The following is a 60,948-nucleotide window of genomic DNA, read 5'->3' as shown; positions in this document are numbered from 1 at the left end:
TATATTGGCCGAGATATCTCAATCTGAAAATATTGGCCAATATATTGGAAAATCTATCCCATCAAAATTTCTCACTTACCATATCAGCCATAATAAACTGACAACTCAATTCATATCAATCTTCACTGAAATTTTTTCTTTTAAAAAACCCTTTCTTTCTGCACTCTTGCATCATCTTTCTTGTACTAGGACACAAAAGAGCTTCAGAAGAAAAGAAAGCAAGAAAAAAAGAAAAGAAAACAAAAGAGCTTCAAAGGAGCTTTCTTTTCTTCTTCTTCTTGTTTTTTTTTTTGATAGATCTAAGTTGTGTTCCTCGACCTCTTTTCCCTGCATATTGGTTCCTTCAACCCATTACATATTTACATATCCCATGGATGAAGTTGGTAAGCCTCGGCACGTTGCAGATCAGGACCAGAAGCAATCGTATTAGCGCCAACCTTCAAAATTAACCTCCTGTCAAATTACTCCGCAGGCATGTTTTTACTCGGGGAATCATTTCTGGTATCAAATATTTAATGAATACCCATCAAAATGTCTGATACATATGACAGACAGCCCTCTGTTCAATAAGCATCTAGTACTTAATACAATGGACAACTCCTTGATGCAAATGCACACACAAACAGTGAAGTCGAGCAGACTGTCCCAATTACAGCTTGTGACATGTTGAGTAGCCACATTTCCCCAATGCCTATGATTCATCCGGCTTTGGCTCGAGGACTACGGCGAATTTCTCTTTATGATCACCTCGAAGGACTTCCACTGTCACCTAAAATTTTAGAGGGCAACAGATAATTTAGATAAACAGAATCAGCAAGATCAGCAGTTATTCATGCTGAATTGCATTGGCAATTTGGCATGAACACTCTTCAAACAATAGTTCGCATCTTTTCCAACAGTGGCTGCCAAGCAGTGAGCGAACATTTTGGAAGGCAAGGTCCAGATGAATTGTATGCTTATAAGAAAATGAAATATGTAGTCTCAGACTTCCATGCATCCATCACTGGTTGCATTGATGTGCAAGCACGTGTCTTTAGAGGTTTATGTTAATCAGTTAATTAGCCTTAATAGTTCAGTTAGACCTCAATGAGAAGCATTTGATACATTTCATTAGAATAACAGTTTAAATGCTGATCTGATGTTTAATATTTGTATAGAGGCGTGTAGCTAGTTTTGAAGAAACAGCACAAAAAAATTGACCTATCACTGAGCTCTTGCTGGATTTTTTTAAATTATTTTAAAGAATTTCGGCAGAGTCAGAGGGATGACCTACTGAAAAAGCAAAAATAACAATTTGCAAGAGCTGATGTAACTTTCAAAGAACAAAATGCAGGGGTTCATGCAATAGAATAATAAATGTAAGATAAGACACAGCATACCGTGTCACCAACTTTACATTGGTCCAAGATTCGGTACAAGTCACTTCCATTTGTAACCTTTTTACCATTCACAGAAGTTATGATATCTCCCAAAATCAGTCTCCCATAGGTATCTCGCTTTGTTGGTTGCAGACCCTGTGAAAGGTCACAAGAAATCATATATTGAGTTTTTTTTTTCATTGAAGGGGAGGCATTTGAGTGCAAAGTCAAACCAAATTGAGCAGTCTGAGCTAAAAACTAAGCATCCTAACTTCTGCAACTGAAAGAAACAAAACATAGTCTCAACAGAGATTGCTCAAATGTTTGGAACTTTCATGAAACATAAACGCAAATGGCCCTCATAACAAAAACATGGTCATCAGCATTACTGTTCAGAGATACAAGGGTAAGAAATGCTAAATGCTTAGGTACACTGCAACTTGAATATGGGGAGTTAGAGATTGAGTACAAGAACAACTAAAACCTCAACCAAGGGTTATTACCAGCTGATTGACCAGGTCTCGGGATGCACCTAGGACACTGATGCCCTCCTTACCAGGCCATCCCAGTTGGTATGGTTGATGCCAACTGGTGCAAGTGGGAGAGGGACCTGTACCAGCCAGCATGAACTCGTACCAACAGGATGTGCAGATAGGCACCTGGTCCTGCCCCATTTTTGCTATTGGCATCCAAACAGTAAAAGCAAAAAAAAGGGAGCCATGGTGCCTTTTCTGGTCAGACCTGGGTTGGGAAGTACAGAGTAATGGAGACTGCAGTAGGGTTAGTAGCCGATGCTGAACTGATGTTTTAAGTAGAATTCTTTTAGGATTCTTTTGTGCTAGAAAGGAAGGCCTGAGATTGCTTTTGGACAGAGATTTATTCTTTCGGAAGGAGGATATTTAGGATAGCGAGTCAACTTGCATTGATGAATTGGTTTGAATTTCAGTTTCTGAATGGAACCAAACTTATTAGTTTTTATTTTCTTTTTTTTGGGTTTTGTTTTAATTTAGATAGTCAAGATCTCTTTGGTCTAATTCAATGGTTGAGATTGTTTCTGGAACAAAAAAACATTGGCACCTTTTATATAGTATATATATATACCATATAAAGAAATATGTACTAAACAAGCATGCATCTGAAGAGGAAAAAAGTTCCATTAGACCATGACATTACCGCTTTGCCTGCAGGACCATTTGGAGGAGCATCTAGAACAAGCACTCCACTAACTCCAAGTTGCTCAACTGACTGATCTGGTGCAAATTTGATTCCTAAGATAGGTCTTGTAACTTTTCCAAATCTTACAAGCTGGTCAACAATGCCACCGACCTGACAAAAACACAGACCATATGGAAGTAAAAGATATAAAAATGTGATCTTAAGTGTTACTAATAATGTCATGGTTATCTTTATGATATCCTCAAACAAGCAGTGATGGAGAGTTACGCACAGTATCAACTGGAATTGAAAACCCAACACCAGAGGATGCTCCTGATGGAGAGTAGATAGCTGTATTTATGCCTATCAAGCTTCCAGAACTATCAAGCAATGGTCCCCCACTATTGCCTGGATTAATGGCTGCATCAGTCTGAATAACATCCTGTATAGGACGGCCGGTGGCAGCAGAACTGATTTCTCTGCGCAGTCCACTGCATAGTTTGCAAGGTTTCAGCGTATCAGGAAGACAACCTTTATAGCAATAATTGTATAACAGACACACACATCAAGTTCTAGGTTCCTGAGAACCACATGCTAACAAATGTATAAGTAAATAAGAGCGATGAGACTGCTCACCTGATAACTCCAGTAGTAAGCGTATGATCAAGGCCAAACTGCAAAAAGAAACATGGAAATGAATGTGCATCTGTAGGAGTGATCATACTATTTCATAAATTAGCATGTCTCACTTTTACTGACACTCACAAGATATTAACAGTTTAAATAAGTGAGTACGTTAGATAAAATATAATGTTGTAAATAAATCAATCCACACCTAAATGCCAGACCAAGAAACAGAGCCAATCCAAGATGTGGCAAACTCTTTTTAAATACTAGCCCACAATATGCTTGATATCCATCAACTTGCTGATCCACCGCCCAATTGGCTTCTCAGATGATGAGGTGATATGTAATCAAGAGCTCTAAAACAAGCATTATTTAGGAAACGCACCAAGAATATGCATCTGTTGGCCATTTGAAGAGTCACATTCTTGCGTCCACCTTCCAGAATAGTTTTTTTACCATGTTGTTTGAAGAGAATCCTCAATCCACGCATATGTACTGTCAGTTCTGGCTACGAATTAAGATTGTGTCTGGAAGAATTGTCTCCATCAACACCTATTATTTTTTTGCCTAATAAATTGAAAACAGGACACCAGAATGGGTAGATAATTGTTTCCACCCTTTTAATATAAAACTGTATAGTATTGGATGGAATCGCTCAAGTCTCTTCTGAAACATATAGTACCCAAAAACATACCTATGGTTGTCCTGAGTACAAATGAATAGGCAAGTTACTTATCAGCCATAATTTCGAATACCAAAAACATCTGCAGACAGCCAATACTGGGAAACCTCACTGTATCAATCTGGAACCCAGTCGATAGTCATGTATGCATCTTCAATACAACTTAATATCTTAAGTTATGTCTACATACTAGATTTGAAAGAGGTTTATAACATTGTTAGTTGTGAATATCATGACATATAATTTTCTTGTGCAGCAGATGTAATGCATTAAAAGCTACATTTTGGGGCCAAAGATTCTGACTAAACAAGAATCCAGTCTTTATTCAGTCCCTGCCATTCAAAGTTGTAGACTTATTTACACACATAAAGAAATGAAAGGGTAGCTGCTTAGATTATATTAACTGTGCCTAGAAATGTGAACAGTCTGCTATGAGCTGCTGCCACTCATGAAAACTTGCTCTTATAAGCCATTGTCAGTCTGTCACCTTTGACCTTAGGTTGAGAACTGGCAAGACTGTCAAAACAATGTCTACAATCCATGATAAAAGTTACCTCAACTGCTTAATCTATAGTGATGACATTGTATAAATGGGATAAATCTTGTTGGTTATTGTCTAAAGAAACAAAAGAACAAAATTTTTTGACTTATGCTAGAACATGCTAAAAAAAGACAGTGCAACAGAATTAGAGGAAGAAGAAAGTAGATCAGGCTAGGAAGCTATCTAGGCAGCTCAGCATGATGAGCATATCAGAGGAACAAAAAGTTTATCAGAGTTGGAAACTAGCTAAAAGCTAGGCAAAGTGTGGCCGGATATAGTGCATATTACACCTCAGTAGCAATTTTTTTCCTTTCATCTTTGTGAAAAGAAAAAGAAAAAGGCTGGACCAGCCTCATGGTCTCACCTTCTCGGGTAATTAATTGCACTTGAAATAGGGTAGATATCCCACTAGTGCAGAAACATGTTTCCCACCTACTGGTTCTACCTGCCTGTCTTTACATTTTATTGTGATGATGCTACAGTTTTGTGGTGAAAGATGCAAAATTAATGCATGGAATTCCATAATTAAAGTCTTATTGATTTAATGGATGAAACACGAGCTCTGCATACAGTATATAAAGTACTCACAGGGTTTCCAATGGCATAAACTTTCTGACCCACTAAAAGGTCTGCTGAGATGCCAATTGGAATGGGTCTCAATTTGTCTTTTGGAGCATCAATACGCAAGACTGCAACATCCTTGTCTTGGTCAAATCCAACGACTTTTGCTTCACATACTGATTGATCAGCAAGGGTGACCCTGTATATAACTAGCAAGTCTAGCATTACTTCAATTGGGAACTAGATTGTCCTAGAACTGTAGAAAATTAAATGAAAAAACATAGTAAAACCATTCAAAAGAAAGACATTTATTAAACAACAGGAGGCCAAGATTATCTATATAAAAAGTTATCCAATTTATTAGATTCACAAATCATAAAAAACTGATGCATATTAAATGGTCGTATGGAAGAAATGCCAGTTAGTTATCTAAATCTCAGTTCATTATAGATTTTAACAATCACTGTCATAAGATCATATGATATGATGGATGGTCACTCTTTGAATATCAAGCAATCTAGAGTAATTTTTATTAAAGGAATAGAGACATGTGTTAATTGTGTTACATGACTTCATCTTTTGTCATTTACATTGCCAGATTTATGAAAACAAAAATTTTCAATCAACAAAAGGATAAAAGAAGCCTTATTTATTGGTGAAGGAAACATTTTCTAAAATTGGGTCCTTGAAATAAAACCTAAGTGAGACTACAAGTGAAGGAAAAAAAAAGAAAGCAAGTTTGTGAAAGATGATACAAACAGCCAAGGTAATAAAGAATCGTGGCATTGCCACCATTAGGAGTGCAAATGAATTGGGACGACCTAATTTATATTCCCAATTCACATTCAGTTGGCTGCTTTTTGGTCTTAATTTGGGCCCTGTATGTTTTCTTGTCTCTTTGGACCCAACTGGAATTTGAATGCCAGGTTCAAAAAGTAAAAGTTGATAAGAATGGGTTAGCTATGTTTCTTAAGTTTCCTTCTTTTCTTTTTTTTCCCCTCTTAATATTCCAAGATTTTATTTTATTTTTAACTATAATAAACCATTTCATGCATCAAAGGAAGGATCACTAAAAGGATAAGTTATTGGATACAGAGTCTAAATATATCCAGCATGGCAGTTTATAAGATGGTTTTAAGGTATGCTTAAAAGTCCACAACCTGAAACATCCTACCTCTGATTTTGGCTAGAAGAGACATGAAACTAGGGTCACCTTAGAAGTTCTGGATGAAACTAACTTATGGGGCCAAATTTCTTTTATATATGTGCCACTTATGCTCATATTTTATAAAACTTCATTTCTTTAAATGTTGTCAGCCATTTGCTCTGAATTAAGCTTTGATTTTGCATGTTTTGAGATGGGTCGATGGCATTACACTGTTACTTTCCACTCGCTTTTACTGAAAACATGATTTTTTTCTTGCATAGGCTTTTCTATCTCAAAGCTCAAATCTCATTGACTTTCTATTGTCATATGTTAAATTTCCATTAATTAATAAAATGAAATATTACACTCCAAACATAACTTTTCAACATTCAATACCTTATTCTTTTTCCTAAGTTTGAATGACAAAATTTTGGATTTTTAGTTTTCTTGCTGAAAGATCTTTTCGTAGCTACAATGATGACTCATTGATCTAGCCAAAAATGAAATCAACATCGAGGTTCAAACCATGTTATTTTCCTTTTTTTTGGAATCTCTCTTCTATTTATCTTTAGAAGGAGGAGACAATGCATAATTCTATGATATTTCAATTCTCTCTGCTTCTTTCAATGAGAACACTAATATGCTCAACTATCATAATCTTATCTCACCTTGTCCTCCAGCATTCGTTGCGATGATAGTTCAATTTCTTCCCTCAAGTTTGATGGTTTTCCAATAGTATCAGCATTTTTTTTTCAAATTTGAAAGATTTCCTAATGAATGAAAAAAATCTGCAACTTAATATCAGGTTTTGGTATCTTTTGGTACCAAACCTACTTCCAAAGAAATTTACTCCACTCCTTGGACTGCTGGATTTCTGACGACAAAGTTTCTATTCTTCCTATTCATTCATGTTCTTCCTTTCTTCTTAATTAATGGCCTTCTAATTCCTTAACAATCTAGATCAGAATATTATTCAATTTTCTCTTTGATTTTTACCAAAATCAGAGCTGAATCACCGAACTGCTTGAATTGCCAAAACTGGAATTCATCCAGACTATCCAAAAAGAGAAACTGAAATCAATCTTTCATTCCACTTTCTTTTCTAAATACTCCTCTTGTTTATCCCTAAAAGGCGGGCATGAACCAAAACTCAGTAATGTCATTTCTAAGCCTTTAAGAGAAATGTAATATCCTCATCTGCCATCATCTTGTCTCTACTTGTCCCACAGTCCTTTCTTTGATCATTCAATTCTTAACTTTTAGTTGAGTAATCCCCCACTAATTTCGTTGCATTTAGAGGTTCCCCTTGTTTACCATATTTTTCATGTGATTTTCACCACCGCTAGTTTCCTTGATGCATAATAAAAGTTATCCCCCCATAATGCAACTCTAGCTCGAGCAATCCTACCCTTTGGGCAGTATGGATCGTTGCATGCATGATATCATGATAAGCAATCCACCAAACATTACTGGATCAAAGAATTGGAGCGCGATCCCACCAACCTGAGATCAGATGCCCCGCGGATGACATGATAGTTGGTCACGACATGGCCGTCCTTGTCCCACACAAACCCCGACCCCGACCCCTGCGGCACCTCCAGCACATCCAGCGTGAATGCATCTTGGCTACACCACAGCACGCGCAGCTATCAGAATTCATCATAAAACAACGGAAAAAAACTGGAATTAGCCAAAGCACGCGAGGCGAGATCCAGTTACCGGACGGCGAGGTTGGTGATGTAGACGACGGAGGGGGTGTTCTCCTGGAAGAGGCGGACGGTGGCGAGCTCGTCGGACTGGAGCTTCCGCGGAGTGGTGACCACGAAGGCGTTGGCGGTGCCTACGTCGGAGATAAAGATGGAGAAGGAGAGGGTCACGGAGGCGAGGAGGACGAAGAGGGAGTCGATGGCGGAGGAGAAGAAGCTGCCGCGCAATCTGTCCGGAATTAACTTCTGGAAGGAAGGGGAGGAGGTGATAGGAGGGTTGGGGTTGTTGGAGAAGAGAAGGGAAATTGGGGAGGGTTTGGGGGTGACGAGAGGGGTTTTGGGGCGAAAGAGGAGCCTCGAATGGGCGTGGTTGGGGATGGAGGCGAGGGCTCTCAGAGTGAGGGAGGATTGGCGAGGAGAGGAGAAGAGGGAGAGTGGTGACGCGGCAGCAGCCATTGTTACGAGGACAGCTGCTACTCGGCAGCACCGATTGTTTCGGAATGGATATAAAATAAAAATATATAACAAGTGTTTGGGGAAGGGGCAAAAATAGAAGATATAATTTGTGTTATCGCTTGCCCGGCTGGATTTGGGATCATTCATTGGAGAATTGGAGGCTTATACTTGTTGCTGCATTCTTCTAGCATGAGACCCCCCTTCCTTTTATTGACTCCTGGACTGTTGGTACCTAGATCGTGTGTATGATTATTGCATTATGTCTAATTATTCTGTCCATTGTACGAGAGCTTTTTATGTAGCTTGCACTTTTTAGTGTTGCGTCATGCACGGAATGGAGGGTAGGTGTGTAATTTTTTTTATAATTATTATATTTTAAACTTTTTGATAAGATTATTATATTTATGTTTAAAGATATTATTATTGCTATCTATACTCTTTTGATTTTTTAAATGCATTTTTATTTAAATATTTTTTTCTACGAGAATTTAGTACTCTTATCTTTTGAGCATTGGCTCAGATAAATTGTCTTTCCTGCAATTAGGTTAGACTAAACATAGAAAGGCTACAAGTTTCACTAATCAATTTATGTTTATCATAAACACATCACCTTAATGTAAATTTTATTACCATGTTGCGGTGCCTAGATTTTTGTAGTTACAACTACACTACTAAATATTTGATAGGCCTAAATTATTGCAATAGAAAAATATAATTTATTTCTTTATTTTTTTGTTTAGGAATAAATTAATTTTTTAAAACCCCCAGCACAACTCATATGCATCTCCAGTTGCCAGACAAGCCCTTTGACATACCCAAGTTATTGGAATTTCCTGGAACTGGGTTATAAAGGATCTGGTGTCGTTTTCTTTCTCCACGTTGGCACCAACAACTTTATTTTTTCCCCGCATAGAGATGTCTCCCGAACGTTCATTGCTTGTAATCTCTCTCTCTCTCTCTCTCTCTCTCTCTCTCTCTCTCTATATATATATATATATATATATATATATATGTACACACGCCCGACCAAGCATCCAAATTCCAAACCTGGCTCTATGCCTGAGAGGATGTTAGACGAGCAAAAAAATAGACACGGACAAAAAAGCAAAAGCTCCCATTATGTTGACAAATGCAGCAGAAAGAATTTACTAAATAAATACTTGGGACCAAAACACCAATCCACCTTATCCATGATTCGTGCTATCGAGATCAAAATTTACTGTCAGCACAAAACTAGCACACATACAAAAACCCACTTGAGGTGAGTCATTAAGCAGGAGTTAATCATGAACAGCGTTCCTTTTTAGGTAAGAATTACCAGCATTCTTTAGTTGCACCCCCCTGTGAAAGAACTAGATGTTTGTTTGTGAGTCTTCAAGGCAAGGCAATCGCTTGTCAAGTTCCCTGGACTGGCCCAACTCAAAGTTTTAGAAGATCTTGCCAATAGGTTTTAGTTCCCTTGGCAAGCCATCGAAGTTTCCAGAGTCTATTTCCTTTTGAAACATAGGCCGCTTTCCAAAATTCCGAAGAACTCCTTCTGCCAAATGCTCTTTGTTTGGTGTCAACATCACATAATTCGGATCGACCCTTTGATAACTACAATTTTGGGGGAAAACAGATACAAACTAGTTAGCAAAGAATGGATTGATAATGTGAAAAAAAAAAGCACGACCTGCCCTTAGTTTCACCATCCAGCCTCCAAATAAAAACCACGAAGCATTAGTAAAGAAAATTACAATCAGTTGTTGAATTATGCAACTGCTATTTTGTGTATTATTTAGTCTTAAAAATGACAGTGAATAGAAATTTCACCAGCTAATCCCAAATTATGAGACCATAAAATTGTGGTTTTCTCCAACAAAAGACTAAATCAAAAGTCGACAATTATGGAAAGAAAGTATCTTAAGACCATCACAGTTACTATGGCATCAAGATAAATTCTCTAATTATGCAGAAAGAAAAGGTTGAGGAAAGAACCTGGGTTCTCTGAGATCTTCAACTCGGATTCCAAATCCATAAGACGTTGTCCCATGCAAACGGTCATTCATGGCTAGAAACGGAAATCAGCAACAAAGAAATCATTCAACTGCTGCTATCAAATCAAATACAGCATATTATTATACCGAGCTACACAGCATGCCCCAAAGGATGACTCTGCTTGAGAAGAAAAGCAAGGAACCTTGCATAAAATTTCTTTGCAATTAAGGTTAATAGCAGTATAAAGAAGGCAACATGTTGAGCAGAGGGTTTTGTTTACTTTGTTATAGCTAGGGCTTCAAGTGGATCAGATTAGTTAGTATTTGTCTATGGGCCAACTCCAAGATGTCAGAATCCATTCAGATGGAAATCATATAGAATAATGGTGAGAAAGGGGAGACTTTTGCATGGAAACAAAGAAAGATGTATAAATAGGAGAGAATTGGCTATTGTGTGAGAATGCCTTAGAGATTAAAAGGTTAAAATTCTAATTCGGGTAAGCAGAAGGTCTGAGCACTTGAAGGAGAGCAGTGGATACGAGAATCAGTGCATGATGTTATGGGCAAGGAATCAGTGTATTTAATAAAGCATTTGGATTTTCGCTGTCTGAGGACAGAGAGGGAAAGAACCATCTGAGATGATATGGGCATCTGCAAATACAAATCTTAGGAGGTCCACAGAAGATAGGGCATCAAGTTTGTATTTAAGGGCTAGGAAAGACGTAAACAACTAAGATAACATGGATTCAATTTGCAAGAATAAGTTTACAAGAATTTGCAATGGCAACAAATGTAACACTTAAGGAAAGATTGACAAAGACTTACAAAGCAAAAAGCTAAATGATTGAGAAAAGGGTCGACAATTCTGTTAATGACCATTATTATGATTACTATATGTGTAATCCGCACATTGACTTGCACTAATTTCTTGAGAAGGTGAAAGATAAGCAAGTTTTTTTTGAGAGGAATGTTCTTTACCATTGTTTATCAATGAAAAGAAAATTTAAGGATGGAAAAGTAGAGAAGTACAAAGGGCTTAATTTTTTTTCTAAGAGGCCAAAATTTTTTCTTAGCCAAATGTATTGATTTTGAAAGATAATAACAAAAACACTAGTGGATCATAGTAATCCACCAAAATTTAACCACTTCCATTATGACTTCCTCTGCAAAATTTTCTAACTCAACCAAACACAAGATAGATTGCGATTTTCTTCTTGTTTCTTTTCTTTGCTTTTCTTCCTTTGATCTATTTTTTCCTCTTCTTTCATTTTGTTGGCAACTACACAAAGCAAAGTAGAACAGATAGCTGCTTATAGAGAATGAATAAGTTATTACTCTTTATTTAATAAGCTACCCCAACTAAGGATAGTAGCTTTGCTCCTAAAATCAAGCACTCCAATTACATGTTAATGTAAATATAAATTTATCGAACATTACAAATTGATCATATATCAATATCAAAAAACACAAGAAAAGAAACATTTTGTCCCTTGAATGCTTCACATTTTTGACTAATTATTTATCTTCCAACATTCAACAGAGAGAAAAAGACACAGCTATGGTCAAGATGGTACAAATGTAAGGCAACAAAGATATTTTCTGACATTGTTCATGAAGATCTACTAATATGCATATGGTATTTTTTCCCATGTAGGAAAGATGAGATTTTGTTATAGAATGCTCCTATTTTTTTATTTTGTTTGGGCTGTCCTTGGCAAAAAAAATAAAGCAAATTTTTTTAGTATAGAAAAAAAGATACATAGGCACATCATAGGTAAACCTGCAACACTCAGTGGCCATCTTTTACCATGGGATCCTTCTGGACTCATATTTCCTTAACAACAAAAAGGAACAATTTTGGCATCCCTTACCAAATTTGTTTGGGAATGGTATCTTAACAAAAAGGCTAAGAGGGTTCTTATCTTGACCATCAAGTGAAGCATATAGCCACACAATCGTACAACTTAATTTGTGAGCTTCAAGGAAAATGTAAAACTTTCTTCATATATAGGGAACACAGGTGCTTGTCGGATATTATCAAGTACATTAATCAGATACTTCTAGGATATGTTCTGTACACTTACTTTAAGTATCCTATATTTCAAAATAAAAGAGTCTGTATAATTTCCAGATTTTCCTGACATACTTTCTCGACACTTTTTGGGATGAGGAGGAAGGTTTCTTTCTTTATTTGTTTCTTTTTAATCCTTTTGGGATGCATCTTCTTGACCTTTCGTAGATGAATGGCTAATTTAGAGTTAAATGGTGTTGATTTTGTATGCACTGTATGTTACAATTATTGAATTTGAAGAACAACTAAATGATGGAAACTACAGATGTTGATGCTATTGTGTACAATATGGTCTGTTTATTTTGATAACCCATTATGCTTTATGGATGTTTTCTTTTACATATATGTGAAAAAAGTATATGCATTTATTCATTGTTGTATCCTACTTTTTAAAGATTTGCCACACTAGTATATCTGATAAAATGCTATACAAATCCCCTATCCATGCTTCATACTAAAAGCAAGTATCTTCAAGACCTACGTCCCAAAAAATTTCACATGTAGCTAAAGCATTACACATTTGCCAGTTGTAATATTTCACAACAGTTTATGCATCGATTAGCTCTTTAAGTTATGATTTTGCCTGAAAGATGCATTTGCTTTCAGAGACGGATGTGCTTTCAGATATCAAATATGGCCCCTTTGTCCAAATTCATTCCAAATCTAGCTGTAAAAATTGAAAAAAGGAATAGGGAAAATCTATTATTGAAAGCCTTCCCACCATGTGGTTCTCAGCAGATCTGAAATCTTTTCATCTCAGAACCTAATCAAGTCAAATTATCAGCTTGTAGCAAATACAACCAAGCAAAATCCCACTTTATGTTTTACCTCAGTCACTTCTTGTTGACTTCATTAAGTAGCCAACAATCTGACAAGAAATTGTTTTACGTCCTTCAAGGACCACATACCCTGCCCAGACTGTCTAGGCACAATCAGGTTCCTACTGTTAGGAATCTTGCATTCACAAAAGGCCTCCAAAGAAATGTCTTATTTGTACCCAAAATCTTACTCGTGTTGTTCTCCTATATGCTGAATATAGGAATATCATTGACTGCTTCCCCTCTCCTTTGGAAGCTACCTTCCCAAATAGGATAGAAATGTTTTCAACCTGCTCACTTCTTCAGTGAGAGTTTGAGAGGGAGCATTCAAACTATTTGTGGCGCATATACATATTTATTATGCATATAAAAAAACATTATTAATTCACTGTTTTTAATGTGCTAATTTTCTTTTATGAGTGTCTGTTGTAAATCTCCGTCTTTACTAACAGAATATAGAACATGTTCCATTTCTTTTCTCTTCAAATTACATGAAACAAGTATCACCCTTCAATATCGATTACCTAATTATATGTATCCAGGTCGCATTCATGTGGCATTTCTTATGATATGACCTTGGTAAAAGCAATCGATTCTAACAATCTACTGAAAACCTGAAATAACATTATTTAATAAGCTTTTATTTGTAGACCTCCATAAAGTATGTCATAGTGTACTTCTGTATATTGTTTCGATAAGACAACCCATCAATGTAATGCAAATGAAACTTCCAGGCTGCAAAATGTACCTGTAATACTGAATGTAAAGGAAGGTCTCCACCAAGACTTGAATGCTAAAGCTATGGAAGAACTGGAAGGGCCCATTTTTCCCTATAAAAATGGTAAATAAAGTAGTCAAGAAACATATTATCAACAAATAACAGTGATGAAATCAACATATAATGTCTCACCTTCAGTAAGAAGTTTTTATTAGCTTGCCAAGATGCAGCTAATTGGAATGAGGATTCATCCACACTCTCCAATGATTTATCTCCATTGATCCTTGAGAACATGTTCCAACAAAAACTTAGCTGCCCTAATCTAATGAACTGTTTGTCCAAAAAAAAAAGAAAAACTTTCTCAATCATGCAAATTACCTTGTCACTAACTCAAAGCCGAAGTCAATATAATTTGTAATCCCAACTATCTGGTTTTCTTCAAATGGATTAGTCACCTGTGTGGTAGAATGAGCATAAGTTCTACAGTTTCTCCATGCTATCATACACAAGATCCTAAACATCCAAAACTCTCATGCCCAATCAAGACAAAAATACAAACCATGTAAAATAGAAATAATGCAAAAAAAAAAACTACCTCCAATAATGGACATTTATTCAGTTCATTGAGATTGCATATAAAATATACTTAGAGAAGTTATGTTCCATAAAGGGTACTCTACACAATCAGAAACCACTCATCAGCAAAGTGCTATGGACACATAAACCAGTAATGTACATCTGATCAGTGAGTTGACTGTATACAGCATACTTCACAGATGTTTCTTTGTGTGGCAGTCTATATTTTCAGAAACTACTGATTGGAAAGGTGCTCCTGACAGATAAAGCCAGTACAGTCAATTGCACACCAAAGTGCATCAAAGAAATTCCAACATTTGTTAAATTTTTGATAATGGCACGCACATATACAAATGTAAGCAGACCTTAGAACAGTGATCTGGGTTCATGGATTTGTACAAGGCCCTCATTTCTTCATACTTGTCATATACATTCCACTCTGGAAGTTGGACAAGGAGAACAGATTAGGATGCTAAACTTTAACTGGATCATATTACTTCTAAGGGGATTAACAATAAAGATAATATCTGAAACTGATACTCAGCCTGGGGCAGTCCTGACCTACTCCCCTTCTTTCAGGTATCAGGTGGTTTCTAGCATTTTTCTGGTCATTGTCAGCCAAAACCAACCGAAAACAACAGAAACCCACTTTTAATTCAGCTCCTTAATGGGTTAAGGTGTTCCCCATTGCAGTACTTTATAGATATTGATATTTAATACAAGCCACCATCATTCACAATAATAGAAACTTGTATTTTATATAAAATAATATAACATTCTGTAGTGCCTTTTAGTTGAGTAGCCAGATATCCTTGGAGCAAAATGGTAAATATTGCTAAGATAGCAGAAACTTGGATTCCACTATACTGAACAAAACCAAGTTTTCAAACCTTATCATGGGAAATGAAAGAATAATTGAACTCTCGTTGAAAGGATTCTACTACTCAACTCAGCTCAACCAAGCATCAATCCCTACCTAGTTGGGGTCGGCTAAATGAATCCTTTTCCACCTTTCTGCTCAAGTTAGGACCATACTTTCTAAAAGATGTTAAGATATCAAGCCCTTCCTATCTACTTCCCGATGTGATTTTTAGTTTACCTCTAGCCCTCTTCATTCCTTCTACATATGTCAAATCACTCCTTGGTACTTGTGTATCCCCATGCCTACGTTGTAAATATCTAAACCATCTAAGTTTTCCTTCTCTCAATTTGTTCTCAATTCATGCCACCTTTACCTCTTTATGAATGACTTCATTACTTATTCTATCTTTTCTTATATTATCACACATCCATCTCCATGTTGATAGATAGACAACCAATGGATGTGCTATCATTTATTTTCTAAATAGAGAGATAGTGTAGTCAGGAAACTTTGCTAAACAAAATCAAGATATAGGAAACCTTTTCATTATAGACCAGCCAGTATTGATTACATGCTTCATCTAGGTGGGGAGACCTCATCAAATAAGGAACTTATCGGACCTTTAATATCTCACTACATAATGGGAGAAGCATTGGGGTCAAAGTCTGCTATGTTGGAACCGGGGCCCGAACCGGTAGTCCAGTGGCACGGGTCGGTATGCCCCCATACCGTTTTATGCTAGGCCTATGCCGTCACAGAAGAGGAGGCGGGGGAGACGGAGAACGGGAGAGAGGAAAAGAGAGAGAAAGAAGGAGGAGAGAGGGAGGGAGAGAGAAAGAGGGTGGTGGAGGGCTGCAGAGGAGGATCGACGGAGGGCCACGTGGAGGGACACTTGCCGACTTCACTTAAATATCACAAAATTAAAAAGGAGACCCCTCTGGGGCCCCTGTTTCAAACGAAACAGGGGACCGGAGGAGGAGCCCCTCTTCCGCGGCCCTCCGCATGGCTCGCCGGCCTCCGTAGCCCTCTCTCTTCCTTCCTTTTCCTCTCCCTCCCTCCCTGCTCGCTCTCTCTTTTCCTCTCTTTCCTCTCCTTCTCCCCCTCCGTCAGATGCTTTTCGTTTCAGTTGCCGGACCCGCGATCTGCCGCTGGTACGGCTTGGTACTCTCTGAACTGCCCGATTCGGGACAGTTCCGCCGACCTTGATTGAGGTAGATAAGAGAAAAGACAAATGCATGAAAGTCTCACTATTTGGGTGTCAATGGCATGTGGCCCAATTCCAAGCATTATGAATAGTATAGACTGGCATGCTAATGAGAATACTATAATGAATTAACTATTATACAGAAAAGAAATTATTACTCTAGTAGATTATCTAAAATATGTAAGATAATCTTACCCTTCTCTGTACCACAGCATGCTGATAAAATGATGCAATAAGCTGCAAATGAAAAAAATAATAAATGCATAAATAAGTGCAGAAGAAAGATAAATGCTGAAGGATATTTTATTAAATTGCTAATAAAAATGAAAAGTTAAGATACAGATTTTTCTGTCAAGATATAGTCCATTAACAAAGTTATCCAAACAACATAAGTTACTCAATTATCATAACCGTATATGCACAATCAAGATGACTTCTATGAATCATTCCTTACCTTCCTCTATTTAATTTTATCATTATTTTCTTCTCTTTTTAAGATATCTGGTACTAGTGCATGGTCGAAGAAGCTTCCAGGCAATTTTGGAGATCATATAAACCAGCTTGACACAAGAATTTAATCTTATACCCAATGTACCGATAAGCTGAATCTCTCATTTCCTTAATCCCTAGTTGCAAACAGTTCTTTTCACTCCCCTGTTTGATTTATTTCAGTTGTTTCACTAATTCCAGTTTATGCTTTTACCTCGTTCCTTTTTATTAATGCTGCTTGAACTCATTGCTTTTTTTTTAATAAACTTCTTCCTAACTCCATCTACTACTTTAGTGACTAAAGGCGAGTTTTTCCCCACAAATGTCTTGTTTTGGGAGTGAGTTTCCAGAAAACGCTTAAGAAAAGCCAAGATCTCAAATTAGAGATCATGACATACTAACATATACACAGATCAAGCTTATAGGTGGAGGGATGGGGCCCCAACATATGGACACTTTCTTTCCAGATATAAAGATTTACAGGCATGCATTTACAAGTAACATGAACCCAAAGAATTAATGCTGGTAATTATCTTAATACAACCACCAAGTGCTTGCACGGACAGTATCCACTAGGGCAAGTGTTCAAGGGTCGATTCCGGCTGCAGTCAGCTCACAAGGTTAGGGTCAGTATAGAGCAGAAAAGGCAGTGATTAGCCCCTTCGAGTCTTAAAAAAAAGTTGCATCGATTGATGCCAGAACAGTGAATAGTAAAGTAGTGCAACATGTGTACTGAATCTAAAGCTATGAAAAAAAATAAGTTATGATCTGAATACTTTTTTTGAGAGAGAATAACATGATCACAATTTCAATGGAATGTCCAAAGCTTTATGAATGGTTCATAAAACTCCTTGAGATTCAGATTATCAACCAAATAGCAAGATTTTAACCTCACGATGCAACATTAGTGCAACATTAGTAATCTTCCAACGAAAAATCAAAGTACCACGCAAGCCCTTTTTCTGATTCCTATGCAGTAAAAAACCCCATAAAGTTGCTTAGAAGAGGCTAACAGAATTCTAAACAATTATTATCACGCTTAAAAGAATTATAAAATCATGGAGAGGAAGACAAACCTGTGAACTTCTAGCAAGCTCAAGACTGAAATTAAATGAAGGACACAATGGGCTGCTTGAACCTAATCCATAACCAATAGCACAACTCCAGTTCTTCAAGTCTTTGAAGTTCAAAGGGTGTTTGCCTTCATCTAATAAAGTATAACAGAAATAAAAGAAGCCATAAATGATGTTGACAATTAATTCCATCTTTATTGCACTACTTTAGTTTATTGTGCATTTTGGTGAACGTCAATTGTAGAGCAAACTATTCATTACCAAAAGCATCATACCAGGGCTAAGTGAAATGGTGAGTTGAGCAATGAAGAATGTAAGTGTTTTGATAAATATTTCCCATTCTTCCCTTTACAAACTTTATCAATGAAGTTAATTTAGTTAATTGAGATAAACCAACCATTAATAATCATGACTTGAGCATGCAAGTTTTAATATATATACTAAATAAAAGACCTACACGCTCGTACATATAGGCCTATTGTTTAGTAACATATTAAGATGGAAGCAATAAATTAGAATGAAAAGTGTGATAACAACAAGCTGTTTTTTTCCTTATAGAAATTCATATGCAAGAAGTGCCTCGTAGACTTTATTACATCAATTTCAACTCACAAGGTGGGATGTACTTCAATCCTACACTTAATTTCCCAAGCCTGCCGACTAGCCATGCACAGATTGGAGTATCACCAGACACTGCAAAAGAAGAATTACCAGTAATACTATGCAATAAGAGAGAAGGATAGTTAAATCATATAACAGAATTCACAAGATCCAGCCAACCAAACAAAAGTTAAACTTCAAATCAGAATGAATCCAAACTTTAGTAGAAAGGTGTGTCAATAACTTTAGGGAGTCATATGAGAATAAAGGAAACAAGCAAATGAAAAACAAGTATAGCTTAAATGTCATCATATATGCACACTTGCCTACATCAGACATCTCTTAGCTTAATCTCGACAAGCATAAATGAAACTACACAAGATATCTAGTACAAAATTTCAACGGCCAAGGCACAAATAAAAACATCACGTATCTGCAAGAAGTATCCACTTTCGACAACATTGATAAAAGCATCTTTATCCAGGCAGATGGCTGCATTTAACAGAAAAATGCTATCTAAATAGCATTGCCCATGTTTAGACCTCGAGTACCTTCAGCGATATTCCATATAAGAATGAAAAATTATCCTTAATAAGTAAACCTTTGTTCTTCAACATTAACCAAATTGCCTTTGTCATGATTTGCATCGAGATTTCTTGATGATGAAAGGAAACAGCTGTATTATTCTTTCTCCTACTCAAGTTTTTAGTTCTATATCTAAGAATCAATATATAGTTAAAACATGTTTCAAACTGACTTTTTTTATTTCTCAGCTCTCCATGCTGCTGTGCAAGATTGATAGAAAATCGTCCTAGAAGTTCATGAATCTATCAGACAGCATGTAATTCAAGTTCTATTTATAACTCCCAAAGAAATAATGCTTTTGCGAACTATTATTAGCAAACCTATATGAGAGGTTGATAAATAACAGACAACATGAGTTTAAAGATGGCACACATTTAAGGGATTTAAATCAGAATTCAAAAGAGAAATCAGTTAAATATATGGTTGTCACTTACAAGGAAATGGCATAAATGAGGTTCCGATGGATAGATTTTCTGATCCATATCTCAAGCCCATAACACCATAATCTTCTGGAAGTGCCCTGCCTATGCAATTAAACTTGAGAACCACATAAAACTGTACACAAACTATTTTGAAATTGACAAGAAATCTAAAAGTTGAGCAATGTACATTAGTTCAAGTCGCTGAAACTAAATTTCACAATGAGAAAGAACCACAAAGAATATTATTATTTAGAGCTTGAAGATTAACAACAAAAACAACAACAGCAATAAAGGACTGTTAAAATGCCCTAAATCAGGCAATTCGGGTCATCCTAAATAGAACCAGTCAGGAATCAGGAGGGTTCAGCCACCCAAGATGAAATACCCATGAATCCAACTAGAACCGGACCAAACGAAGTAGAATTGACAAGTTCCGCCCTGTTTTGGATGGCTCTAACGTGATTCATCCTGGCCAAATTGGGTCTTTGTTAAAATCACAATCCCCTCCTTGCATTCAATCTCTCTCTCTCTCTCTCTCTCTCTCTCTCTCTCTCTCTCTCTCTTCTCTCCTCTTCGAACCCTAGCCGTCACCCTTGAGATCTCTTGCCCTCTCTCTCTCCCTCAATCCCTCTACCTCACCATCCCCCTAATCTCCTCCTTTCTTCTGGCAACGATGCTACAGGGGACCTTGCCGATGGCTCCAGCCTTGATCGATGATCTTCGGACCCTGATTGATGACCTTTGGCCCTCGATTAACGACCACCAGCACCCGATCAATGACGTCAAGCCCGATCGACGAGCTTCGGCCTCCAATCAATGATCTGCGGTCCTGATCGATGAGCTCTAACCCCAATCAATGATATCCGATCCCAATCTGCCTCCCTTTCTCTAGTAGGACCTTCTTCCCCTTCACTCTCCACCTTCTTCTTCTCTCTTTTGTGCTCATTGGTGCCAAACCATACCATAACGACCAATACGGGTCACGTTACCAATTTTTGAATCTTGATAGTAATAGAAATAGTAACATAATTAGAAACAATAAATAATAATAATAATAATAGTAATAACAAATGATTAAGAAAGAGTATAGAAGATCAAAAGAAACTGATACATTCCCAAAGTAGCATTGTAATTGGAAATGAATCACTAGATTGCACTTTACAATAAATCAATGATGTATGATTTTAACAACTTTCACATAATTTATTTTAGGTCTTTCCTTTCTCTTTCTCAAAGAGAACTTTATAATATGAGACAATATGAAAAATATGAAAAAAATTTCAAATTATGTGAGAGAAAAGATAGTAAAAAAACCATTATTTCTCCAATGAATATTAATGATAAAAGTTAATATCTAACAATTTGATAAATAACATGACCAGGAGATTCAATATGACAAATTAAAGAACAAACCTTTTTGTTATTATCAAAGGAAATATACCAAAAGCTCCAAATTGATATCTAGGGTAGTAAGCACATGACCTCAAACGCAGTATGCTGACAAACAAGACATAATACAATTGAAAATGAAAGATTAGCACATCTAACAATTTAAGGTGAAAACTAACATCTATTTGAGGAAAGTAGATGTCTCTTCCAATGATTAGATTCTTACGGATCAGAAGTAGATACCATAAGGTCCATAAATGTATGAGGATCATCCAAGTCCCTATAAAAGAGAAAGCCAAAATGAAAATAGCAACCTCATTTGTTGATCATTGATGCAAATATAATGCTTGATTGGTATTAGAATGTTAAACAGAAAACTTATTGATAACAAGCACAACTTTTGCCAGCGGAATATTGCATTTCCTTCAACAGCCTTCCCAGATTTCTGATCAAGGGAACCTGACACCTTAAAAATATTAAGGCAAGCAACATTTCATTTGCTAAAGAGCAAAAAATCTTGTATTCTATTTAAAATTTGCCAGAATAATGCAGGACAACTGTGACCAATACCTCTGCATGTACAATGAAAAGAAAGAAAAAGCAATCAACTGAAACAACTGATAGCACCACACACTTGGCCTTCATTCCATTAGCTTGGCAAACTAAAGCATCATATTTGGCAGATAAGTAGAGATAGTGGTATAAATTATAATAATACAAGGTGTTACACAAATGGATTAAGATCAGGCTCAAAGATCGTCTTCAACCTAAAATGATATGGCAGAATTGAAGAGATCATGCGGCCTGGTGGAAGAGAGAGAGTATGAAAGTGTGCAAATGATCAAAGTAAAGAATAAGAAAAGTTCAGAAGTACTGAATAAATTAAGAAGGGAAACAGGTCCCCCTATCATAAGCTGCTGAAAAGGCGGAGGTAGGGGATGAAGGCATCCATAAAGGAATGGATCAGTTTTTCCTACAAGTGAACAGAAAAAATGCGTTGGCTCAAGATATGTCCATATAGTTCATCTGACAAAAGGCTGGTAAAAGTATAAGTTTCAACCCCTAGGAACAACCATGAAGATATTTGATGGCCCGGAAAATCAAGAACTTCAAGCTTGCACACTATATAAACAAGCATGCACTTGCTCAAGATGAGGTCATGACGAGGGGAAAACTGACTTGATTTATATTACATGACCATAACCATAAGAACAAACAAATAAGTGCAACTTGTTTTAAAGATGAGGATGTCGAAAAGGTCAGACTACTACTAGTACTATTACTATTTTATTGTTACTATTGTTGTTGCTGTTGCTGTTGATGCTGCTTATGCAAAGAATCCTTAATGTTGGAGCTAATTTGTGTGCATCTCCTTTTTTCAGAGAAAGCAAAGTCAAGAACAGTTGTATTGTAAGAATAACATATTTGTAGTCTAAAAACACTTCATTGCTTTGATTTCTTGTAATTGACGGTCACGTTGCCTTTTCAAAATAGAAAACAGTATAGGTACAGAATATGAGTATAAAAATGTTGAAGGCATAGTTGTGTAGTTAATAACGTCAAACAGAAAAACCAGGCTCCTAGCAGATCTAACAGGCAAGTCAAAATGAACAAAAACAGAAGGTGCTCCTTTGTTATGCCAAAAACTCCTAATTGGAATCAGGATTCTCAATACATCTACTCTTTAAGTGAGGGAAAAAAATCAAAAGGAATCAAGGAATGATTTATATAACAATCATGAAATGCCATCTAAAGCTTGTTGGATACAGTTGCAATTAAATCCACATGAGGATCCTCCAATGGTTTTAGCATGATTCTTGTGTTAAGATTCCTTGCTTGCTCAAAGTAGTCCTCGAAAAGGGAACACAATGCAAGCTTCCCAAATAGTAAGTCATAAGCTGGAACTAACATCCTGTATCACCATAGAGAAAAATGAAGTTCAGTAGATTTCAAGATTAACCCAGAGTGGAATAAATAGTGATCACTTGATGCAACCTGTGATCGTCCTATAATGGTTAAAAGGTAAAGAAAAATACAACTCAATATGTAGAGGCAGCAAAGGTTCAATATCATCATATATTTCTTATACCTTTAGTTTCCCTCTTTTTCCTGTAACAGATAAGCATGCTTTGACCCTATGACTTTAAGTTGTAAAAAATCATATCAAAGACTAAAGTATTAGAACATGATATTCCATATTTTTTAACAGATTCTAGTTTGTAGCTCAAAAAACAGTGAATATACACTTGGTGTTTTCCATATTGAAAGGTATGGATATCATGTATTTTGCTAGTAGTACAAATCACAGAGTCTGAGTTGATACTTAGAATCAATAATATGCAAAACGAAAAATAATTTGTTGCTTGTATATTTATGTCCAAGGTCTTTATATCTTAGCGATAGAAGCAAGTTGATATAGCATGAATTGATTTAAAGATAATGACATTGAAGGATCAAATCACAGTTTTGAACAAATAATTCAAATTGTAATCGCTATTGTACTATTGCAAAATCACAAATATATGATTCTTTCATCTGTGATTTAATTAGAGGATGATTATGTTAAGGCTTGATATACATTGTTAACCTTTTCCTAATAGCTTAAGCTTTTGGGATTTAGGACTTAGTTAACATAGTATCACAAAGGTAATTCCCCATTTAGGAAGACTTTTCTCTAGATCGCCTGTTTGGTATCATGAGTCCTTTCTTTTCTTGACTTGTTCTCAGTTGCATTTGAGACATTCTTGACTCGTTATCTTGAGTTGTTCTTGACTTGTTTATTCCTTCACACGCATAATCCAGGCCGAACATGATGAAGGGTGTTACAACTCAACTCAATTAAGTCTTAATCCGAAATTAGTCAGGATCGGCTAAAAAAGAGCACCCTTGTGCATGAAGTTCCCACCACTGTAGGGTTTAGGGAGTGTCCGATGTACACTACCTTACCCCGTGTCTTGAGAAGCTGTTTTTGTATTTCAAACTCGTGACACCCAAGTCACAATAGAGCAATCTTACCGTTGCATCAAGGTTCGCTTTCATTCGTGACAGGAGTATTAAGGTCTAATATACATTGTTGGCCCCTCCCCCAACAGTTCAAGTTGTTAAGCTCTACTAGTTAATTAACATATTAAAGTGAGATCCGCCTACACTTTGGATGTCAACATCTTTAAGGATATGTAAGAGATTCCAGTTGAGTGGACCGAAGGAAGAAACTCCTCTCTCTGCTAAAATCATTTCAGTAAGAAGTGCAAAAAATTGGCTGCATTATTATGTAAAAATAGGAAACTAGACAGGACTATCATGGACAGTATTGAGTGAAGTCCCAGCTAGCTAAATATCTATCAAGTCTCTGAAGGACTGGATTTCAAGCAACAAGTTTTAAGAGAAAATTATTTCCAACGTTAATTCTAAAGTATTTTAAAGCCATGCAGCCAAACCACATGGCCAATAAATGGTTATGCACACCACTGTACCTATAACAATGCTCATTATCAACATATTAACCACTTAGCATCAATAACTGAAAGGCATCGATTAATATTCCCTACTAAATCATCAAAATTGCATAAATCTTCTCAAACTTCGACTGATCTGCAACTTCTTACTAATCTATTTTCAAGTTCCTTTGCATACAAACTCTATCTTTACCCATGGGTAACTAATCTCCTGCCAGAATTATCAAATAATATCACCAACTTACAAAAAAGTTTAACAAATCCAAATATTGGCAAACCAGAACGGCTACAAACCAAGAATATCAATTCAACATGGCGAGACGTCGGAACACTAAGTATCTGAAAAACAATGTCATGCACCAAAAAAACAAATAGGTGTCATGCATTCTGAGGTACATTATTAAGTACAAAGAACCAGACTAAATTCCATCAAAATAAACCCAAAACCATAAAAAAATACGGCCCGCGGGGGGTTTGGTGTGTGTGGGTGGGTTGGATTTCTAAGATTAGTGCAGAAAAACAGGAACTCTCAGCAGAGACGAGCGACGGCAACAAAAGTAAGCCATCTGGTTCAGTAAATGAATCGAGAATAATCAGAAAAGGAGAGAAGAAAAGCATGAAAACCGGGGGGGAAACCAAAGAAGAAGAAGAAGAGAACCTGGTGCGCGCCGAGAGGGGAGGGAAGTCGAAGATGGGGGGAACCAGCACCATGGGCGGTGGAGGCTCCTTGTTGAAGAAAGAACTCATCAAATTGCCCATCGCTCCCTCTCTCGCTCTCAATCTCTCCCTTTCCCACTGCGGGTGAAGCCAGAAATCAATATCGGAAAGAATGAGAGCTGAGGTACGCCGACTGACCCTCGCTCCTGTTCCCGGGGATCCCGCTTTTTTCTCTTCAACTCGGACGACCAGTTCTCTGCACCATCAGTATTTAAAAAAAAAAGAAATAAAAATAAATACTATCTACGCATGACTTTACGCCGCGGAAAATTTTTATTTATTTTATAACTATGTAAAAACTGAAAAACTAATTTTATTGTATAATAAAATTTAAATCATCATAACATTCGAGTTTCGACACGCTCAGTTCTACCACTACATTTACCCCCTCCAACCAAATATAAAAATATATAACTTATCCTAATAAATCCTGTCCCTTCAAATTTGTCTGAATAGATCAATCATATCCTTTTCAAACTTATTTCATAACCAATGCTATCTTATGTTTGAACATCAAAGTTTTATTTCCCTGAAATCTAGAATACATGCAATACACATGAGACTAGGACGGAAGTCTATGATGCTGCATTAATATTAATATTAAAGTTTCTTTGGTTATTAATATTAATATTAGGAATATAAAAACAATGTTAATGGTTTGCAACAATGTGACGAGAAGAATTGATAACTATAATTTCTTAAGCAAAAGCTAATTAATTGCAGTATAGCTTTTGAAAACGACACTTGAGATAGCTCTCTCTAAATATAAATGAACATCCATGATAGTTCGCATGCATATAGTGTGGCGAGTATATTATCATTTTTGAAGATACATTTCTTTAACTTCCATCTCTTATCATTAGAGAAGGTTTTTCTATTCATGATAATGTGGACATGAATTTTCATATTTTGGAAAGCTTCAAAAAATAACGTGATATTCTGAAGTTTGAGTTTAGGGCAAATAGATGAGCTTGGCATATGCAACCTGACTATTGTCTAATTATGAGATTTTCTTAATTTTTATATATTTTAATCGAATACACTCATCAACTTCGGGAGATGTAATTAATAGTCTTGCTTTTCTCCCTAACAATTGAACACATGTTATATATATATATATTGCAAATGAGAGTGATTATATTAAGTAGATACAAGCAACCACACGTCACCAATGGAGTGGCCCTAAAAGCGATGAGAGTTACTATGAATATAAGGCAGTACATTTAAAAATATTTTTATTACAATACAATTTAATAAAATATTGTTTATTTTACTTTAATTTCCTATTAAAGAGAAAAGATTTAACTATTAAAACCTCAGAAGGTAATTACCATTTCATGATAAAGATAAATTTTCTACAAGTATAATAAATGGTGATAGTAAAACAACCATATGTTCTGTCTTGACGGTAACATAAACGGGCCGAGGTTAGATTTTGCAGTCCAAGAGTAATAGGGAAGTATTTTCAGATCAAAAGTCTAAAGCCCAAACAAACCAATCCAGTTACGAAACTAGATCGAATAAGGGCCTGGTTGACTTGTCTTCTGGTCAGACTGGCTTGTCTTGTCCAGGTTTAATAACTATACTAAAAATAAACAAGTAATCATGATTATATACATTGCTAATGCTTGAACAAATTGTTCGTAGAAGTACATTAAAAGATGAATGAACCATTGCTGAAAAGTCCAGTTGTGATCATAGCTGTTGCTAAAAGATAGGCAAATTTTTACTAAAAGCATCCAATTAATACAATTGTAAATATCATTAATGATATGTTTTAGCATTAGTTATGTAAGCTGTTGCTAATCCGTCACTAGTAACAAGACTCTGTGATGGGTTTACTATTCCTACTAAAATTTTAGCAATAGTCTTTTGGAAGGGTTTTTTAGTAAGGATTTTTTTTTCATCATTAAATAAAACATATGTGGTATTATCATTGTTGTGCTTGGAATTATTCTCACCATTTTTGGAGCAAAAATGCTTGAGTAGTTTAAAAATGTAACTCCAAATGTCCCTTAGTGAAAAAGTCGAGGTATTTCAAATTATTTCAAATGATACAAGTTTTGGATAAGGATCTATAACGCACTAGAACGTCCTTGTTGACGATCCTTTACCCCGACAACATCTACAGCTCCTCGAATAATATCTTACACCCAATAAATCCTTAACCTTTCCTCCTCTTACTAATGCTACAGAATATTCTTATAAATTATGGTTAATGCTAGGTATATAAGAAGTGATTTCAAATCCAGAGATTAATCGTACTCCGGCAACTTTACCTAAGGTGGAATTTGGTTTTTTAAGGGTCATCGTAGAAATGTTGACAAATAGGTCATCCTTATTGTCATTCTACAGAACCGTATATGAGATTTTTACCTCATATGGCTCCTCGTTCAATTCTTTTGAAGTAAATGGATCCTTTTCTTCATTTGAGAATCTCCTTTCTTCTTTCACTTCGTCTTGAAGAGTAACTAAGACCAATTCAGTTACGTTTTCATGTTCTAATTGAATACTTTCTATTTATGATCAAAGGGGAAGATTATATATTTTACCAAACATATGCGGATCAAATCATGATTTTATAATAAGAACAAAAAATCTTTCTCAATCAATTTCTTTGCCTCTCATTCTTCGAGAATCAGAAAGTTCTCTTTCAAGTTTGAATTTGTTCATTTGGAATATGGGCTCTTCTATCTTTTACTTATTTTTTTTCTATTTACTTTTTTTTGCTTTATTCTTTATTTCATTTCGATTTTCTTTTCCTCTCTTTTCTTTTTATTCTTTTCCATCATTCCTTAAGTCCAGTAGGCTTGTTGATCTTGTAGAATCTGACCCATTTTCTCATCGAGTGAAGGGCACAAAATCAATCAGATTGATGTTTCGATCAAAAAAAAGTACTATGCGAAATCTTTAGTTTTTTTCCTCTTTCTCTGTCTCTATTTCATAGGTATAGCATTTGAATCAGTAGAGAACCTTTTCTTCTGTATGAATCGATATTATTATATTTCAATTCCTTTCCGATACCTTCCAAAAAAAATTCCGAATTGGATCCAAAATTGGCGGGTTGGCGTGAGCTTATCCATACGGTCATGCACTCTTTAAATAGAAATCAATTTTCCGATTTGGCTTTCATGCTTTGGTGAGTTCGAAATCCTTTCGATGACCTATATTGTGTCGAAGGGATATCTATATGATCCGATAGGACATGTATTTCTATTACTATTAAAGTAATAAATAAAAATGAAGAAGTTAATGGTGGGGTTACCATTATCCTCGTTCTTGTAGATGTTTTTAAGAAAAGAAATTTGTCCATTGTATTATTTTTTGAGGTCTTAAAAAAAGGGCATGGAAATACATAGAAACTTTTGAATAGAAATTGAAAATAAATGTAGCTCAGGTTTCTTCGAAAATGTAAGATCTTTGGTGCGAGAAGAAGGGGTGATCCATATCATCTTGACTTGGTTTTGCTTACCCTCTTTTTTTAATAATACCGAATTGGGTTCTTCTTCTATCCGTATCGAATAGAACATGCTGAACAAAATCTTTATGTAAAATCTGCTCAATTTAGATTGAAAAAATCGTATGGATTTTATGAAACCATGTGCTATAGCTCAAATCCGTAGTCAATTCTATTTTTCATAGGAGTAGTTGACAATTGAATCTAATCTTTGGCATTATTTTACTATCTATAATAGTGCGAAAGAAAGGTCCGACTCGGGTTGTTAAAAAATAGTGTTGTTGATTTTCTCGAAATACCTTCGTTGCTCTGCTAAATTGGCATCGTGAACTGTGCTACTTAACGAAGTACCAAGTGATCGGTGGAAGACGATTGAGAGACTCTGTGGAGTGATTTTTTTTGAAACAATAAACTTCCAGAAATAAGGCTAATAAAAGCATGCCTTTATGCCTTTCAAGATTCCTCAGTTCCATCCTTGCATAGGTAACCGTTTTTAAAATATAAATAGGTATTAATGCTAACAAAAACTGAATACTTATGCCTTAATCCTTCGTCATTGCAAAAGGGCAAAAGGATATTAGCAAATAAAAATTAAAGGAACTTTGTCTTGATTTTTTTTTTCGTTGACCAAAATCGGTGGAGTCCTTTCAAAAACGCCTCAAGCGTCCGCTAAAAACATAGGACTGATTTACTTCCTCCTCAGGTTTTCGAGAGCAGATTTGTTGAAGGTAAGTTTTTAAGTGGTTAACCAGTTATCATTTTACCCATTCTAGAGTAGGAAAAAAAGAATGACCTTCCCACAATGATTAACTTCGACTTTGCGTTTTCTTAGGAGAGAAATTTGATCTTATTGCTATATTGATGCTTTCTAGCAAGAAGACCCTTGTATCAAAGTGTAAATGGTTTCTTGACCTATTCTTTCAGCCTTGTCATGCAATAGCTTTTGTCATATTGTAGTATCTATATGATAACTGGTTTTTTTTATTTATGAAATGATTTTCTACAAATATTGAATCTTTAGTTGCTTCTATCTTTTCTTTTATTTTGAGAAAAGATTGGCCAATTCTAATCACTATCTTTAAGAGTTACAACAGCAATTAGTGAAAAAATAGAGTAAAAAGGAAAATGAACAAGACAAAGGAGAAGAGATCAACAAGAGGATATGAAAGAAGAGGAAATAGCTAGAGAGAAAAGAAAGGAGAAAACTAAGAAGAACTAGATTGAGCACCAAGTTCCTGGCAAAACAACTATAGATTCTTTGCAATAGTGGGAGAAGCCAAAGTGATCTAGTCCTTGAGGAGGGAAAAAAATGCAGTGGATTCCTTTTACAAAAAAATTTTAATTCCTTTCTTACCAAACATTCTAGAAAACGAACATTAGAACTAGACGGGGGAGCATTTTAAAATCTAACATTTCAGTTTGTAGTTCTGAAAGAGAAACTTTTTTATTGAGGGTTTCAACTAGTCCAGGCATGCTGATTGCTTACGCCAGTTTGTTTTTCACTAAAAAAACCAGTCATGGCAAGTTATAACTATCATTAAAGTTTTCACTAAAAAACTTCAATCGAGATATTATGCATGGCTATCATTAAACTTTATTACTTAATTTGCAGCAAATGTTAATGGTATTAATATCATTAAAGTTTTTTTAGTATTGATGCCATTAATGATGGAAGTTTTGCTATTAAAGTTTATTGGTTGATATGCAACAATTTGACTATTAAAGCATGTGATTTATTATAATTTATTATATTATTATATAAAATTTTAAAAATTAATGGTTGACAAAATAAACCCAGCGCATCCTAGATATTTGTGGCGGGATTTTATTGATTGAATATTTCATGTCGTAGCTTCAAAGGAGGGAGGGGGTTATATATAGCACAGATATCATAGGTATAGCTAGGAATATCCATACATTGCTTGAAGATTATCATGGTGACTGTCAATAGATCATCCCTTCTTTTATTTTATTGAAGTCCTGTCGTCAAAATCCCAATTCGCTTCTTGACTTAGTCATGCAATAGCTTTCAACATCTTTTTTGCTGGATCTATAAGAGAATTGGTTTTTCGCATTACATGAAATTTTTTAATTAAAAATTATTTTGCAGCTTTGTATCCTTTTTACCATTGGCAATAACATCATTTTTTTTAAATTGCTTCTACTTTTCTTCCATCATTTTTGCAGCTTTGTCCTCCTTGCAGGAAATCGGGCCATTTCTTTTGTTTTTGCTTTCGATTCGATTGGTTAGTGGGGCTACTGATCAGGTCATCAATGTATTGGATCATGGGGCTGTCGGAGATGGCGTACACGATGATACCCAGGTATAAGAGTTCCATCTCAATGCCTTGAAAGATCTGTACGTGTGTGTGTGTGTGTGTGTGTTTGTATTATTTTCCCGTCTATGCAAGTCTTGCTCCCAATAAATTGCAATCCATTTATTCTTCTAATGATCTTAAAATTTGCTAAAACTTTTAAAAATCTTCCAAAATTAATCTTCCCGAGGTATATTAGAATGTGGCTTTGTCTATGTCCGTAAAATGCGATGACCAAAACCATTAATAGTGCAGCAATGGACTGTTATATGCTTAGAAAATAAAATTTAGAGCTTAGCTTTGCATTTATTACAGCTATGGTATATATGAACAAAATAAAAACGTTATAGAAACATGTGTTATATTAATTACTAACTAGCTACTGGAGACATATTATGTACTTTTTAAGGAAAAAATGAAATAAAACATTTAAATTCATTTGTTTACGGACAAAATTTTTATATTTTTTCTTATTTTTAATCTTGGGATAGTAATTAGAATTTTTTTCCTTTTTTGGTAGGAGAATTAGATTATGTCTTTATTTGTTTATCATAGTCGGGATTATGTCGTACTTGTTTGCAGTTAGGGTAGTAATTAGGTTGTTTTCTTAGCCGAGTTTTCTAAACCTTTTCCTTGTATTTATTCATTACTGGCAATATATAGGTAATCTAGAAAAAAAATGAGATTGTATTTTTGGTATGAAAAGTGAGAGACGAAGAATGTTCTCTGATTTCGAAACTATAGTTTTTTATACTATATAAAGAAGCAATAATTTTTGATCATAGAATTAAAAAAAGTACTATTCATTTTTCCTAAAATACTTATACATTTCTGATAATAAATAAATAAGAAAAATTAAAAATCCTGCTTATAAACAAATAGAAAAAAAAACATAATGACAATCTCGAAAGCTAACAAACAAGGTAAAACATTCGAAGGCCTGGATGCATATGCATGCATTACAGCAATGGTATGTATCAACAAAATAAAGGCGTTATAGAAATATGTGTTATATTAATTACTAACTAGCTACTGGAGACATATTATCCACTTTTAAGGAAAAAAATGAAATAAAACATTTAAATTTATTTGTTTACAGACAAAATTTTTACATTTTTTCTTATTTTTAATCTTGGGATTGTAATTAGATTTTTTTTCCTTTTTTGGTAGGAGAATTAGATTATGTCTTTATTTGTTTATTATAATCAGGCTTGCAGTTAGGGTCGTAATTAGGTTGTTTTCTTAGCCGAATTTTCTAAACCTTTTCCCTGTATTTATTCATTACTGGGAATATATAGGAAATCTAGAAAAAAGAATGAGATGGTATTTTTTATATGAAAAGTGAGAGACGAAGAATGTTCTCTGACTTTGAAACTATAGTTTTTTTTTGTACCATATAAAGGAGTAAGAATCGGTAGTCTAGAATTTTTTAAAAAAAGTACTATTCATTTCTCCTAAATACTTATACATTTTTGATAATAAATAAATAAGAAAAATTAAAAGTCCAACTTACAAACAAACAGAAAGAAAGATAATCACAATCTTGAAAGCTAACAAACAAGGTAAAACATTAAAAATCCTGCTTGTGTACATGTATGTATATGCATGCATTACTAGACTAGCGGGTACTACGCTGCTACGATGGTTGTGTTCTCGAGCCCATGCAAGCAGGCATGTATATATGGATGCATGTGTACATACGTATATGATTAGTACAAATTTATGCACGTAGATCCATGTCAGATTGCACACGTACCAGTAGTTGCGCATTGAATTATTGTAAATTGGCGTCTCTTAGGCGTTCATGAAGGCTTGGACGACTGCCTGCATATTTAGCACTGGGTGGCCAACAATTCTCATCCCTTCCGGAAAGACGTTCCTGTTGAGCCCATTGACATTCGAAGGCCCCTGTCTTTACGCCAGCGTCCATGTTCGGGTATAATATACATTTAACTGAAGATATCGGGCAAGGGTTTCAATAGAGCTAGCTACGGGAGTTGGCTTTTCTTAAGTTTTTGACATGAGGAAAGTTTTCTCGCAGGTCGAAGGAAATATTGTGGCACCTGACAAACTGTGGACCTCCCAAAATAACACCAGTTGGATCACATTCAGAGACGTCACTGCTTTCACTGTCGATGGTAATGGCGAGATCGACGGCCGAGGTTCCGTCTGGTGGGACTGCAAGAAGAAAAATGTAGCAACCTTTTCTCTTTCTAGTCTATATCTATCCCCTCATTTTCCCCCCTTCAAAGCTTATAGCCTGATATTTCCCCTCTTTTTAACTTCTATTGCAGAAATGTGACAGCGTGCCTTCCGTAAGTATGCTCTTCCAGCACATCTAATTGTATATTTTTGAATACTTTGGACAAAGGCAAGTTATTTTGTTTATGTTGTTTTCTATCAAAGGCAAGTTGTATATTTGATAATTTGGAATCCCACCGTATTTTTTGGTGTCTCGTAATTGCCAGATTAATCATTGTTCTTGTGACAGGCATTAGGTATCTTACGCTGTGTGGATTTGACCATCGCGGGCATGAAACTTCTCAACAGTCCAGGGAAGCACCTCACCGTGGACAGCAGCAAGTGGGTTCACTTGAAGGGGCTTAGCTTCGCATCTCCGGCAGACAGCCCCGACACTGATGGCATATACATTGTAGAGTCTCATTATGTCGAAGTAAAGGATGCCGCCATTGGAGCAGGCAATTCTCTCAACCAAGATGGCAAACTAGACTGGTAGCTTTAAATTTGCCAGTCTACTGACTGAATGATTTCACTTTGTATAAAATATAGGAGGTGATTGCATTGCGATCCGAACAGGATCTTCAGGCGTGAACATAACCGGGATCGCGTGCGGCCTTGGGCGTGGCATAAGGTCAGTTTCCGGTTCCTACGTACCGATGAACTGAGAGCAACTTACAATGGTCTTGACCATATCTCTCACTTCATGTACAGCATTGGAAGCTCGGCAGGGAACGGCTCAAGTGTGATAGTGGAGGATGTACATGTCTCAAACGGCAGTTTCTATCAATCGGATGGTGGTCTGAGGGTTCAGACATTGCAGGTGTGCACCTAAACTTAATCCAAATCCACAACATTAAGAAAGAGAAACGATCAATTTATATGAAACAATTAGAATTCATCAGCATTCCTCCAAAAGGAAGAAGTATTCATGACTATGTTTGTTCGCTTCTGTGTTGTGAAGGGAGGGTCCGGTCATGCTAAAGGGATCTTATTCGAGCACATCAATTTTACTTCAGTGGGGAGCCCCATAGTTATAGACCAGTTTTATTGTCCCGGCGCGCACTGCAAAAATTCGGTAACGAATTACTTTTACTCATCGATTAAAGCTTCTTACGTCAATGAGCTTTCTGAGTTATTGAGAAGACATAGTAGGGCAGCTATGATGTTAACCAATCTATTTAAGACATGAGTAGCTTTATAAATTGGTGATTAAACTAATAATTTTTAATATTGTCTATTGTGAAAAATATTGGTGCGCAAGTGTATTCCATTTCCTTATTCGTTCTTTTTCTGCTGTTATGTTCGAATGGCAGACCTCGACTGTGGAAGTGAGCGATGTTCGATTTGTTGATGTACATGGGACTTCAACAACAGATGTGGCCATCAAGTTTGCATGCAATGAGAAAGTTCCTTGCACTGGCATTATTTTGGATAATGTTGGCATCACATCAGTGGCCAGGCAAAATCAAGCTACTTCCTACTGCCTCAATGCCAAAGGGAAAAAGCTTCATGAAGTCATTCCAGATATTGCTTGCCTAGCCTAGACAAACATGATCTCTTTGATAGTCATGTATTGCAGATCATAAGTTAAATCCCTTTCATTGAGGGTAACCATACGATGAAAATCGCATTCAAATTTTACCTTTTTCTTGTTTCGTTTCATAAATAAATGGGAGGGGAAGGTGGGAAGACAAAGCATTTCTTTTCACCTTTTTTCTCTGTTCCAATTTTAGATAAAGAATCAGATTGGGGCCAATTAGAATTTCATTAATATCATGAAATTCTCAGACAAAGCACAGCAAAGACGCAGCTTTTATATCAACAAAAAATATAAAATATGGATAATATTGCTCTGATGATTAGAATCCCTAGCTGAAGACCATTATTAGAAGCTAACAGGAGGAAGGACAACTTCAAATTTAAAAGTACTGGCATTTTGCTCCTTCCATATATAACTTGCACCAAACGGCAGCAATTAAAATGTCCCAACCCAACCTGAATTTTTACGGATCTTCTTCAAACTCCAGGTGTCCCCAAAGACGAAACGAGTGGAGAACAATTCCTCTATTTTATTTATTTCTAAAGAAATCCTACAATTGCTTAAGATACCAGTAGAATATATAGAAAAATATAAGTAGCTTCCTCTGGTTCATGAATGCAGCAACCAACCCATATTTGTATAAGGAAAGCAAGCTACAAGTAAACATGCAGAGGACTGTCAGAGCTCAAGAAACATTAATATCACATAAAAAAACTTCAAATGAGAGCACAGCCATAGAAACATTAAGGCCAAAATGGTGAAGGTCATAATAGACTAGGTCCTCCCTTGGCATGGTTTGAATTCTCTTTCACCTAGACTATGAGGGAGTACTAATTTCTACAGCATGGTAGCTACTTAAGTCACATTTAGTAGAGTTTTCATCTGTAGAGTTTTGAACGGTAAAACTTGTGCAAATTAGCTTCTTATAAAAAGTTATCTACTATTTGATAACTACATTTTTGAAGTGCCATGCAACTTCAAATCTGTTATGTAACCAAATTAAGAAAGTCAGTATCAAAATATGATTGCATATATAATAATTTAAATTGTTTAACTATTGATACTATCAAAACCTATTATTGTAAAATATTCTTAATTTTTAAATTATTTATTTAATAAATATATTATTAAAAATAGAACAATTTTATAGTATTTTTATATTACAATAATATAATAATAGTATATCAGCATTATAATAATATTATAATATAATAGTATTATAATAATATAATAAATATATTTTGATAGAATTATTGTATTGCAATATAAAGCCGACAGTGGCAATAATGTAAAAGAAATACTTATATAATTATGCTATCCAAAGTTGGATCACCTATATCGCGACCCAAATTTTGATATTGTCTCTATAATAAAAAAGTACCCATGTCGCCACCTCAATGTCAAGTCCATCAAGCACAAATGCTTCTAGTTCAAATCAATTCATTATATAATCATAGTATTATACACTAAGCACTAAGAAAAGATCAACCTCTTGCTAGTTTGTTAATTTAAGTTTAAACATAATTGGCGCCTCCATGGTAAGATATAAAGAGATAAAAAAAACAACTACATGCATATGAAACCATAATAAAAAAAAAATCTCACCAATACGTCATATAATCAATTATAGTATCATGCACTAAGCACTAAGAAAAAGATCAGCCTCTGGTAGTTTGTTGGTTTTAAGTTTAAACATAATTGGTGCTTCCAATAGTGCTGCAATGACAAAAAAAAAGTTTGCCATCATGGTAAAAAAGAAAAAAAGAGAAAAAAATGACCGCATGCCTATAAAGCCATAATAAAAGCAAATAACATAATTTTTATAAAGAGCTTTGCTAAAGAGCAATGAGAAAGAATATATCCGTAGCCTTTAAATGGAGTTTAAACTTTGTTCTTGTATCACTCTACATGTCCTCTTTTCCTCCCTCTTGCGAACATTTTATTCTTTGCTCTTTTTGAATAAATTGGCGGAAGATTTTTCCTTCCTCCTCTTACATCAAAAAGATTTCCTCCTTGCAAGCTAATTTCTTTTGCGTACCCTTTGTATATCCTTTTCTTGTAACCTCTTCTAATGTAAATACTCCTTCATCAATAAATCTGGGTGAGTTTTGCCACCCCTTCAATTAGAGAGAGAGAGAGAGAGTAGTCCTTGGAGCACATGAAACTGCTGAAACTATGGCTGACATGGGCTGGTTATTACAAGAGCAATGTGAAATAAGATTTGGCAGCCTCTAAATAGAGTTTAAACTTCTAAACACTTTATTCTTTGTTCCTTTTTAATAAATTATGGAAAGTTCTTTCCTTCCTCCGGTTGCATCAAAAAGATTTCCTTCTCCTTTCAGGCTACTTCCCTTTGCCTGCCTTTCAAATATCCTTTTCTTGTAATCTCTTTTGATGTAAATACTTCTCCATCAATAAATTTGGGTGGGTTTATCGCCTCCCCTTCAATCAAGAGAGAGAGAGAGTAGTCCTTGGCGCACACAAAGCTACTGAAACTATAGCCGAGCCTCTTCAATTAAGAAAGAGAGAGAGAGAGAGAGATAGCAGCCCTTGGAGCACACAAAGCTGCTGAAACTATGGTCGAGGAGAGCATGACTAGCAAAACAGCACAAATAGAATCCGATCTTGAAGTTCCTCTGGGCAAAGTGCAGCCCTTTCGCATAGCCATGAATCCTAAATTGTTTGAAGCAGCAAGATCAGGAAACAAAAGAATTCTGGATGAATTACTGCAGCAAAAAGATTTTTTTTTTGGGGCTTCGGCGGGGGAGATAACTAGCTGCCTCCTTGGAGTTATAGTGGAAGGGAACACGGCTCTCCATATTGTTGCAAGCCGAGGACATCTCGAGATTGCCAAGGAGATCTGTTGTAGAGAGATCTCTCTTTTGGCAGCACAAAACACGAGGCTCGACACTCCATTGCATTGCGCTGCAAGGGCTGGGGATGAGAAGATGGTCTCCCTCATCATCCAATTTGCAAGGGAGGGCGAGATCAAAGAAAGGGGAGTCTTGAGGGCCAAGAATAGGGACGAGGCAAATGCTTTGCATGAGGCCGCCCAATATAACCATGCGAATATGGCCAAAGTACTGATGGAGGAGGATGTTGGACTGGCGTCAATGCCGAATAGTGCCGGCATGTCTCCGCTCTATCTGGCCATCGTGACAGGTTCCATCGATGTAGCCAAAGCCTTGCTACAGTCTTCCTCCTAGGAGAATGCTTCTCCAGCATCTTATGCAGGCCCTAACAAGAGCACGGCGTTGCATATAGCAGTCCTCTGGAGTCGAGGTAATCGAGCGCCTGCATACTAATTTTCTGTATTATTTGATATAGCTTTCATGTTTTTTTTGTGTTCTAATCATTCCATAAATGAAATGGTGGTTTCATATATACTTGGTCCTTCGGTAGCGTAGGGGCAACCGTTGTACACACTGTAACAACCCAGGACCTCACCCAAAATGGCTAGCCGGAAGGTATTGTTTGGGTTCCTTGATTCTGTATAAGTACCCAAGATCTACCCAGCGAATAACCGATGTGGGACTAAACACACGCCCGCACGGGTCCTCACATACTCCCCCCGTTCAAGCCCTGACGTCCTCGTCAGGCTAAGGGTTCAAATCCATTCAAATCTAATCACAAACACCACGATCGGTCCGTGGTCAACCCCAATGGATCCGTGCTGCAGTGTGCCAGTGTCTCCTAGTCCACATAAGTTATGGGCCGGGTCCGCTCTGATACCATTTGTAACAACCCAGGATCTCACCCAAAATGGCTAGCCGGAAGGTACTATTTGGGTTCTTTGATCCTGTATAAGTACCCAAGATCTACCCAGCGAATAACCGATGTGGGACTAAACACACGCCCGCACGGGTCCTCACATACTCCCCCCGTTCAAGTCCTGACGTCCTCGTCAGGCTAAGGGTTCAAATCCATTCAAATCTAATCACAAACACCATGATCGGCTCATGGTTAGCCCCAATGGATCCGTGCTGCAGTGTCCCCTAGTCCACATAGATTATGGGCCGGGTCCGCTCTGATACCATTTGTAACAATCCAGGATCTCACCCAAAATGGCTAGCCGGAAGGTATTGTTTGGGTTCCTTGATCCTGTATAAGTACCCAAGATCTACCCAGCGAATAACCGATGTGGGACTAAACACACGCTCGCACGGGTCCTCACATCATCACTGGATGATTTACCTCTTTCTAAATCATGCAATTCTCGTGGACTGGACAGAGCCTTTGTTGAAGCCAAGCAGCAAGCAGTATAGTAAACTTCCATCACATTCTACGGTACAAGAAAAATGTTAGAACATAGAGAGATTAGTTGAAAGATTGAGAACACTACATGTTTAGTTAACATTAACATATCCACTTCTTATAAGCGAGCATCCCAGACTTGATGATAATATTTATTTATTTATTAAAAATACGGATTTTTTTTGGTACAAAAGCTAGGTAAGGTAATTCTGGATCTCTTCACAATATAAGAGCGAAAAGGTGCCGTCCGGTGAGCCGAAGTCTCGTTAACAAGATTGGCATTAATGAATGCTCATTATACTATAAGAAAATTGGGCATTAGCGACATTTTTTCTTGCTATTACCGACGCTTTTACGCATCGGTAAAAAGGTTCCGACGCTTTCCAAAGCATCGGTAAAGCGTCGCCTATGTAATAGTGAAAAAAATATTTTCCAGCGCTTTCAAAAGCATCGAGATCTAGCGATGCTTTACCGACGCTTTATAGCATCAATAATTACCTGCAATTTAGCGACGCTTTTAAAAAGCAAAACGTAGCGACGCTTGAAAGCGTTGCTAAATCGCCAAATTTAGCGACGCTTTTAAGCATTGGTAAATGTTCGGAAAAATATCTAGGGCGTTCATGATAATCTCTCTGTGTCGGTGTGCGCGCGAGAGAGAGGCTACAACTTGTGATGTATGGCAAGCAAAACATGCACGAGGTCGTTTAGAATTTTACCATCCGGAATTGTAGGCCTTCATCCAACATTCTGTTAGCCAAGTCGAGAGGGGTGAAGCCGTCGTGGTTGATAACGTTGAGGCATACGGTTTTGTCCTGGAGAAGAAAATGCATGCTCCCTTCATCCCTGTTTTTAACAGCCGTGTGTAACGGCGTATTTCCCTTCTCATCCTTGCCATTTAACAGCTTCCTGAGAGCCGGTCTCTTGGAGATAATTTTCTTGACCACATCTAACTTTCCCTTTTTGAAAGCGACATGAAGAAAATTCTTTCCCTTCTTGTCTAATAATTCGTCTGTATCCGGGCACTGTTTTAAAATCTGATCAACTATAGGAATGTTGCCCATCATAGCTGCAATGTGTATGGGAAATGAGCCATTGTCATTTGAAAGGAAGGCTGTAGAGGGATCGCGCTCTAATAATAGCTTCACCGTATCATGATGACCATATAAAGCTGCATAATGAAGAGGAATTCTCTCGGAGGAATCAACACCTTTGGCAAGCATTGGCTTCCGATCCAATAAGTCTCGTGTAATTTCTATCACGTAAGCATAATGAAAGGTATGGTCAGTACTTATGTTATACTTGTGTTCACAAATTAAAAGACGGAGCATTGCCTTCCATGCATATGCTTGCTTTATACTCTGCTTAATGCATCTATTAAGATATTTAGTCAGATGGTGAATCATCACAAGAACACTAAAAGAATAAAAATCAAAGTTTGTTATTTGTTACGAGGGAAGTTACACATGGTGACCGAAAGTTGCCGACTGAACCTCGATAAGCCTAAATGGGCAGGAACAGCACCAGCTAAGAAGGGGGCCAACCTGATCCACTCGACCACATCGATCTGGTCCTAACAACATCCCGGCTACTTCATTTTTGGGCCGATCCCTTAATTTCAATAAAAGCCAGTTGGCAATCTTGCCTCCCTTATCATCAAAAAAAAAAAAAAAAAAAGCCAATCTCTTAAGGCTTGGGTTCTTCCCAGTGAATAATTGCGGTTAGCAGTTGCTTAATTCCCACTTTCTGGATCTTATGAGGTCGAGGAAAAGATTCCTAGGTTGCTATGCTTTTTTTTTCTTTTGTTTCATTAATTTTCTGTAGGTGATATGGATCTGTTTTGCTGGGTGTGTGTGAGGACCCGTGCGGGCGTGTGTTTAGTCCCACATCGGTTATTCGCTGGGTAGATCTTGGGTACTTATACAGAATCAAGGAACCCAAACAATACCTTCCGGCTAGCCATTTTGGGTGAGGTCCTGGGTTGTTACAAATGGTATCAGAGCGGACCCGGCCCATAATCTATGTGGACTAGGGGACACTGCAGCACGGATCCATTGGGGCTAACCATGAGCCGATCATGGTGTTTGTGATTAGATTTGAATGGATTTGAACCCTTAGCCTGACGAGGACGTCAGGACTTGAACGGGGGGAGTATGTGAGGACCCGTGCGGGCGTGTGTTTAGTCCCACATCGGTTATTCGCTGGGTAGATCTTGGGTACTTATACAGGATCAAAGAACCCAAATAGTACCTTCCGGCTAGCCATTTTGGGTGAGATCCTGGGTTGTTACAAATGGTATCAGAGCGGACCCGGCCCATAACTTATGTGGACTAGGAGACACTGGCACACTGCAGCACGGATCCATTGGGGTTGACCACGGACCGATCGTGGTGTTTGTGATTAGATTTGAATGGATTTGAACCCTTAGCCTGACGAGGACGTCAGGGCTTGAACGGGGGGAGTATGTGAGGACCCGTGCGGGCGTGTGTTTAGTCCCACATCGGTTATTCGCTGGGTAGATCTTGGGTACTTATACAGAATCAAAGAACCCAAACAATACCTTCCGGCTAGCCATTTTGGGTGAGGTCCTGGGTTGTTACAAATGGTATCAGAGCTTAAGGTTAAGGTATCCTAGGCTTTAGGTTTAGGTGAGTGTGAGTGGGAAATTATGATAGAAAAACTATCAGAGTCTTGGTTTATAATCACCTGAGATTGTAACAGGAATGATATTGTAATCTAAGGTTTAAGACCACTAGGGACTATGGCCTTAGTGGCATTAAAGTTTGAGGTTTAAGATCATTGGGGATAGTGACAAAAATTGGAATCCGAGCATATGTTTAAGATCACTAGGGATTGTGATAAAAATATATCATAGCTTAAGGTTATGATCACTTGGGACATGATAATTAAATTCAGTACTTAAGGTGTAAGATAACAGGGCATTGTGACAAAATGTATGCATCGGATTTGGTTTTCGATGAGTGTGGAAGAAAAGTATAAATTGTCTTTGATCATGATAAGAGAGGTTTGACCTAAGATAACTGTAGGAAGGTCAACAATGGCATATCGGTTATACCATGTTTAGATATTATTTAAATGATCTGGAAGTTCAAACTTGATATAGGTTTTGATGTGATCGTACTTTTGGTATTGCTGCTAATTATTAGAGTGGGATTTGTACGTAGATCTTCTATAGTATTGGAGTGAGCTAAGGAGATTTCATAATATTGAAAGGAACGTTCTTCGAAGTTGAAAATGTATGTGGATTATATTTGGTGTTGGCATGTTGGATATTGCAAATAGGTTTATTTCTTATGGATGTATTTGATTATTTTGAGGCCATAGAGTATGCATATTGATGGGAGAATTCTAATTATTTGAATTCTCATGTTTGGATTGGGCTACTGAATTTTTCTTATAATTGTTGGAGATTATTGGGTGTGTTAGCTTGAAATCTTTGTCATTGTAAAATACAAAATTGAGTAGAAATTTCGATTTTGAGATGCTTATGTGAGTTATTATGTGTAGCATTGATCATAGACATTAAGAATTTTGGTGAAAAAGAATGTGGAGGTTGATAGGGTTAATTCCTACTCATAGTGATATTGGCTCAACAGTTCTAACCCATTGAATTTGAAGTAAATTCTGTTGGAAGGAAAATCAATGTAGATTTTCTGATTAAATTGCTAAGGGAATACAAGAATTACCCCTTTAAATTAAACCTAGATATTTTGGATTCTAAGAAGGCTGTGGAGATCACATAGTGACCTTAAACTTGACTAAAGGATCGGGGGTTAGTTATGGTATGTACACTCTATATAAATTGAGGACAAAAAGATCTAAAGGTTTTGCTCTAGTTCTACTTAGAAATTTGAAATTTGGAGTTTTTAGTCTCAATGCAAAGTGATACTTTAGTCAGAAATCATTTTGTGACTTTAAAGAATTAAATGAATTAAATCAGAGTGTGCAGCGGAAGTGTGGTGGTTTGACTTATTTTGAAACTGGTTAAGATCATTAATATTTGATCTAAAAGGCATTATGATGAAATACTTGAGTTAGTTTCAGGAGAATGTTGTTGATTCTATGGATCTCTTATTTGTTGAAATGATGTGGGAGAAAGAAAAGAAAAATGATTATAGAATATTAAGAGCATTTGATACTAAAGATTTCTCCTATTTCTGTTAAGCCAATTATGATCTCTGTGTAGAATCAAGAGAAATTAATTTCTTGGGATATAATTATGGCATTTTAATCTAAGGTTGGAAGTTTGGAATTCTTTTGAAGGAGATCAAAAGAACTCTACGTGTGGCAAATAGAAAGGATCAAGTTTTGAGATGCTGTAATTTTTTGAGTATGTACTCCAAGAAGGAGATTATTTGAGATCTCAGGGATGATATGATGGATATATATATATATATATTAGTTTGAGGCTTCAAGTAAGTTAATTTCGAGGACGAAATTTTTTTTAAAGGGGGAGAGTATGTAATACCCCATGAAAAAAAAAAGAAAAAAAAAAAAAAAAAGGAAAGAGAGATGGGCCGGCCTGAAAAGACCGGGCCCATCCCTCTTTATACGATCGTGCCCTAGGCACGATCGTGGATGAAGAGAGGAGAAAGGGGAGGGGAGAGCGGCGGCGGCGGCGTGAGCTGATCGCCGGAGGAGACGAGCGCCGGAGAGGATCCGGCCGGCCGTGGGGGAAGCTCCACAGCTTCCTTTCCTTCGGTGAAGACCATCCACAAACCGGGAGAAGAAAGAAGCCGAGCTCGATTCCTCCGATTCCTCGCCGGAAAGGCCGCCGGAACACCCATCGGACTGAGGTAAGCGTGGATCTTTCCCTTGCGTTTCATTTGCTAGGTTTTTTCGGGTGGTGTTGTGGGGGTTTTTGGTCGGAGAATCGTCGGAGAAGAGCCCGAAACAGGGGTACCCTGTTTCGGCCTCTCTCCTCCGGATTTTGCCACCGCTGGCCGTCGGGATTGGCCGGGATCCATGGTACTTGGGCGTTGATCAAGTTTGTATGGAGTTTGGTGAGGGACTGAAGGCTTGGATGGAGATGGGGGATGGCGGATCCGAGGCTTTCTTCCTCGTGATCCCGCCCCTTCCTCCTCTTCCTCGCGTCGGATGACCATCGCCGGCGGCAATGGCGGTCGGGGGACTGTTGGGTTGCCGTCGGGTGGGGTGGGAAAGGCCGAGCCACCATCACGGTGGCCTTTCCGTGGAAGAAATGGAGGAAGGGGGAGGGGTCAGTGTCGGTTGGAAAGAAGAAGAAGAAGAAGAAGAAGAAGAAGAAGAAGAAGAAGAAAAAGAAGAAGAAGAGGAAGAGGAGACCCCTTCTCCTCTCTTTGTCTTGGCCGGCCACCATCGCCGGCGACTGCAGCAGGGGTGGCCGGCGATGGTTCGGCCAATGGTGGCCGAGGGTGGGGAAGGTGAGGGCACAGCCACCCTGGCTGTTGCCCTTGGACCAAAGAGGCGGAGGAAGAACCCTTCTCTCTCGTCCATCCTTTCTTTTGGTCTCTTCACCGGGACCGATTATCGTCGCGGCGTGGTTGTGGCTATGGCGGACGACGACATAGGCTGGTGGTACAAGAGTGGGAGTCGGGCCACCCCGACTGCCCTAGAATTGGAGGAATTGAGATGTTTGGGGATCTGGAGATGGACCCCACAGTAAATGTCAATTATGGTTTAGAATATTTAAATATTAAATGATTTAGTTTGTAAATTGTAATTGATGTTGTAGGGGAGGAGTCAGCGGTGCCAGGAGATTTTGACCAGGGGACTCAGCACCCCAGCTTGTAGGTTGTGATCCGAATCTGTGTTTGTGTCAATCTACAATCTCAGTAAGAATCCTTGTACGCCAATCCTACATGATATACATATTTTTGCACTATATATGTTTGATATGCTATGATCCAGACAAAGCAAAATAGTTTTATATTTAATTATATTTTGATCGTGTTGGCTTGTGGTTGGTAGTGTGATGGATGCTTGTATGTGTATAACTTATACCTGCATAATTGAATTTATGGATGTGGTGGTATGGACTAACACCGGTCGGTTTTGGTGTAATGGTAGCGCTTGATCCTGATAACTGGTATCAGAGCCAGAGGTCTCGAGTTCGAAACCCAGGCATCGCGTTGGGGGGGGGGAATGTTGGACATACTCGGCCGCTGTGCGGGCCATACCCGCGGGGTCCCTGAGCAGCACAGGGAGGGTCACTGTCAGCATGTCCTGCCGCCTGCCAACGGCGATGGCCTGGTTAGTAGGTGGGTTATACCTGAGGGGTCCCTGAACCCATGGCGAGGCCAGGTCGGAGTCCGGGATTGGGCGAGGCCTGTGGTCGGAGTCGACTCGTGGCGCTGTCTTTGGTGGGGTTTAAGGAAATAGAGTTGCGCCTTCACTAATACCGGTCAGTTTGGAATGGATGTGTGATGTGAAATTGATTAAATGAACATTGACTTTGGGCCGTCTCGTTATTATGGGTTTGCCCGTCACAGGCTCTAAGTGTGACACTATTGGTTTGCCCGTCACAGGCTCTAAGTGTGACAATGTTGGTTTGCCCGTCACAGGCTCTAAGTGTGACACTATTGGTTGCCCGTCACAGGCTCTAAGTGTGACAATGTTGGTTTGCCCGTCACAGGCTCTAAGTGTGACAATGTTGGTTTGCCCGTCACAGGCTCTAAGTGTGACACTATTGGTTTGCCCTGTCACGGGCTGGAAACGTGACCGGGATTTGGCCCAAAGTCGGAAAGATAATTGATCCGGATCAAGTTAATATAGAATGGAAAGAAAAAGCATTGAAAACATTAATGAAGATTTATGAGCTATCGTATGCTATATCATTCTTGCGTGGTTGGACTTTCATTGATATTTGACGTACATTCTTATATTGATTATTTGAGCCTTTTGATAGCCGGTTTATGATTTCATGAAATGTACATCGATTTGTCGTGGTTTTCGAATTCATATTATTATTGTGTTGGTATAGATGTGTAGGGATTCTTACTGGGCTGTAAAGCTCACCCCCCTTTTTCTTCTTTTTCTTTACCAGAGTTGCAGGTTGCATAGTTTTGGATGGGATGGGCGCAGAGTGCGAGCACCAGAGTCATTAGTTAGTTAGTTGTTTATCCTTCTTTGATGTCGATGAACATTTGAAGAGCTCGTAATTGAACTAATTTGTTTATTTGGACATGTCGGATTTGTCTATTTGAATTTCTAAATTAGTTGTGGATTCATTGGAATTCTTGTTAATCATAGGCCTTGCATGATCTTTAGGGCACTGCTCTAGGGCTCATGCGGCCGGTCGCGTACCGGACCCGGGTGCTGGGTTCGGGGCGTGATGAGACCAAAGTGAAACTGTTCGGCGATAAGAAGTCCAACGTCCCGGTGAATTTATTCAAAAATCTCGGGGTAGTTACGGGGTTGATTGCTACGGTCACATTTGCTGCTGGTTTCACCGTCCCCGGGGGGTACATAGCTGATGATCATCCAGGTCGTGGCACAGCAGTTCTAGCAAAAGAGTATGCCTTCAAGGTATTCCTAGTCTCAGATGCCACCGCGTTTGTCTGCTCCATCGTAGCCACAGGCTGGCTCATGTATGCAGGAACGTCATCAATACTTGATACACGTACTCACAAACGAACCGTTTTGGGGGCTATGCCTTGTCTAGAGGTGGCATTTGCGGGCTTGTCCACTGCATTCGCGATGGGTTTATATGTAGTGCTGCCTCCCAGCTGCAAGCGTGTCGGCATTCTTTTATGCATCATTGCTCTCGGAGTCGGCCCTCGTTTATCGGACATGGTGATAAATTGTAACATCTATAGTTTGCTGAATACAGTAAGAATCCGGCAAGGGTATAGACAATGTATTTGGCCAACCATACGCCCGCATGAGAAGAAACGTCTTGGACGTCGTTTGCTGCCCGGTACACTTTTCATTCCGTTCCTGCTTTTGCAATTGGGCGTTTATGCTTTCTTTTTCCTGTTAGCCATGCTCTAGTGTGTGAAAATCGAAGCAGCAGTTGTTAGCATGCATGGCTGACAGAAGTCCAAAGATAGGTTGTGCATTGCATTGGGAGTAATTTTTTAATTATTTTTTATTTTTCACATGTAAAATCTTCTGTCTCTATGCTAAAAATATTAGCTTTTATGGATGTGGCAATAAAATGTTTGTTCGTTCGCTCTCTTGTAAATAGAAAAGAAAAAAAAATTCTCTCTCTTTTTCAACCTGCTTTGACTGAGCAGAGATTACAGCTTCACTTGGTTTTGAGATAGAATTAAATGACAAAGACATGTACTGAAGTTTGCAATCTTGATATCGGATCCTCTACAGATATTCAATCGGCATATCCCATACTGATTGATTATTAGTATGGCATATATTTTGATACCAGCACTCGATACGGAGAAAATATAGAATCTCAACAACTAATCCATATGGTTTGATACGACTCATGAGATGGTATAGTGTTATATAGCAAATCATAACTCCGGATGCCATAACAAATGATTTTGAGAACCATGCTAAATCTTGTGTAATGAGCCAGACTAGAATGGTTTGCTCAGATTCAAGACAAACAAGTCATTGTGCACATGGTTGGCCACCTTTCTTCTTAGCCCAATTAACAATAATACTTCAAAGCTACTGCGGCAACCAGTTGTAGAATGTGAGATCTTTAAACCCATAATACTGTGCAAGAATCTTTCAATTTGTAGAAAAAGGAGGGGGAAGAGAGGAAGAGATGAAGAGAAGAAAACAATCCTTCCTTGTTGCATTTGGAAACAGCCATAGCCCATCTTTTATAAGGGGAAGGTGGCTATCGTATGCAGTTACAACGGCTATATTACAACAGCTATAGTATCAGGTTATGTATAGTCACAACACTAGCTAAGCTAATGTATAGCTAAGCTAAAGCTAAGCTAACATCCTTCCTCAAACTCAAGATGGAAGTGAAGATGTCATCTTGATTTTGTGAACCACATCACGATGACGCCCTGGTGGATGTGCCTTCATAGAGATATCAGCAAGTTGATCCGTAGAAGCAACATATATCAACTGAAGAGTACCTTGCTTGATATGATGCCGAATAAAGTGACAATCTATCTCAATATGTTTCGTTCGCTCATGAAACACATCGTTACGAGCAATCTGCATGGCACTTACATTATCGCAATGAAGAGGGAAATTGCTAGTCAAAGGAACATCCATATCATGCAATAGTCATCGAAGCCACAAGAACTCAGAGGTAGTATCTGCCAGTGCACGACACTCAGCCTCTGTACTGGAGCGAGAGACAACCGTTTGCTTCTTGCTTTTTCAAGAGATAAGAGATGACCCAAGCAAGAAACAATAGCCTGCGGTAGAACGGCGATCTGTAGGATCTCCAGCCCAATCAACATCAGAATAGGCCTGTATATCTACAGTGGAGTAGGCTGAGAAATGAAGGCCGTGAAACAATATACCCTTAACGTACCGAATAATACGTAGGACTATTGCATAGTGTATAGAGCGGAGTATGCATAAACTGACTACTCAAGGTGACTGCATAAGAAATGTCAGGACGTATCACAGTCAGGTAGATGAGACTGCCAATCAACTGCCGATATAGAGTCGCATCTGTCAATAATTCAGTATTTGTGGGAAGAAGCTTAGCATTCATTTCTAGAAGACTATTCACGATCTTGCTATCTGTCAACCCAGCACGAGATATCAACTCGGAAGCATATTTAGCCTGTGAAAGATAGTAGCCATCTAAGCTGGATGTCAACTCGAGACCAAAAAAGTAGCTGAGGGATTCTAAATCTTTCATCTCAAACTGCTGTCCAAGAAACTGCTGAAGTATATGAATCCCTGACACGTCATCTCCAGTAATAACCATATCATCCATATATAGCAAGAGAAGAATAATACTAGCCTTAGATCGGCGAAGAAAGAGTGCAGAGTCATATGCACTAGGAGTGAAACCCTACTGAGTGAGGACTGAACTAAACTTGGAAAACCAAGCCCGAGGAGATTGCTTAAGGCTATAGAGCGCCTTTCGAAGACGACAAACCTTCCCCTGTGGATGAGCAAGACCTGGAGGAGGCTATAGGTACATTTCCTGGGCTAAATCACCATTGAGGAAAGCATTCTTAATATCCATCTGATGCATCTTCCATTGCTTGACAGCTGCAATTGCAAGTAAGGAACGAAAAGTGGTAAGACGTGTGACTGGAGAAAAAGTCTCCACATAGTCAATACCATACTTCTATGTGAATCCTCGAGCCACCATACGAGCTTTGTAGCGTTCCACTGAACCATCAGCTCTTTGATCTTATACACCCACTTACATCCTACTGCAGTTTTTCCAGGAGGTAAGTTAGTCAGGTCCCATGTATGCGTATCATGAAGAGCTTGGAGTTCATCAGACATGGCCTTCTGCCAAAGAGGATTAGAACTGGCCTCTTGATAATTGCGAGGCTCATATAGGGTAGCAAGAGCATAAAAACAGTGATAATCATTGAGATGAGATGGGATGGATCTTACCCTACCAAAGCGGCGAAGGGTAGTACTGAGAAAAGGCTCGGATGATCCGATTGTGATGATCGGAACAGTGGACGGTCCAGACCTAGTGGAGTTGGTCGTTGAGAGATTGCCTGATGAGCTTCCATCACCTGCAACTAAAAAGGAGTCTGGAAAGAGATCAACAGTGGGTTGTTGAAGACAGAAGAATACTGAGGAGGACCATGGAGAGTGGAGAGATAGGAGGGGAAGGTTTGCGATGGGATGGGCTACTGATAGGGAGAAGAATAGTGTTGGCTTCTCTCTCACTCTTTCCTTTCTCCCATACGCCTTGCCAAAATAAAGCCCTCTTTCTTTCCCTTCTGCGATGGGATGGGCTCCTCAGAGGGATCTACTTGGAGGGAGAGAAGAACGTCGCGGGACCAAGATCAAGCCACGGCAGACGGACGGCGACGCGCGGTGGTGGCTCGGCAGAGATCCTCTCTGGATCTAGCCATGGACGGCGCCGGCAGAACTGCAGTGGCGCGCGACGGCTCCTCCCCTCCTTGCTCTGGTCGCGGACGGTGACGGGCTGTGCAGACTGCCTGCATATTTAGCACTGGGTGGCCAACAATTCTCATCCCTTCCGGAAAGACGTTCCTGTTGAGCCCATTGACATTCGAAGGCCCCTGTCTTTACGCCAGCGTCCATGTTCGGGTATAATATACATTTAACTGAAGATATCGGGCAAGGGTTTCAATAGAGCTAGCTACGGGAGTTGGCTTTTCTTAAGTTTTTGACATGAGGAAAGTTTTCTCGCAGGTCGAAGGAAATATTGTGGCACCTGACAAACTGTGGACCTCCCAAAATAACACCAGTTGGATCACAGTCAGAGACGTCACTGCTTTCACTGTCGATGGTAATGGCGAGATCGACGGCCGAGGTTCCGTCTGGTGGGACTGCAAGAAGAAAAATGTAGCAACCTTTTCTCTTTCTAGTCTATATCTATCCCCTCATTTTCCCCCCTTCAAAGCTTATAGCCTGATATTTCCCCTCTTTTTAACTTCTATTGCAGAAATGTGACAGCGTGCCTTCCGTAAGTATGCTCTTCCAGCACATCTAATTGTATATTTTTGAATACTTTGGACAAAGGCAAGTTATTTTGTTTATGTTGTTTTCTATCAAAGGCAAGTTGTATATTTGATAATTTGGAATCCCACCGTATTTTTTGGTGTCTCGTAATTGCCAGATTAATCATTGTTCTTGTGACAGGCATTAGGTATCTTACGCTGTGTGGATTTGACCATCGCGGGCATGAAACTTCTCAACAGTCCAGGGAAGCACCTCACCGTGGACAGCAGCAAGTGGGTTCACTTGAAGGGGCTTAGCTTCGCATCTCCGGCAGACAGCCCCGACACTGATGGCATATACATTGTAGAGTCTCATTATGTCGAAGTAAAGGATCGATGCCGCCATTGGAGCAGGCAATTCTCTCAACCAAGATGGCAAACTAGACTGGTAGCTTTAAATTTGCCAGTCTACTGACTGAATGATTTCACTTTGTATAAAATATAGGAGGTGATTGCATTGCGATCCGAACAGGATCTTCAGGCGTGAACATAACCGGGATCGCGTGCGGCCTTGGGCGTGGCATAAGGTCAGTTTCCGGTTCCTACGTACTGATGAACTGAGAGCAAGTTACAATGGTCTTGACCATATCTCTCACTTCATGTACAGCATTGGAAGCTCGGCAGGGAACGGCTCAAGTGTGATAGTGGAGGATGTACATGTCTCAAACGGCAGTTTCTATCAATCGGATGGTGGTCTGAGGGTTCAGACATTGCAGGTGTGCACCTAAACTTAATCCAAATCCACAACATTAAGAAAGAGAAACGATCAATTTATATGAAACAATTAGAATTCATCAGCATTCCTCCAAAAGGAAGAAGTATTCATGACTATGTTTGTTCGCTTCTGTGTTGTGAAGGGAGGGTCCGGTCATGCTAAAGGGATCTTATTCGAGCACATCAATTTTACTTCAGTGGGGAGCCCCATAGTTATAGACCAGTTTTATTGTCCCGGCGCGCACTGCAAAAATTCGGTAACGAATTACTTTTACTCATCGATTAAAGCTTCTTACGTCAATGAGCTTTCTGAGTTATTGAGAAGACATAGTAGGGCAGCTATGATGTTAACCAATCTATTTAAGACATGAGTAGCTTTATAAATTGGTGATTAAACTAATAATTTTTAATATTGTCTATTGTGAAAAATATTGGTGCGCAAGTGTATTCCATTTCCTTATTCGTTCTTTTTCTGCTGTTATGTTCGAATGGCAGACCTCGACTGTGGAAGTGAGCGATGTTCGATTTGTTGATGTACATGGGACTTCAACAACAGATGTGGCCATCAAGTTTGCATGCAATGAGAAAGTTCCTTGCACTGGCATTATTTTGGATAATGTTGGCATCACATCAGTGGCCAGGCAAAATCAAGCTACTTCCTACTGCCTCAATGCCAAAGGGAAAAAGCTTCATGAAGTCATTCCAGATATTGCTTGCCTAGCCTAGACAAACATGATCTCTTTGATAGTCATGTATTGCAGATCATAAGTTAAATCCCTTTCATTGAGGGTAACCATACGATGAAAATCGCATTCAAATTTTACCTTTTTCTTGTTTCGTTTCATAAATAAATGGGAGGGGAAGGTGGGAAGACAAAGCATTTCTTTTCACCTTTTTTCTCTGTTCCAATTTTAGATAAAGAATCAGATTGGGGCCAATTAGAATTTCATTAATATCATGAAATTCTCAGACAAAGCACAGCAAAGACGCAGCTTTTATATCAACAAAAAATATAAAATATGGATAATATTGCTCTGATGATTAGAATCCCTAGCTGAAGACCATTATTAGAAGCTAACAGGAGGAAGGACAACTTCAAATTTAAAAGTACTGGCATTTTGCTCCTTCCATATATAACTTGCACCAAACGGCAGCAATTAAAATGTCCCAACCCAACCTGAATTTTTACGGATCTTCTTCAAACTCCAGGTGTCCCCAAAGACGAAACGAGTGGAGAACAATTCCTCTATTTTATTTATTTCTAAAGAAATCCTACAATTGCTTAAGATACCAGTAGAATATATAGAAAAATATAAGTAGCTTCCTCTGGTTCATGAATGCAGCAACCAACCCATATTTGTATAAGGAAAGCAAGCTACAAGTAAACATGCAGAGGACTGTCAGAGCTCAAGAAACATTAATATCACATAAAAAAACTTCAAATGAGAGCACAGCCATAGAAACATTAAGGCCAAAATGGTGAAGGTCATAATAGACTAGGTCCTCCCTTGGCATGGTTTGAATTCTCTTTCACCTAGACTATGAGGGAGTACTAATTTCTACAGCATGGTAGCTACTTAAGTCACATTTAGTAGAGTTTTCATCTGTAGAGTTTTGAACGGTAAAACTTGTGCAAATTAGCTTCTTATAAAAAGTTATCTACTATTTGATAACTACATTTTTGAAGTGCCATGCAACTTCAAATCTGTTATGTAACCAAATTAAGAAAGTCAGTATCAAAATATGATTGCATATATAATAATTTAAATTGTTTAACTATTGATACTATCAAAACCTATTATTGTAAAATATTCTTAATTTTTAAATTATTTATTTAATAAATATATTATTAAAAATAGAACAATTTTATAGTATTTTTATATTACAATAATATAATAATAGTATATCAGCATTATAATAATATTATAATATAATAGTATTATAATAATATAATAAATATATTTTGATAGAATTATTGTATTGCAATATAAAGCCGACAGTGGTAATAATGTAAAAGAAATACTTATATAATTATGCTATCCAAAGTTGGATCACCTAGATCGCGACCCAAATTTTGATATTGTCTCTATAATAAAAAAGTACCCATGTCGCCACCTCAATGTCAAGTCTATCAAGCACAAATGCTTCTAGTTCAAATCAATTCATTATATAATCATAATATCATGTAGTATCATGCACTGAGCTCTAAGAAAAGATCAACCATTTGCTAGTTTGTTAATTTAAGTTTAAACATAATTGGCACCTCGATGTTTAGATATAAAGAGATAAAAAGAACAACTATATGCATATGAAACCATAATAAAAGAAAATCCCACCAACACGTCATATAATCATGGTATCCAGCACTAAGCACTAAGAAAAGATTTGCCTCTTGCTAGTTTGTTGGTTTAAGTTTAAACATAATTGGTGCCTCCAATAGTGCTGCAATAATAAAAAAGTTCGCCATCATGGTGAAAAAGAAAGAAAAAGAAAAAAACGACTGCATGCCTATAAAACCATAATAAAAGTAAATGACACCATATTTATAAAGAGATTTGCTAAAGAGCAATGAGAAAGAATATATCCGAAGCCTCTAAATGGAGTTTAAACTTTGTTCTTGTATCACTCTACATTTCTTCTTTTGCTCCCTCTTGTAAACATTTGATTTTGTTCTTTTTTAATACATTGGCGGAAGCTCTTTCCTTCCTTCTCTTACATCAAAAAGATTTTCTCCTTGCAAACTAATTCCTTTGCATACTCTTTGTATATCCTTTTCTTGTAACCTCTTCTAATGTAAATACTCCTCCATCAATAAATTTGGATGGCTTTCGACACCCCTTCAATTAGAGAGAGAGAGAGAGAGAGAGAGAGTAGTTCTTGAAGCATATGAGTAGAGCACAGACAGATTCCAATCTTGAAGTTCCTTGGAGCAAAGTCCAAACCCGCCTCCACATAGCTATAAATCCTCGGGACAAATCCTAATAATGAACAACCATTTATTAGGACAATAAATGCTAGTTGTTAACGAGACTTTGGTCAACGCCTTTTAGCTCTTATGTTTTTGAGAGCTTTAGAATTACTTTCACCTTTTGTACCAAAAGATCAGAATTTTTAATAAATAAGTAAATATTATCATCAACTAGCTAGGATGCTCACTCATAAGAAGTGTAACGTTAATGTTACCTAAACATGTACGGTTCTCAATCTTTCAACCGATCTTTGTCTGCTTTTTTTTTCCTCCTCCCTTCTAAAATTTTTCTTGGACCGTAGAATGCAACAAAGTGCATTCTTAGCTGCGTGGCTTTAATTACAAAGGTTTTGTTTGGTTCACCAAGCGAATCGCATCCATGATTTCAAAAGGGTTGCACCATCGCGCGATGAGGACAAAACGAAGCCATATGGCGATGGTAAGGTCGAAGAAAATTCATCCAGCGGCGAGGAAAAGGAAATGAAGAAATGGCTGGATGAAGAAATATTGAAGAAACAGCTAAATATACCCTAAAATTTTGTGACGCTGCGGTGGTTGCTACGGTCGCTTTTACTGCTGGTTTCATAGTCTCCGAGGGGTACGTGGCGGATGATCATCCAGGCCGCGGCATAGCCGTTCTAGCGAGAGAGTATCCAATTAAGGTGTTCCTCGTCTCGGATGCCGTCGCGTTCGTCTGCTCCATCTTAGCCACATTATTTTTCATGCTCGCAGGAACATTCATAGTTGATAAACATACTGGCAGGCGAGCCCTTTCTTTCACTGCATTCACGATGGGTATATGAGCAATGTTCGCTCGCAGCCGCAAGAGTATTAGCATTCTATTATGCATCATTGCTCTCGGAACCCCTCTTTTAGTCGGCGTAGTGCCAGATTATAACGTCAATAGTCTGCTGAAAACAGTAGGAATCAGCCGAGGGCCTAGACGTTCGATTTGGCCGACCACCATGCATATACCCGGATGCTGAAAAAACTCTTCATTCAGCATTGCTACCCTGTCCTGCTATCATTCTTTCACTGCTTCGAGCATTGGTCTCTTCTGCTATCTTTCTGCCATTACCGATGCTCTTGGTGGGGAAAAATTAATTAAAACTATTGGAAGAAGAATATCTTAGAAGCTTTTATGGAGGTGGCAATGATTGCTTGTTCTTTTTCTCTCTCGTGAATAGAAAGGATACGAAAAGTTCCTTTTCTACCTTATTCGGCAAAGCAGAGATCACAGCTTCACTGGATTTGAGAAAGAATTAAACCATACTAAAGTTTGCAATTTTGCAATTCGAGAAAAGGGATGATACAACTCGTATCAGACAGTATAATCTTGCATAGCAAATCATAACTCTTTCTTCACGCTATAATAAGAGATTTTGAGCACCGTGCTAAATCTTGCTTATGAGCTACACTAGAACGGTTTCCTCAGATTCAAGACAAACAAATCATGGTGCAGGAGACATGTGATTAGACCAAAAACCGTTGGAATTGTGCCTTGCTAGCGCAGTTGACGGCAACGTGGTGCGGACTTCGGTTTTGAGCTAAGCATTAATTCCAATCGCTGAACCAAAGCCTATGCCTCTTGAATTGGGTGCTATGAGATAAAAAAAAAAAAAAAGAAATAAAATTCGCTATATGAAAACATTTTGGGTGTTAAGAATTTATAGAGTCACGTGTGCCTCTTTGTCGTCCCCAAGGAATAAATCAATACCTTAATTACGATGCATAATTACAGGAATAAAACAAATAAACACTTCTATATCGTATTATTTTATAAGTTCTTTTAAAGAAATACCGAGTCTTGCTTGTTTCGTTCTTTGCTCCTGATTTTTTTTTAAAAAAGTGCCCGTCGTTTTAAAAAAAAACCAATGTTAATAGATGGGAAATAAATCATCTATCCGTTTTCTGTCTCATCATGCAATTAGTGATGGAATAAATTTGGAAGAAAATACTAAGATCGCAAGCGTATTAAACACCCTCAAAACCCACTCAATTGGGTTTCGCATCTAAACTCGGCCCCACGTCTCCTTAGCTCGGACGTCTACCCAATTCCCTAATTGGGTTTCTCTCGTTTGCACACATTCCTGCCCCGATGTGGTTTGTATAGATAGTCGCGGTTGTATCCTTCGCACCAAAGATGGATACATCTTCCTTCCTGCCCATCCATCCGCCAGGGGATCATCCACTGCATAGATCTCAAATAGCTCCGATCTCCATCACTCATCTATCTGCATGGATCTCAAAGTGAAATTGGGATAGTCCGACAGTTGATGGCACATCATTCCTTCTCATGAAGGATAAAACAAGGCAATATATCATTCATCTTGAAAATTTATAGCCGTCCTCAATCTTTTAACCCGCTCTATTGGACACACACGACAATGACAACCATCGAGATAGCGACCCATCGCCTATCCAAATGTACCCACTGCATTAGGCACGATGGTGCAATAAATGATAGCCGTCTATTTTCGAGAACTGTCTATTTCAAAGATGGCGACATGTCTCCCATCTAATTATGCAAGACTCTCTGTAGTGCAAAAACACCATCTATTTCAGAGATTGCGCCATGTCACCCATCCAATTATGCAAGGCTCTCAATAGTGCAAAAACACCATCTTTTTCAGAGATGGCGACATGTCACCTGCCCAATTATGCAAGGGTCTTTGTAGTGCAAAAATACCGTCTATTTCAGAGATGGCGACATGTCCCCCATCCAATTATGCAAGGCTCTCTGTTGTGCAAAAACACCATCTATTTTAGATATGGCGACATGTCACTCATTCAATTATGCAAGACTCTATAGTGCAAAAACACGAATCCAAACTCATACGTATATGGAATGCCATTATGAGTAATTGGCTTCACATCGAAGGGTTTTTCACGTTAAAAATTATATTTTTTTTGTTTGTAGATTATTTGATTATTTTATTTGTTAATTGCTTAAATAGATTATAGAGATTATTGTTGCTTGATCAATGGTACCTATTTAATTATAGTTACAGATGGAGTCAAAAAAAAAAAAAAAAATTTTGGGCATGGCCTATGCATTTCCTGTCTCATCATTGGTGGAATAAATATGGATGAAAATACTAAGATCACCAGCGAATTCAACACTCTCAAAACCCACTCAATTGCGTTTCTCATCTAAAACTCGGCCCCACGTCTCCTTCGCTCGTACGTCTACCTAATTCCCAAACTCCCAGACGCCCCAGTTTCGACCTTTTACTTGCACCGGCTAATTAATGCATATTCCGTCTGTTCCTTGCACTTGCTAATTCCAATGCCTTTTCAGTTTATTCCTTGCCCCCACTAATCCTAATACCTATTCCAAAGCTACTTCAGTTTTCCCATCTATCTGGGAAGTAATATAGAGTTAGCTTTTTTTCATTATATTTTTTCTAGTATTAAATATGAAGGTCCGTTTGGTTCATAGAAAAAGAAAAAAAAAGTATGGTCAACAAGAAAGTAAAAAAGATGCCTCTTGTTTGATTGGAGTTTTTAAAAAAGAGACGAAAAAGTTGTATTTCCGTAAGAATATGATTTTCACGTTTCATAAAAAAGTCTTTTCCACGAAAAACATAAAAAAGTTACTTTTTCGTGAGCCGAAAATCGAATCATTTTTATTTTTTTCAAAAAAGCCCTTCAGCATTAAATCAAAGATCCTTATTTTATCCAAAGTATTAAAGACCTAATTTTATTAAGGGTATAATAGAAATTATACATAACTTTTTCAGAAGAGTGGATGGTCAACCAAACATAAGCACTTTGAAAATCTGTCACTTTCCTATGGTCAACCAAACATGCCACAAGTACCTTTTCAAGCATCCTCTTTTCGGAAATTTGTTTGTCCGGAATCATATTCCTATGAGAGAAAATACTTCCCGCGAACCAAACGAGCCCGAAGAAGAAATCTAAAAGTTGAAAATTTTTCTTATTAACAAAATCGTCACTCCTATAATTATAAAAAGTACAACATCTTTTTTTTAGTTTTTAAAATATATTTTTTACTAGAGGATGCAAATAAGTTAGGTCGGATCAGATCATGAGTGAGCCCAACTTAATATGGTTTCTTGTTCGGGATCTAATTTTAGACGCAGACACAATCCAATAGAAAATCGAATTTGGCCGGGTCGATTTTACGGCTATAATTTTTGATCCAATGGATCATTCGGGTCGGGTCTACGGCTACAATTTTGATCTAATGGGTCATTCGGGTCGGGCCAGATTGGGTTTATGTAACTCAATCTAAAAAATTTGGGTCCCACATGGATCCGACCTAAAAAATTTGGATTCAATTTAGGTCATACCCGATTTCCATCCGAAACCATTATTACAATGATAAGCGACACCACTCGACAGCTGGTCCTGCAGTAGCAACAAAGAAAGCCTCAGGCCTCTAGAGGGGCCAAGGTCTCGGGTCTCCCTAAAATAACCCACCCCACCATATATAAGCGACAAACAAAAGAGACCACGTTTCTTAGGGTGACATCACGAAACGTGCGGCACGTTGGTCTCTTTTAATCGTACCGTAAGAACTCTCCTTTGGCCTTTCCATTATTTTGAATAATGTAATTTATTTGCAAATAGATATATTTATGTAGCAATGATTGTACATTGCAATTGTTGTTCAAAATGGATAACTTACCATTTTAGGCCTATCAGCTTGTGCACAACTTTATATAAAGTTATGGCAAGAATACTGATGGAGCGGATGAAGCCCTTGCTTCCTGAAATCATCTGCCAGGAGCAAGGAGCTTTTGTGAGAGGTAGGAGCATATTCGACAATGTCATGTTGGCCTAAGAAATGATGTGGGATCTTCAGCTTCAGGGGCTCCGAGGTGGCGAAGCCTGATGGCTGTCAAGCTGGACGTGGAACGAGCTTATAACAGAACCAGATAGAGCTTCCTTAGGTGAGCCTTGGAGAGTCTTGGTTTCCACCAGACCTGGATTGATTGGGTGCTGGGATGTGTTCAGGGACCGAGGTTTTCTATTTTGGTCAACAGCACACCGTCCCCTTTTTCAAATCCACCATGGAGCTTCGGCAGGGATGTCCTTTATCCCCATACTTATTTATCATTTGCTCTGATGTCTTGTCTCGGGCACTACAGGTTGCGTGCGCCGCTGGAGAGCTGGAGGCTTACGTTCCAGCTCCAGGGTTCTAGCCAATATCTCTCTTGCTCTTTGTCGATGATTGTCTCCTCTTGACGAGGGCGCGAGTAGAGGACGCACGAGCCCTCCGAAGGGTGCTGGCCGACTACTACACTGTGTCGGGACAGAGAGTGAATGCCCAGAAGTCCACCATCTCCTTCAGCCCTAGCATGATGCCTGGGGTTCGATGGGAGATCCGAAGGATTCTGGGGATGCCAGAGCGGGACGGGACCTGGAGCTACCTGGGTGTACCGATCACAGGTAGGAGATTGTGGGTATCTGAGTGCTCCGGGCTGGTGCAACAGGTTCAAAGCAGGCTGGAGGGATGGCAGGCCATGTCTCTATACATGATGGATAGATTGACGTTGATCAGATCTGTACTTGGCTCCATGCCTATCTATCTCATGGCAAACACGGTGGTGCCAAGGATAGTGCTACTGAAAATTAAGCGGCTACTTCGGGGCTTCTTATGGGGCTTGCATAGTGATGGTTAGCGGGTGCATCTGGTGGTATGGGAGAGCATCTGCCTTCCATTTAGTGAGGGTGGTCTTGGGGTTCTGTCTCTCCTAGAGATACGGGAGGTGCTCATTGCCCGACATGCAGTTCGGTTCCTTTTGGAGCCGCAGGAGTTCTGGAGCCGGACCATGGCAGCCCGCTATGGGCAGGTGGGCCTTGAGGCACTGGCACGAGGGCAAAGATGCTCCTTTCTGTGGCGAGAGATTGCGAGGTACCTGCCTATTGCGTTGATGCACACTAGATGGCTGATAGGTGATGGGCGCAGTATTGATGTGGCTGAGGACCCGTGGGTAGATGCCCTCCCCTTGCGGCATTGGCAGACCTTGGTTAGTGTCGAGGCGGCTGAGGGCCTGCGGGTCTATGATCTTCTTAGCCTCGGGGGGCTGTTGGGATGAGTCTAGGCTGGTCCAGTTTTTTGAGGGGCATCTGACTGAGAGGGTCTGTTCCCTCGCATTACCTGGGTTTGCAGGTCCGGACGTGTGGGTCTGGATCACTTCCACCAGGACCAGCGTCAGGGTAGGCGACCTCTCCCACATTCTCTGGCAGCAGTACGAGCCTGAGCCAGACTGCGTTTGGATCTGGTGCTTGGGACTCCACCCGAGGGTAGCACTGTTCCTTTGGAAGGTGGTCTGGAACCATCTTTCGACGAGAGCAATACTTAGTGGACGAGGACTGAGGATTTCTTCGGTATGTGGGGACTGTGGTGTGGACGAGACAGTGGACCATACCTTGTTTCAGTGCACATGGGTTAGGGTGACTTGGCGACTGGCAGGGATCCCGCGGGAGGTTCGGGGCTGGAGCAACCAGTTCTTACAAGCCATGCGCCGAAGCGGCTTCCCAAGAGGTTCGGAGTCCCCATTGCTTCGCCAGGAGGTGACTCTAGCGATTTGCACGTCCTAGCAGATCTGGCTGGCTAGGAATGCGCGAACCTTTGGCGAGCGCAGTGCGTCGTCGAGATTTGTGGTGGAGAGTGCCCATGTGCAGGTGGCGGAGCTCAG

The 60,948-nt window shown here is 38.4% G+C and overlaps 4 protein-coding genes and 3 long non-coding RNA genes across 8 annotated transcripts; 5 read left to right on the top strand and 2 right to left on the bottom strand.

The window, feature by feature from the left end:
• Positions 1 to 477: 477 nt before the first annotated feature.
• LOC103719433 (protease Do-like 1, chloroplastic) lies at positions 478 to 8,367 on the bottom strand. Its single transcript, XM_008808672.4, has 8 exons — positions 7,791 to 8,367; positions 7,575 to 7,697; positions 4,952 to 5,123; positions 3,150 to 3,187; positions 2,806 to 3,004; positions 2,532 to 2,684; positions 1,380 to 1,514; positions 478 to 769 (listed from the first exon to the last, which is right to left on the bottom strand). The coding sequence occupies exons 1-8, from the start codon at positions 8,231 to 8,233 to the stop codon at positions 692 to 694; spliced, it is 1,341 nt and encodes a 446-aa protein (XP_008806894.3). The 5' UTR covers positions 8,234 to 8,367; the 3' UTR covers positions 478 to 691.
• Positions 8,368 to 9,328: 961 nt separating this feature from the next.
• On the bottom strand, positions 9,329 to 25,379 carry LOC103719432. 2 transcript variants are annotated; one of them, XM_008808671.4, is made up of 14 exons: positions 25,130 to 25,379; positions 22,784 to 22,928; positions 21,415 to 21,482; positions 21,243 to 21,296; positions 21,041 to 21,124; positions 19,640 to 19,725; positions 18,633 to 18,713; positions 18,024 to 18,154; positions 16,654 to 16,695; positions 14,195 to 14,271; positions 14,009 to 14,099; positions 13,847 to 13,928; positions 10,211 to 10,283; positions 9,329 to 9,829 (listed from the first exon to the last, which is right to left on the bottom strand). In XM_008808671.4, exons 1-14 carry the CDS (start codon positions 25,228 to 25,230, stop codon positions 9,661 to 9,663), a joined length of 1,284 nt encoding a protein of 427 aa, XP_008806893.1. In that variant the 5' UTR covers positions 25,231 to 25,379; the 3' UTR covers positions 9,329 to 9,660. The 2 variants fall into 2 exon arrangements, with proteins under 2 accessions (XP_008806893.1, XP_026665172.1); XM_026809371.2 differs by lacking the exon at positions 9,329 to 9,829 and having other exon boundaries at positions 10,211 to 10,322; positions 25,130 to 25,354.
• Positions 25,380 to 32,762: 7,383 nt separating this feature from the next.
• Positions 32,763 to 33,697, top strand: LOC103716095 (probable polygalacturonase At3g15720). Its single transcript, XM_039132085.1, has 4 exons — positions 32,763 to 32,896; positions 33,002 to 33,154; positions 33,255 to 33,275; positions 33,452 to 33,697. Exons 1-4 carry the CDS (start codon positions 32,765 to 32,767, stop codon positions 33,695 to 33,697), a joined length of 552 nt encoding a protein of 183 aa, XP_038988013.1. The 5' UTR covers positions 32,763 to 32,764.
• Positions 33,698 to 33,729: 32 nt separating this feature from the next.
• Positions 33,730 to 34,933, top strand: LOC120112588. The gene is made up of 4 exons (XR_005514169.1): positions 33,730 to 33,832; positions 33,913 to 34,021; positions 34,163 to 34,276; positions 34,515 to 34,933. It is a non-coding gene; the product is annotated as an uncharacterized LOC120112588 (long non-coding RNA).
• Positions 34,934 to 37,226: 2,293 nt separating this feature from the next.
• Positions 37,227 to 38,023, top strand: LOC103716094 (ankyrin repeat and sterile alpha motif domain-containing protein 1B-like). The gene has a single exon (XM_008803962.2). The coding sequence runs from the start codon at positions 37,318 to 37,320 to the stop codon at positions 37,945 to 37,947; it is 630 nt and encodes a 209-aa protein (XP_008802184.1). The 5' UTR covers positions 37,227 to 37,317; the 3' UTR covers positions 37,948 to 38,023.
• An 11,266-nt stretch (positions 38,024 to 49,289) lies between these two features.
• Positions 49,290 to 50,944, top strand: LOC120112378. The gene is made up of 3 exons (XR_005513872.1): positions 49,290 to 50,182; positions 50,288 to 50,440; positions 50,541 to 50,944. It is a non-coding gene; the product is annotated as an uncharacterized LOC120112378 (long non-coding RNA).
• A 94-nt stretch (positions 50,945 to 51,038) lies between these two features.
• On the top strand, positions 51,039 to 52,210 carry LOC120112377. The gene is made up of 4 exons (XR_005513871.1): positions 51,039 to 51,122; positions 51,203 to 51,311; positions 51,453 to 51,566; positions 51,805 to 52,210. It is a non-coding gene; the product is annotated as an uncharacterized LOC120112377 (long non-coding RNA).
• The last annotated feature ends 8,738 nt before the right edge of the window (positions 52,211 to 60,948 follow it).

Source organism: Phoenix dactylifera, chromosome 11 (genome assembly GCF_009389715.1).
Source record: "Phoenix dactylifera cultivar Barhee BC4 chromosome 11, palm_55x_up_171113_PBpolish2nd_filt_p, whole genome shotgun sequence".
Classification (NCBI taxonomy): domain Eukaryota; kingdom Viridiplantae; phylum Streptophyta; class Magnoliopsida; order Arecales; family Arecaceae; genus Phoenix; species Phoenix dactylifera.
The sequence above is the reverse complement of the archived record's forward strand: the minus strand, read 5'-3'. Positions and strand labels throughout refer to the sequence as shown.

Coding starts and splice junctions, on each gene's coding strand:
- LOC103719433 (XM_008808672.4), bottom strand. CDS start 8,233: ATGGCTGCTGCCGCGTCACCACTCTCCCTCTTCTCCTCTCCTCGCCAA. Junction 3,188..4,951: donor TTTATGCCATTGGAAACCCT/GTGAGTACTTTA, acceptor TTCTTTTTGCAG/TTTGGCCTTGATCATACGCT. Junction 770..1,379: donor AATGTAAAGTTGGTGACACG/GTATGCTGTGTC, acceptor CTAAAATTTTAG/GTGACAGTGGAAGTCCTTCG.
- LOC103719432 (XM_008808671.4), bottom strand. CDS start 25,230: ATGGGCAATTTGATGAGTTCTTTCTTCAACAAGGAGCCTCCACCGCCC. Junction 22,929..25,129: donor CCCCTCTCGGCGCGCACCAG/GTTCTCTTCTTC, acceptor ATGGTGATACAG/GATGTTAGTTCCAGCTTATG. Junction 18,714..19,639: donor CTCATTTATGCCATTTCCTT/GTAAGTGACAAC, acceptor CTTCTTTTGCAG/TGTCTGGTGATACTCCAATC.
- LOC103716095 (XM_039132085.1), top strand. CDS start 32,765: ATGAAGGCTTGGACGACTGCCTGCATATTTAGCACTGGGTGGCCAACA. Junction 32,897..33,001: donor ACGCCAGCGTCCATGTTCGG/GTATAATATACA, acceptor GTTTTCTCGCAG/GTCGAAGGAAATATTGTGGC. Junction 33,276..33,451: donor AATGTGACAGCGTGCCTTCC/GTAAGTATGCTC, acceptor TTCTTGTGACAG/GCATTAGGTATCTTACGCTG.
- LOC103716094 (XM_008803962.2), top strand. CDS start 37,318: ATGGTCGAGGAGAGCATGACTAGCAAAACAGCACAAATAGAATCCGAT.